We start from the raw sequence: 72089 nt of genomic DNA, 5'->3' as shown, positions 1-72089 counted from the left end.
GCTATCGGTATTTACCGATGTGGTAAATACCGACCGGTAAATGCCCGTTCATTCCTATGGGCTTCAAAGCCCATAGGAATGCATGGGCATCAACTGGTCGGTATTTACCGCATCGGAAATTACCGACTGTTTCCGATTCGGTAATTGCACATCTGCAATTACCTACATCTCGGTATTTTTATTTTCCGACCTCTGAAATACCGAGTCGGTATGACTCGGTATTTAAGAGGTCGGAAAATAAAATTTACCTACATCTGGCCCTAAGTCCTTAAACATAATAGAGCATGTCAATCTTTTCCATAATACAATATTATTAGTCATTTATACACAATAAAATTACAATCCCATGATAAATAGTTATTTCGTTATCCTAATCTAATTCATATTATCCTAAAAGGAAATTCACAAAATCCCAAATTTATAAACTCTTAAAAAGTTTTGGACTTCAAGCATAAATGTCCCTAGTGCACGTGCTATGTCCAAATAGGTCACAATAAAATTACAATCTCATGATAAATAGTTATTTCGTTATCCTAATCTAATTCATATAATCCAAAAAGGAAATTCATAAAATCCCAAATTTATAAACTCTTAAAAAGTTTTGGACTTTAAGCATAAATGTCCCTTGTGCACGTGCTATGTCCAAATAGGTCATTTCTATTAAAAAATTCTGCTGCCTGTGCATGGTTCTTTATACAATATTTTAAAAATAATGGATTGTAAAAACAATTTCCGTGCATGAAGGACCTTGAGACAATCTAATAATATGTGCAAAATATCGCATTTCGTGCCAAAGTTGCAGGTACATTTTCCTTCGGAATCCATCAAAACCCCTTTTATTCCATCATTCATAGAACAAGGATTGATTCCTATTCGTAATCTTAATACTTAATTTCTAAGGTAGCGATTGGGTAATATATCTTTGCATGGGAACTGTTGATCAGATTTCCATGATTTAATTAAAAAAACACAGATTTGTTCTTCTCCAGGTACTACCAATCATGATCTCGAGATGTTCTTTCCCGAGTATCTTCAACTCTCGTCTTACAACATCAATTTGTAGATCCTGAGGGTTCAATTTAACTCCCAGTTTCCTACATACTGTATCTAAAGTTTTTCTGACGCCAATGCCCTTTTCAGATCACTCTGCAACATTTCCCTTTTGCACCATTCTATTTTTTGCTCCTCCCCATTTCCAAGGCCTTGCCAAAATCTTAATAATAGAAGTTGTCCCCCAGTGCACAGCATAGAGGACTAAAAGTCTTGGTTTAATTCTTTTTGTAGAGTGAATAAAAGTTGAACTGCAACCCGGTTAGTTATCGATTGATTTTAATGACAAACCGTCAATATCAATGTTCATTATGTTCAATAAACCATCATTGTCCAAAAGTTCATGATAATCAAATGTAAGTCTCAAAGCTTAGAATCAAGGTTTATCCCTGTTTGTGATCAATCTCAATGCATTTCGGGCATATATTCTGCCCTTCGTCAGGGGAACATTCTGCAAGTAAAACAACATGTATACTCAGTCTTAGTAAGAAGATCCGCACATAGGGCCCGATGTAGGTAAATTCATTTTACCACTTCTTAAATACCGAATCATACCGATTCAGTATTTAAGAAGTGGTAAAATGGAGGGGAGGGGGATGTAGGTATTTCAGATTCAGTAAATACCGAGTCGTTGAGATTCGGTATTTACCGATTCTGTAAATACCGAATCTGTAATGCCCATTGATTCCTATGGGTTTGAAGCCCATAGGAATCAATGGGCATTACCGAATCGGTATTTACCGATTCGGTAAATCCCGATTGCAGCAAGGGTGCAGGGGGTGTCACTTTGACACCCTCTAGCACCCCAAATACAGGCATGTGTGGCATGTGGCACACAGACATGCCCTAGGGGCATGTCTGTCTGTCACATGGCATAGGTGTGCATGCACACCTGGATTCAGTATTTTACCACCCAATTGGATTGGGTGGTAAAATACCGAATCTGACAGGCTTTTGGGACTCAGAAAAGTCCCACCTACATATAGAAGTTACCGAATCAGTAAAAATACCGATTCGGTATTTTACCGATTCGGTAAATTTACCGATTCGGTAAATTTACCGAATCGGTAAAATTTACCCCCTACATCAAGAAACCCCATTTACCGGTCAGTAACGGTCGAATCGGCCGTTACCGGCCGGTAAATGGCGACCTACATCGGGCCCCAAGTCTCTAAAAAACATATTGCAATTGATACATAGCATGGTAATCATAAACATGCATAATCAGTGGTAAATGCAATGGTGTACACACGTGTCAAAACATAACATGGTGTCCTCTACGCTGTGCACTGGGGGACAACTTCTATGTAGGAGTTGCACCTGTTTGATCTTCAAATAACACTTATGAGAACGGAAAGTGAAGCCCCAGTAGCACGTGACACCTATTAGATGGTATATATTGGATACACTTGGTTGTGCGTGTCCTCTCCTATTTTAAAATCTTATTAATGCCATGCATGCCATTACCTCTCAAGATACCATGCCCGATTCTATTCTTACCGCCTGAATCATAGATGACCTATGTTGGGATAGTAGATTTTTTTAAATATATTTTCCCTCTTCAATATACCGGCCTCTTTTGCCACTCATATATAATATTTCAGCTCGATATTGGAACTGAGACACTATCGTGGCCATATATGCTTTCAATGAATAGAACTGAACCTTCTCCACACGAAGTTCTGAGTTGTAGGTGAGATAGTACAAGCAAGTGGTTAGGTGCTACTTGGGTTCCTCCTTCTGAGTGTAGGAGGTGTAAATGATACTTGTGATAGCGTCAATCCAGTCGGGAATGGCGGCCCCAGACGCACACTAGATTAAATAATTTCTTTGAACTTGATATTTTTCAAAATAAAGTTTTATTAGAACATTGAATTTCTCTTGATGTAATCCTTATTTTTTCACGTCATTTAAGAATCAAAATTATAGTTGACACAATGCATTTTGGGCAATGCTGCCCTTCATCACGGGCATTTGATTTACTAGAAAAAGATGAAACACAACTGTCATATATTCGTTTCAATTACATATGAAAATCATACTATAGCTATTTGCGTGTTATTAAACCTCTGCCTGGATATGTATAGACAACTTCCATCAATATACACAAACATCGTTGTGAACTCTGTACATGGACATAAATGCACAATTCTCATAGATATGCACAAACATTACCAATCATAAAAATATGTGGCATCAAAATCAACAAATCCGTAAAATAACACTGGTAGAAAATGCAATTATTCAACATAAACGTTTATCTTCCAGTACACAATAAATAAGCGGGGTTTTAAAACAACAGTAAACATACCTTTCATAGTGGTGAAAGCGTTTAGTAAAGTGTGAATTCGATACATTTAACCCAAGACAGCAGACCTGTGGTAAAAAGATTTCACAAGTACTTAATGGTAAGCATGCTAGTGGGGGTGAGTATCAATTCAGATTAAGTGTTGTGTTATCGGTCGTACCTGAAGATGTTAAAAGCCACCCTCGGGCTAGAAACGTGAACTGTGTCGGTCGGGTTTACGAACCGAAATCTGTAAAGAGAACCAGAATGGTTCAATTTCAAATGCCGATACCTTACAAAATTAGCTAGCTATGTCAGAAAATGTCGGGGTAACGGTGACACTCACCTAATACATGGCGTTTCACTAGGCGCCGAAATAATCCTGCTACGTCTTTGAAAGAGTGTTTGGTAAGTTTTTTTCGCCGGAGTCGGATGTATAATCCGCCCGACCCGGAAATAGTATACAGTGGAGCTAGAGCAAGGACTGCGTGTAGTTTCTTGAAAGAAAGACGGAACGACGACCCCCGCGTTGTTTCTAAAACAGAATAAAGACGAATTTTCATGTTTTTTTAAAAAATATCCTAACGTGATGTCAGAAAATATGAAAACGTGTGTTGTATGAAAAAATTAATTAAAGCATCGCGTGCGAAATGCGCATCGAGGTGTCAAGATCTTCACATGTCAGAGTGGAAAAATGTTACATGTCAAGTACTCGTGATCAATCAAAATTGAAAATTGCAAATCATATGGTTCAAAGCATGTAACGTGCCTGGTAATAATAGTCAAAATACCTTACCAAATATTAATGTTTACAAAATAATGAAGGATAATTGTTCATCATCATGAAAGTTCAATAATGGTGTTTGCTATTTTTAAGAAACAGTTCAAATCCATACGTTCGTTGAGGCCTTTCGGTTGAACCGTGTTCAGATGGGAGATCCAAAAAATTTCTCTTCTTAGCAGATGTTGAGAATTGTCTCTACCTGGTAGAACCGGGACTGATTCCAAAACAAGGAAACGTACTTGACTTGGGGAATGATTATGGTTGTTGAAGTGTAATGCCAGAGGGGATTTTGCATTCTTTGTTCGGATGTTACTTTTGTGTTATATCATGCGTGTCTTTATTTTACGTTCTGTTTTCCCCACGTAAGCCAAGCCACAGGGGCATTTAATCATGTAAATCAAGTTCCGACTATCACACGTTGCTGTGACTCTCAGTTTAATGGAAAACCCTTGGCTGGGATGTTTGATTTCTGTACCTTTTATGATTGCATTACAATTGCCACAGTTGTGGCAAGGTAACGTACCTTTATGCTTGTTGGTATGACTTTGTGGTTTTCTGTTTAGTATCTCCTTGATGTTTAAAGATCTTTGGAATACAAATCGTGGATTTTGTTGGAAAACGTTTCTGAAATCTTCCTCCAATGTCAGTAGTGACCAATTTTTCAGTATGATTCTCTTGATTCTGGTACTTTCGGTTGAATACTTTGAGAGGAATACCATTCTTTCCTCATCTTTAGGCTTTGGTGGAGGTTGTAATAATGCTGATCTGTCAATTTTGGATACTTTAGTTTTGGCTTCTTCTAGAATCTCCATCGGGTAGCCTCGCTCTTGGAATTTGTCAATGCAGTTTTGTATGCTTTGGTTCAATGATTCAGTCGTGGATGAGATCCTTTTGATTCGCAACAGTTGCGAATATGGTAAATGTCTTTTTAAGGAATGTTGGTGAAAGCTTTCAAAATGTAATAGATTATTTCTGTCCGTTTTTTTGGTAAAAACACTGGTTTCCAGTCTGTTTTGACTCTTCTGGATGAATACATCCAAGAATGGTAAATTATCTTTGTGTATGTTGTGGGTGAATTTGATCCGGTCATTGACCTTATTCAGATTCTCAATAGCTTGTTCCAACTCCATTTGCGTCCCTTTCCATAAGACAAATATGTCGTCAATGTATCTCTTGTATGTAATAAGATTTTTCGACCACTGTTCTCTGCTCAAACTATTGTCCAATTCAAACCTATGCATAAAGAGATTCGCGTAGGCAGGTGCGGCACAATTGCCCATAGAAGTACCTGAGCTTTGAATGTAAAATGACTCTTTCCATGAAAAGTAACTGTGGTATAGTGTAAAATTTAGAAGTTCCAAAATGAAAACTTTCAAGCCTTCTTCCATCTCTGATGACATGAGAAATGACGCTGTTGCGTCTAAACCAAGATTGTGCGGAATAGAAGTGTATAATGACTGAACATCGATGGTGCAGAGTATCATGTCATTGGTGAACGATGTTTTCTGTTCTTCAAGTATATTTAGGAAGTGGGTTGTATCTTTAATGTAAGTTGACATAGATTGTACCAAAGGTTGTAAGTGTCGATCAATATACTTCCCAATTGGCTCATGGATTGAATTGATTGTGGACACGATGGGTCTACATGGAGGGTGGGTAGGATGTTTGTGCACTTTCGGTATCATATATATATATGGTACTGATGGATTGGTTTTGATGAGATATTGTTTTTCTTTAGATCCAATTACACCTAGGTCCATTGTCCGGTTTATTAGTGTAGACAGTATCTCTGTGAATTCTTTCGTGGGATCTCTGTCTGTTTTGTAGTAGATATTTGAATCATTGAAGTGTTTATTGACTTGATTCTCATAGTAGTCTGTGTTTAGGATAACTAGGGCACCTCCCTTGTCTGCCTGACGTATGGTGATTTCAGGGTTTTCTGCCAGTTTTTTCAAAATGTTTCGTTCTTTATTTGAAAGATTGGTGACCCTCGATTTAGGCTGTTTATTAAGTTTCTCTACTTCCTTACTTACGACCTTCTCGAATGCGTCCAAGACTTTATGGCTCACTGGAGGGGTGAATTTGCTCTTGTTTCTAAGACCCTTTAGGATATCTTTGGAAGATTCTTCTGTGGTTTGGATGACATTACTAAAGAAGTGTCTCAAACGTAACTTTCTCATGAATTTGTAAATACTTATTTGTGTGTCCAAAAGTTTAGAATGGAATGTAGATACAAATGTGGTTCCTTTTTGTAACACTTTTATTTCAGCATTTGATAGTGGTTGATTCGAAAGATTTATAACTAGGGTTTTTGACTCCTGGTGTTTCTTGAAATTGAGTCTTCCGTTACTTGGCCTTTTGCCCCTCCTGGTTCTTCGGTTGATTTTTGGCCTCTCTCCAAAAAAGAATTTCCATTTTTATTTGTGCCACTGGATGTGGTTGGTTGCTCTTGCGTTTTTTTGGGGGGAGGTTGAGATCTCGGAGGTTGTCTCCTAGGTTGGGAGTCATCTGAAGATGATGTTTCATCAGATTATCTGTTTGATGAGAAATTTTGTTGTCTTCTCCTTGCGTATATGTCGGCCCAGTTATAAACTTCTCCAAGCTTGTAATCAAGCGTATCACGTTTGAATTTTCTAATTTTTCTTTCATTTATCTCTTTGGTGTATGACTCCAATTGTTTGGTGATATCTTTTAACATGTCATCCATTTCTTCTGCTGTTACCATTTTGCTTATATCCTGCTTTAGTTGTATCAAGTTCAAACAAATTATTTAATCTAGTGTGCGTCTGGGGCCGCCATTCCCATATATGCTTTCAAGACAGGTCTATCTGACCTTTCTCCCTAATTTCTATTAAATGTTTTCAACCCGCTAACTGAGGCCAGCACTAGTATTCTTAATGCATTCAAATGAGTTTCTCATTTTATGGATCTTTCAAACAATATCCCTAAATATTTATACTCATTCACTATTTCCAGCTTTGTGGAGCCCAGGAACCAACTGAATTTCTTCCTTTCCTTGCCAAAGCTCAAGACCTTGGTTTTTTCCAAGTTTACAAAGAGTTTCTTCGGACTACAATATTCATTGAACACATCTAGCTTCCTCTACAGACCTGTCTCTGTTCGATCTAAAATTACCAGATCATCGGCGCAGAGTGGAAGCAATGTGTTTCCAATTTAATTTAGGACTAGCACCCTGTGCCTTAGTTATTATAACTGGTAAGTCGGCTGTGGATAAAGAGAAGAGCAAGGGGGCTAAGACGCACCCTTGTCTTTAACCCATTTTCAATTGATATCTTCTTCGACAATGTACCATCTATGTCCAGGATAACCTGTGCCCAGTTGTTCCTGTCGAGCTCTTGTATCATAACCAGAAGGTCCTTATGGATGTCGATGTTTATCAACATTTCCCACAAACGGTTTCGGTCTACAAGATCAAAGGCTGCCCGGAAATCGACGAAGCAGCTGAACAACATAACTGCTCCACCGACTTCCACGCGATGGACCACAGGGAGAAACAGTGGTCTATTGTAGTGACCCTTCTTGAAACCCCCCTGTTCTGGGGTATTATTTGGTTAACCTTCACCCATTCTTTAAAATTTCCTAAGATTACTTTAGAAAATACCTTCTCTCCCACATCCAAAAGGTCAATAAATCTATAGTTTTTGGTAATCTTTACATCTCTTCATTTATTAATGGTTCTAATGATTGCTCCTTTGCAAGTTTGGGGTATCTGCCCGGTCTCCAGAATGCTGCAAAAAATGTTGTGAAAAAATGTGCCCGCCCGTCAGCCAACGGCCGTCGCGAGCACTACCTCGGTCGGTAGTGCTGCGCACGTCCTTTGGTCGACGCAGCCCCGCCAACTTAATGGAACACCCCGCGGCGGCAATTCCGGTTAAGGTGCTAGTCAAGATTAAATTTACTATGACGCATTTAACGTTACTTGACAACCTAGTATCCTCCCCATCTCAGGCCTTAATGCATGTTCTGTAGTTACTTGCAGTTCTCCTTTACTATATATTTCACCCAAATATAATTCCCAATCATTTTCTGTCACTTTGCAATTTATAGTTGCCTGTGTCTTCCCTGATCCCTCTTGGACCAATTTCCAAATTTTTTTTTTACAACCTTAGTTTCTATTGCCTCTAGCAGATTCTCCCAGCATTTCTCTTTATATGTTCTTTTATATTCCCTTATGACCATTTTATAAGTCTTCTTTGATTTCTGTCGGCTAATCATCATATCTATATCATACTTGAATTTCAATCTTCTTTACCCTTTTCTTATATTTGAATTCAATTTCCTACATTCCTCACTAAACCAATGTATCTCTTTGTGTCCTTTCTTATTCCTATCTCCCCTACATCTTTTCCCTTTTAACTTAACTCTTAGACAATGAACCATTTTGGTAGTCACATTTTTTAACCAACCTATGTTACTAATCCTTGAAATTTCATCTAATATTTCACACCGCTGAAATTATCTAACGTTCCCCAGGCACTCCTCCATCATACAAGTGTCAGCCGTTTAGGGAACTCCATTTGTATCGGGATAATTGTATTTCTTGATTTTTTATTTCCTCCAACTATCTTTGCATTGAGTGGAAAGTGATCACTTCCCTCAACCTTCATCACCTCAAAATCGCTTATCAGTTCTAATTTCCATGCATGGATAAAGATGTAATCTATTGGGCATAGTTAGTTGCCTATTTTAAATGAACAGCTTGCTGGCTGATCTGACTCCATCCTTCCGTTAGTACAGACTAGGCACATTGAGCCCATAAAGTCATATCTTGCGCATCGAATCCCCCCCCCCCCCCCCCCCCCCCCCCCGTAGGAAAGCTGGTGACATTTGTATTGTAGGCCGTCTGTATCTCTTTACATCTTAGATCAACTCTACAGGGGCCACATTTATGATTAAAATCACCTAGTATAAACACCAGGTCCCTCTGATGAGCATCTATTATCTCCTGAATATCCTCTTTAAACGGGCCCAGGTCTGTTTTGTATTCCTTATATCCACCTCCCTGCAGATAGACGTTTACGATGATTATAACATCATAATGAGGTTAGGATCCAAATGATGCACTCTGCTGGCCACCAACCATTTGAATTTAACTTTCAGAGGGACCACTTTCTTGGTTATTTTAAACGATACCATTGTTAATTGTCCGCCAGCCGGTCGTCCAAATTGGCTTCTCCTAGCTGGCGTATTCAATTGTACGTACCCTTCCTGCAAAGGGGTTTCGTCACACAGCCAAGTTTCTTTTAGGCACACAATTTTATAGCGATGATTACTTTTTTAAAATTATCTATTTTAGATATTCTATTGTAACCATTAATATTCCAAGTGAATGTGACCAGGATGTGTGAGGACCCTTCCTCCTTATCAATTTCACCTAGCCAACTTTTTTCATAATTCTCCAATGATGCTAAAGGCCTATATCAATTTACTAATTTTAATCCTTTTCTGTGCTCATCCATTTTGTATGTTTGCAACGTAATTTTTAGATCTTCCTTATTTCCATATGCCTGCTCACACAATTGAAACTGCCTCATTCCCAGTCCTGCCTGTTTTTTTAGGGAGGGTTGCTTACCTAAGTCCCTATATCTTACTTCCTTTATCTGGAACTAATCTAATTCTGTCTTCAAGTAAGTCCTGTTCTGCATTCAATTCAATTTCAAATCCTTATTTCGATCAAGTGATCATAAAGGATATACAATATAACACATCATTTAAAATTCCAAAATATCAATATATCATTTAGTATTAAATACATGAGTTAAAAAAAAATTTTTTAAAACAAGAGAGAGAGTGGACCAAGGGAAAAGAATTTTCAGGGGTCTCCTGCCATCTTTATGTAACGAGATCGAACATGCCACATTGCAGTTAAAAATTTAGCTAGTGCAAACACAGTTGACGGAGAGAAGTCTGTCTTTAGAACTCTAAATGCAGGTGTGAATGTTCTAAATCCCAGGTTTTTAAGGAGGGGGACGAGCCAAAATGTCCTGCTTTTTTGGTAGGCTCAACAGAAAAAAATAACCTGTATTTCGTTCTCCTTAATGTGAGCACATGCGTGGCACATCTCTGTTGGAGACCAACCAGACCATGCTTTGGTAAAAGACATTAGAGGAAGGGTCCCATACCTCCATTGCAGGAATAATTTTCTTGTTAAAACAGGGGTCATACCGTCCAAAACACTTTCAAGATTGTATGAGTCTTTGGTTGTAATAAAACGATGTGTCAGAGATCCCTCTCTTGTCCTGTCCAAGGCTCGGCGAAGCATTTTATTATAGAATGCTCTAGAGAGCACTTTCCTATGGATCCTGGTACTTGTGCTTTCTGGGTGTGACCACAGTTCTGGTAGTCAAAGGGTCTCACAAGTTCTCTTAATATAATTTAGCCAAGGGATCTTGGTGGCATTAGGTAAGGATAGGAATTCCTTTAACTCAGTTCTATAGGAGGTGAGATCCTGGCTACTCCATAGGTGACGCCAGAATGTTAAAGGTTTGAGCCCTAGTTCGTCCGTTATGGGCCTCAAACCCAGGTCTAGTCTCAGGGGCAGCAGTGGGGTACTTGGTGGGAGAGCGGTCAGCTGCCTTAAGAATTTGTTTTCTGTGGTCAGCAGGTTGGAGGAAGAGATATGACCCCACATCTCTCTCCCGTAGGATACTCCCCCCGCGCCTGGGCTTTATATATTTGGATAGCGGGACTCGGAGGGCGGTATGTTCACTTAGTCGCAATCCTCATGATGCCACCCGCCTTCTGGGCCAGCTTCATGCTCGCTTTGGTCTGATGAGCCCCCCAAGTGAGGTTTTGGTTTAAGGTTATCCCCAGATACTCTATTGTGTGGACCCTTTCCAAGCGTACTGCACCAAGCAAGGGATTTGGGCGCTTGGAGGACTTGGGATTTAAGATCATGAATTTCGTTTTCTGCAGGTTAATTTCAAGACCCCTTTCTGTGCAGAACTCCAGGAAGCCATCAAGCACCCTCTGTATGCCCATCGGGGATTTAGACAGCAGCAGGGTGTCATCTGCAAACATGATTGCGGGCACCCTGCTGCCAGTCAATTTTGGGGCATCAGTGTTGGCGATCCCGGTCAGGTGTGTGATTACCCCGTTCACGAAGAGGCAGAACAGGGTCGGTGCAAGCACACAGCCCTGCCTCACCCCTCTGCGAACGGGGAATCTTTCAGTTAGATTGCCGCTTCTCCCACACCTGACCCTTGCGAAGTTGTTATGATGTAGTTTCATCAAAATTGCAAGGATATCTTATGGGATACCTAGCTCTGCCATTACCTCCCACAGTTTTGATCTTGGCACTAAATCGAAGGCAGCACGTAGGTCCACAAAGACCGTGTACAAGGTGCCGCCCTCGATAAGTGCAGTCCTCCAGTACATGAGGTTTAATCTAAATATTTGGTCGATTGTGGAGACCCCCCTCCTAAATCCTGCCTGATATGGGCTAAGGGTATCTGTTTCCTCCAACCAGATCTGCAACCGATCCAATATTAGCCTACCGAAAAGCTTCTGTGAAACATCGATGAGGCTTATTGGACGATAGTTTACTGGGAGCAGAGGGGAACCCTTTTTGAATATTGGGACCACCTCTGCGCCCAGCCAAGTGCCGGGGACCTCCATACCCTTCAGAATCGCATTAAATATCAGCAGGAGATACGGGGCCCATATCCCTGACTCCTGCTTGAAAAGATCTCCTGGGACCCCGTCAAGCCCTGGTGCTTTTCCTCCTGCCAACCCCGCAATTGCAACACGTACTTCTTTTTCCGTGAATAGTTCGCCCTCGTAGTTACTCAAAATAGTGCAATTGGGGGTACTTTGAGACGCCTCCTCCATTGCATATAAGGACTGGTAATGCTCTTGCCAAACACCAGGTGCAATGTTGGGTTCGATTGCAGGAGGGAGATCTTCTGACCCATGATTGACTAGCCGCCAAAATTTGCGAGAATCTTTGGTGGCTAGTGCACCAGAAAGTTCCTCCCAGTGTTTTTGGTCCCATTCTGCCTTAGCATTAGCCAACAATGTCTTATAGGCCCGTCTTTTGGCTTGTATCGACTCCCGGCATCCACGCGCCTTTATTGTGAGTAGGAGTTCTCGTTTTGAGTCCCGGCAAGTGGTATTATACCAGGACTTTTTATGTGTCCCCTTAGGTTTACCTACTCCTTTGGCAAATAGGTCTAACTCCAGGCTGTTGATTAGGTCTTCGTGGGTTCGCCATAATTGCTCTCTGTTTTCCCCGTAATCTAATCCGTTGGCGAGAGCGAATGCCTTTTCTAGCACTGGAGTAATTCTGGCATAGAGCCTAGGTAGCTTGACGTCACATGTGGCAAGTTTCCCCCACCTAACTCGCCTCCTACTATTCTCCAGGAGTAGTCCTGTAATTGCATTCTCTTTGTCCAATCCCATGTCCTCGATGCCTGGCATGGGGATATTCGAGTTCAAGGGCGTTGTGGTCACTGTCCTCTCTATCCAGAACCCTAAAATCAATAATTTGTGACCAACTTGACAGTTGAACTAGGACGTAATCAAGTCTAGATTCACTTCCTAATTTATTAAAAGTGCATTTACTTGGGTTATCTGATTTTGTACGCCCATTGCATGCTCTTAAACCGTGGTTAAGGGTCAGTGCGGTTATCTGAAGTGCATGGGGAGTCCAAGCTCTTGGTGGAGGTGCCACCGTGACTGGTATTCGCCATCTCGAGTCCTCCTTTAGGGAGGGTCCATCACGAAGGCCGGGAGTGGCTCATAATGCGAGTTCAGATCCCCTCCGACCACATAGGGGAGGTCCCTTGGGATTTCGCTCAGAAAAACCGAGAGTTCTTCAATTGTATTCGATTCGCATGATATAACAGCGGGTCTCGAATAGACGTTTATAACCATCAGTTTAGCGAAATTTGACCATTCTAGCAGGACAGGTAGTATATCCTCGGAGTCAACAGCTAAGGACCTAGCCATACAGCCTAGGTCAGAGGCAATCAAGGTTGCCAACCCTCCTGACGGTCGTCCCCTTCCCCCCCATTTAGCTTTTTTAGTAAACACTGCGAACCCCGGACATGTGTACTCCTCTCTTGCCCAGGTTTCCTGGAAGAGGCAGATACTTTTTGAGCTAATGAACGACAGCCACTCCGGGCATTCCATTTTGTTACCAAGGCCAGCTACATTCCATGAAATCATGTTAAGTGCTGAAAGTCTTGGAGCTGGTAGCACAGTGTTGGAGTGGTTGTTCTCTTTGGCGACAGGATTTACCATTATGTTGTGTTGTGATTCCCCCTGTATAGCCCGTAAATTGCTACCAATGCCGGGTGCATCTGGTGTAAAGTCTCCGGGGTCTTTGGAGTGGTTGGGTTTGTTAGGAACAATTATTAATTCTATTAGAAGCTGGATTTGTTCACAGGAGGAGGTTCTATCCTCACCATGGTCTGTTAGATAAGAACGGTCCTCGGCCCTGGCTTTAGAGTAGGGCAGTCAGTCAACCATTTCGAGGCTGCTGTACCTGTTAGAAGTTGGGAGGTAGGCTGGGTGATGCATTCTATATGGCCCTGGTACTCCTCTCGGTCTTCCACCCCATCCGCCACTCTTCCTGGTGTTAAATTCCCACCCCTCTTCACCACCATACGTTGATAAATGTTCTGGCACCATGCTCCTATGATAATGAGGCTCCCTCCTTCCTGCACTATTGCTCTCCCAATCTCCCACTAGTTCCTGATAATACCCCCATCTTGGATCCTCCGTTGTATACATGCTAGACGGGTAAAATGATGAGAAAGGGAGAGACTGGATGAGATTCCCTTGGTCATCGGGGGCCCAACTGCAGATGTAAGAGGCTGTCCTGGGTTCTCTAAAACTAACCACAACGCAGTCACCTCTAATTGTCTTTCTCAGATTGCCCACCCAGGTGACACGTCTCACCATAAGAACATCACTGGTTATGCCTTGCGGAAGGGGTCTGTATAAGGACAACCAGTTAATAACTTTGTTCTTGAGTGAGGCAGTCGTCTCTATGGCAGTGAGAGATAGTTCAGGTACACCCGCCAGGATCACTGTGTAGGGGGACGCCTCAGGTGGTAGATTCACAGGTTTAATTTTACGAGGGTTGTTTTGCATGTTTTCTGGAGGTCTTGTGTCACTTTGTCTTTTGTCAGAGAGATTGGCATTATCTGTAGGTTTTATAGATTTATCTAAGGATGGAAGTACCGGTGTCAGAGTTTGTGTGGGTGGTGTAATTTTATTTGCAGTAGCCAAGGGTAGCGGGATCTTATTTTGATTGGGTTTATGTTGTATTTGTTGAGAAGTGGTTGGGCCAGTTTTCTTCGCTAAAGTTAAGGGGTCTGCACTCTTTTTGAGCTTTTGATCTGGCCCCCCTTTCGCTCCCTTTATTTCTGTTTTAAGACTGGACTGAAAGAAAGAAAGAAGAAAGAAATATTATTTGTAACGCGCAGCTATGCCCAGTGGGCGTCAAGGCGCCTAAACCAGAATATAAAGCTGATAGCAGACAGAAACAGAACCTACTGGTATGCCTTAATAAAGAGCCAGGTTTTCAATGACTTCCTAAAGAGATCAAGGGAAGGAAGTCGTTTGATTTCGAGGGGGAGTGAGTTCCAAGTAAGAGGTGCCAATATGGAAAAAGCTTTGGACCCCCATCTGGCCTTCTTGGCTCTGGGGATTACCAGTTGGTGTTGCTCGCTGGATCGTAAACATCTACTCGGAACATATCTGGTAAGTAATGAACCAAGGGCATCAGCCGAGCCTGCAGTTAGAGCCTTATAGGTAAGGCAAAGGAGTTTGAAAATGATCCTTGACGGGATGGGGAGCCAGTGGAGGTTCTTCCTCGCTAGGGTCATAGAAGATAACCAGGGCAAAGCGAGAGCAAACCGCGCTGCCGCGTTCTGTATGACCTGTAGACGCTGGAGCAAGCCCTTGTTGGCCCCGGCGTACACTGCGTTACAGTAGTCGAGCCTTGAGCCAACAAGGGCAATCACCACCTGTTTCCGCGCCTGTGGGGACAGATAGTGTACAATCCTTTTCAGGGTCTTGATGACACCCCAACAGGTCGCCACCGTTCTATTCACCTGTAGCTCCATGGAGAGCTGGGTGTCAAAGATGACCCCTAGGTTTCTAGCAGATTTGGTAGGTATAGGGCAGCTACCTAGAGAAGGAGGCCACCAGTCATCTGACCATATGTCCTGGTCCTTGCCAAAGACCAGGACCTCTGTCTTGTCCCCGTTCAACTTCAGGGAGTTGGAGACCATCCACTCTGCAACAAGTTGCATGCAGGCCCTGAAGTTAGAAGCAGTTTCACTGACAGAGTGGGTCAGGGATACCATAATCTGCGTGTCGTCGGCATACGACACTACCTCCATCCCCTGAGATCTTACAAGTCTTGCAAGGGGGGCCACATAGATGTTGAACAGGGTCGGACTCAATGCCGACCCCTGTGGCACCCCACACTGCAAAGACTTGGCAGGGGAGAGGTATTCACCTAGCATGACACGCTGCTCTCGATGTTGTAGAAAGGAGCTCAGGAGACTGAGCGCTGGTCCGACTACCCCTGCCTCCCTTAACCTAGATGTTAAAGTCAAGGGAGACAGGGTGTCGAAAGCTGCTGAAAGATCAAGCAGCACCAGTACGGTGGTAAGACCCAAATCTACTTTTCTGCGGATGTTATCCATGACTTTTGTCAAGGCAGACTCCGTGCTATGTAGCTTTCTAAAGCCATGTTGGGACCCATCCAGGAAGCCAGAGGCGTCGAGGAAGTTCGAAAGATGGAGATTCAAGTGGGTCTCCAACATCTTAGCAGGGGCTGGCAGCAGAGAGATGGGTCTAAAATTTTTCAGCACTCCAGGGTCTAAAGTGGTCTTTTTCAGAAGCGGCTTTACAATGGCTCTCTTCCAGAGTGATGGAAAAGTGCCCTGTTCCAACGCTCCATTCATTACCTCAAGCATAGGGGGAAGAATTATCTCTCTGCAGTTTTTAAGTACCTTGAGGGGCAGAGGGTCAAGAGGGGATGAAGATTTAGTTTTATCCAGTAAGCTACTGAGATCTTCTAGCGTAAGAGCCGGGAAGTGTTCAAGGGATGGAGGGGAGTCTACATTCCAAGCTTCCAATCGTGTGATTTGCACGGAATCCTCCAAGCTGAGTAAGTTCCTCTGCGCCTTTAGGGCTATGTAGATATCGTCTATCTTATTATAGAAAAAGTTCGATATATCATCACATAGCTCCTGGGAAGCAACGACTGGATCAGGAACCTGAAGAGAGCAAAGGGAGTCTACAATTTTAAAAAGCTCTTTGGAGGATGTTAACGAACAGGTTAAGTTGGAAAAATAGTCCTGTTTTTCCTTGATGATTCGCTTTCTATACTCCCGTAGTAGACTCTTGTAACCTTCTCTATCTTTTAAATCCCAAGATTTACGCCAGCCACGTTCCTTCTGTCTACATTGTTGTCTGAGCAGCCTCAGATCGGCAGAGAACCAAGGGGCAGATGGCTTCTGTCTAGCTGCAAATTTCAGGGAAGGGGGGGCTAGCTCATCAGCAGCTTTGATAATGACATCAGTTAAATCTTGAGCCGAGTCATCAACCTTCTGTTTAGTTGAAATACTGATGTTGCGGAAAAAAGGTGCAAGTGCTTCCTTAGTAAAGTTTTTGAAGCTCCTTTTAGATTGTTTTTTACCAGTGTCAGCCGTGACATTAGGACAAGGAATGTCTAGAGAAAGCGGGACTGCTAGGTGATCTGACCATGTAATTGGTACCGGTAAACCGACTTCAAGTCTGGAATCGTTGGAGAAGATCCCATCAAGGATGTGCCCCGCCTGATGGGTCGGGTGGAGAACAAGTTGGACAAGATCACAAGCCTCCAAGGAATTAAGCAGGGAAGAGGTATCTTTAGATGCAGAATCCTCTAAATGGAAATTAATGTCACCCAAAATGGTAAAATGAGGCCTACCAAAATAAGGTTCTAAAATTCTAAAAAGTTCTGGGCAAAAATTGACTCTGGACCCGGGGGGTCTATAAAGCAGTATGCCGGAGAAAGAACTCACCGGAGTATGCGTAATACAAAAATAGAGTGCTTCGAAAGGATCTGTGGAGACTGATAAAGGTTTTATTATGCAGGAGAGAGTAGATTTAAAAAGAATGGCTATTCCACCTCCTCTACAACGTTCTCTGTCTAACCTTAGAAGGGAATAACCTTCAGGTATAGCCAGGAGAAGATCATGACCAGCGGACTCAGAAGCCCAAGTTTCTGTAACAAAAACCCAATCTGGATTTCTAAAGCTAACGAAGTCATGAAATTCGATCCCATGTTTAATCAGAGAACGAGCATTGACCAAAAAACCCTGTTTGGGTTGGGAAATATGGCTGGTGGACTGAGGAGGGGTGGTACGAATAGGGGATTGACTAGGACAAATAAAAGAGCTGTTGCACGAGGGACAAAAACGAGCCCGGCTCAGAACTTCAGGTCTGAGCCGGTGATGGCAGCAAAGTGCACGAGGTCTCAGAGAACAAAGGGTATTGTAGAGATTCTCTGGTGGAGGGGGAGAATGAACGACGGAGAGCCCAGGGTCCAGCCCGTCCTGCAGCGCGTCCTCAACGCGGACGGGCGCAGACGGGCTGAACTCTGGCGTAACTCCGGCGTCAGTCTGGCGTCCCCGCAGCGCGTATCCGCTGCGCGTCTGCATGACTCTCTTAAGTATCCGCCTAGCGTCCTCCTGGCGACTAGAGCGCGATACCAGCCAATCAGCGATAGTGTTAAGCCATCCCTATCCAAGATGGCGCTGAAAACGGACCTGCGCCGGGAAGCGGACCCGCCAAACAGCGGTGGGTGTCCCAAGTTAAATGCAAGTAAGGGCCAGGTGCAGCGAGCGCTATTAAAAACAGGGGATAATAAATGAGGAATAAAAATAAATGAAAAACGAGGCAATATTAAAAACGAGCAGCAGCTCGGTTCCTGCAGTGCATTAAGCGCATGCACAGTTCAACTGTCAGCTAGAAAGAGAGAGCAGAGGGTTTACCTCTCTTAAGTATCCGCCTAGCGTCCTCCTGGCGACTAGAGCGCGATACCAGCCAATCAGCGATAGTGTTAAGCCATCCCTATCCAAGATGGCGCTGAAAACGGACCTGCGCCGGGAAGCGGACCCGCCAAACAGCGGTGGGTGTCCCAAGTTAAATGCAAGTAAGGGCCAGGTGCAGCGAGCGCTATTAAAAACAGGGGATAATAAATGAGGAATAAAAATAAATGAAAAACGAGGCAATATTAAAAACGAGCAGCAGCTCGGTTCCTGCAGTGCATTAAGCGCATGCACAGTTCAACTGTCAGCTAGAAAGAGAGAGCAGAGGGTTTACCTCTCTTAAGTATCCGCCTAGCGTCCTCCTGGCGACTAGAGCGCGATACCAGCCAATCAGCGATAGTGTTAAGCCATCCCTATCCAAGATGGCGCTGAAAACGGACCTGCGCCGGGAAGCGGACCCGCCAAACAGCGGTGGGTGTCCCAAGTTAAATGCAAGTAAGGGCCAGGTGCAGCGAGCGCTATTAAAAACAGGGGATAATAAATGAGGAATAAAAATAAATGAAAAACGAGGCAATATTAAAAACGAGCAGCAGCTCGGTTCCTGCAGTGCATTAAGCGCATGCACAGTTCAACTGTCAGCTAGAAAGAGAGAGCAGAGGGTTTACCTCTCTTAAGTATCCGCCTAGCGTCCTCCTGGCGACTAGAGCGCGATACCAGCCAATCAGCGATAGTGTTAAGCCATCCCTATCCAAGATGGCGCTGAAAACGGACCTGCGCCGGGAAGCGGACCCGCCAAACAGCGGTGGGTGTCCCAAGTTAAATGCAAGTAAGGGCCAGGTGCAGCGAGCGCTATTAAAAACAGGGGATAATAAATGAGGAATAAAAATAAATGAAAAACGAGGCAATATTAAAAACGAGCAGCAGCTCGGTTCCTGCAGTGCATTAAGCGCATGCACAGTTCAACTGTCAGCTAGAAAGAGAGAGCAGAGGGTTTACCTCTCTTAAGTATCCGCCTAGCGTCCTCCTGGCGACTAGAGCGCGATACCAGCCAATCAGCGACTGTAGATTTTTCTATGTTAACCAACCTGGCTTCGATCTTTATCAACCGGGCTTCAAGGGGGCTTAAGAGTGACCTGAACAGTGCACCTATATCTGCGAGTGTAATGTCCTCATTGGAAGAATCTGTAGAGATGTTGACAGAATGCGAGGGTGTATCTTCGGGTACAATGACAATAGATTGGGCCTCCACACCAATATTGGGTGATTGTCCCAAGGTATTACCGCCCGAGCTAGCAGCGTCCTTAGCAGGGTTGGATTTAGATGTTTTTGTCTTGCTGCCTCCTTTGGTTTGCACCCCTTTCTTCCTTTTTTGAATGGCTCCCTCCCTTACTCCCCTTGGGGGATCAGTGGGGTTCTCGCTAGTGCTAGCTATAGCCAAGTCCTTACTAGAGATTGGGAGTGGGACAGATGGTATTTGGGCCGTTGGCAGAGTCATGAGGCTCATATCCTCAAGATCATTTAAGGCCTCCATGGTGAGGTCTACATTGGTAGCTGACTGGTTTGCCTCTGGCCCCTCCTGGTTGGAGCTATGAAGATCTGGCCTTCCTTCAGGAGTCTTCGCCAGAGTCATTGGACCCATTGAGGATCTCCTTACCCAATCGATTTCTTGGGAGATACGTCTTTCGAGTACAGTAATTTCATCTATCAAAAGAGAACCAGCTTTGACAAAGTAATTGTCGATGGTACCTTTGGCGGCTCCAGCCACAACCTGTGCGGATTTGCTCCTTGTTTCCCTGGTGCACATCTCTGTGGCTAAATGGTCCAAGGCTGTAGGAAGTGGGGTGTTGGAGACGTCCCACCCAGGAGGGGTAGCCCTGTCCCGGTCTCTCCGGTCCTCGAACGGCCTCAAACGGCCCACCCTTTGCCCGGGCTTCGCCCCGTGCTTCGCCCCGTGCTCCGTCCCGCGCGCGTCCCCCGTCGCGGAGTGCGAGGTCTGAATATATAGCCCGTTGGCGGAAGGGCGTAGCCGCTGCGGGAAGAGGCTGCAGGTGAGTGAGTCCTAGCCTCGCAGTCCCGCAGCGGTGTTGACAAGTTCAGCGGCATGCCCGTAGAGCGGGGGCCGCGCCTCAGCAACTCCGTGGAAATGCCCCAGCAGCAAAGAATGTCCGAGTTCCGTGGATCAGCAAACAGTGAGTGGCGCCCGCAAGCGGGTGCCGCGAAAGTTTATGCTGGTGGTGGGCGGGAGGGCGTAGCCGCTGCGGGAAGAAGCTGCAGGTGTGTGAGTCCTAGCCTCGCAGTTCCGCAGCCGTGTTCACAAGTTCAGCGGCACGCCCGTAGAGCGGGGGCCGCGCCTCAGCAACTCCGTGGAAATGCCCCAGCAGCAAAGAATATCCGAGTCCCGTGGATCAGCAAACCTTTACCAATTGTGAGTATAGCAAGACCTTTGTTACTTCTTGTCCCTTTCTTTATTCTGTAAATACTACTTGTCTCAGGTCTTCTGTACCTATGCCTTTCAGACCTCCACATTTAGAGAAGGAGAGAAGCAGTTCAGTATGACTTAATGGAATTAATTACTTGCCAATCTTTCCACCATTTCTATGGTTTATGGGTTCAAGGTATAACAATAGATCAATCTCCATTTCACTTTCTATTTCATGAGTTCCACTCCTAGCCCCACCCCTTCATTTGCCCTCTGGTCCTTCAACACCCCTCCCTCTCCCCTTTTGTTCTTCAGGTCTCCTTTTTCCTCATACCTCCCCACTCGCTTGTTCTTATGCATGGGTTGTATTTTGGGTTCAATGTCATTCTCTGTGATTTTTTTTATCTTGCACTCTTCTCTTATTTTCCATATGTTTCACATCTTTATTCACAAATCTCTGTTCCTGATATTTATTTTGGTGTTTCACAGGACCCTTAAATCTGTCCTCTGTAGTCTAATCCTCCTTTTCCTTTTGTTTTATGGTCGACCCTTTTAACAAGTTAAAACAGTGTTGTACAATTCAGACCACCCTAGGGCCCACAAATTACATGTCATGTAAGCCAGCCACGGGATCAAGGAGGATCTTTCCAATTTTAAACAGTTCCGCAGAATTAGTATGCTTAAACTAAGTTCCTCCTTTACCCAGATCGAATTCCAGAGCTTTAGAGGGCCAAGGTGCAGATGGTGGATGAGAAAGTTTAAAACTAGTTCCTTGTGGACAAATTCATAGGGTAGCTCTGTGGGACCCCCAAGAGACCTCTTTAAAATCTATTTTCATCTACTTGAAGAGGGGCAACCCATCCATATCCTCATATCCCACTACCATAGCTCACTAGGGAGATGCACTTGGGCCTGAAAATTTCCAGGACCTAGGAGACTAGTTCACCATTGGCAACTGAACTTCATTAGACTCCCCTGCTGCAACGTAAAAAAGAGTTCTGAGATAACGCATGAAGTTTGTAACCCTAGGGTGGTCCCATAAAAACGTACTGCTTGTCTTCTGAGACTTCAGCATCCAGCATCCCCAGCATCAGAACCACTTCATGTGTGGAACGCATTAAAGGAAAAAAAGCCACTGAGGACTCTTAATCTGCTGTAAGCAACAGGTAACTGTCCCTCTGGGCCGGAGTGATCCCGGTCACTCGTCACCCCGTTGTGACCTGTTCAAGTGTAGAGTAGTAGCCAGTTGGCTACGAATTTCTTAGTATATTACAACAATGTATTGCCTTTTAAAAAGAGAATGTACTTACCTATAGATTTTTGTAGTTTAGTGTCTAATATATGATAAAAATGTACACACTATTTAATAAAGTGGTGTCCGATTTTGATTGTGTTGTGAATCGTACCAGTAACTTCTTTACCCTTGTTCCTTTTATTACGCCCGACTGCTCTGTGCCATATCTACCCAGGACTTAGCTAAGAGTTTTCGCAAAAAAGTTTAAATGGACCTGAGAAATACTGTGACATTATTACATGGTGAGATCTCACAACCACACCACCTAATAATCACCCTTCCTACAATAAATAAATAAAATTTGAAACTCACTCTTCAACTCGTACTGCATCACTAGTAAGCCACTTCCTAGAACAAAAAATACTTGGAAGACTTTAGGAGTATCACTTGTCATAGGGTGAAAAAAACCCAAGAGGAGAAAATATAGAAGCTATGCTCTTAACAAAGGAAGACTTTTCATTTTAAAATGAAGGCTGTTGGAAAAAATGTGAATAAAGACCAAGAGCACCAAAATATCATGTAAAACAGCAAGATTATTCAATGGCAATAGTTCAAATGTAATTTTCTAAACAAAGAGAGTAGTGATCCATGAATTTTCAGAGGACAGGTATGATGATGACTAACTACGATTAAATGTATTTTGAATGTTTTTTTTTACATCCATACACCCATTCTAGAGGATGTCCCCCATGCTAAACACAAAGAGGTTTGATAAAGTTCTTTCTAGTGGATACCATAGTTGCTGCAAATTGTGTTAAATAAAATCTGTCCTCCGGAGACCCACATTTTATAAGCAATATCTATTGACAAGCAGTAGGTGGTGCCATCTGACAACCAAACCATGCTTGCAATCCAAGCAGAAGCACTGCATCCGTTCATATGCAGGGCACGTGTAGAGCCAGTGAAGCCACTGTTATGGTTGGTAGTCTAGTTGTTGCACCCATGCACCCCTGACATCCGCAGGCCAGGCGTGGCCTGCGGGGATTTAATAAATGGATGATAGCCACTCGTGGCACGTCACTTCCGAGCTGGCAATCTGGGTGGCATCGTATATTCCTGATCAGCGCTCCTGCCCCTGCGCTAGGCCACACGCCCCATCGGGACCATACGCAGTCCCAGGAGCACCACGTTACATTGGCGACGAGCGGAGGGGGCCCAACCCTCGCTCGCACCTCCCGCTGCCCCAGAGAGCGACTGTCTCCTGTGTACGGCGGCGCAGCTCTGCTCCACATCAGTGCCTGAGCTGCCGTGCGTCCGCGGTAATTACGCGCACCGCCCCCACCTCAGCGGCGGGCGCCCCGGTGTAGAGAGGCACCCCGGTGATCTTGCGAGTCACCGGTTAAACAGGCCAGTGGGCCCAGGCAGGACCGACTGTGGACGCCACGCCCCGCTCCACAACAGCGCTCCGCTCCAGACCGGGCACCTGCACCGACTGGAGCCTCATCTGCACTGCATTGGTGCTGCTGCCAAAAGGATCCTGTGATCCCTGGTTTCTCTGCAGCAGTCTGTGGCACCACCGTGGACAAGGTCTTCAACAAACACTGCCTGCACCAAATAAAGTGCTCAAACAAGCACTGGCCACTCCACAGAGAGACAAAAAAAACATACAAGCACTGGCAAACCCAAAGGAAAAAGAAAGAGAAGGGGACACACAGCGGTACATGTATAACCTCTGGCACACCAAGTATGGAGAGTGTAGGTACACCAAGTGTGAGAGTGCCCTGAAAGTGGGGGAAGATTGCGACACAGCACCACGTGGGGCGCACAACGCAATTCTCTTTTGCTTGAACCGGCCAGAACATTCAGGAATACTCCCCGCCGGGTGACATGGGAGATGACAATAACGCCGCTGTGCCAGCCCACATCCCATTCCAGCATGCAGCGTCAGGCGTCCTACCTCCTTTTAGTGAGCTGGAAGACCCAGCGACAGCCTCCCCCGGTGGACAATATGGATCGAACGCCTCAATGACTATTTCGTCGCGACCCGGGAGACGGACGAGGTGGTGAAGAGATCCTTGCTGCTTCACTATGTAAGAGACGAGATCTTCAAACTCTTCAAGCATCTGCCCAACACCGGGGCAGTAGATGACTACGATGCGGCTGTGACATCGCTAAACGGCCATTTTGACCTGCAACTAAACCCAGATTTCGAGGTCTTCAAGCTCAGACAAGCCCGCCAGAGGGAAAATCTATGGACATGTTCTACGCACGCCTCCAAGAACTTGCCAGCACGTGCACTGATGAAGACCAGCCAAAGGAAATCAGGAGGCAACTAATTCAGGGATGCCGCGATAAGACCTTACGAGGACTCATACTGCAAAAACCAAGGATCGCGCTGGAGTGCATACTAATACTAGCCAGATCACACGACCTGTCTGCAGCTAGAGTGAATGTGATGGACCAAGCCTTCACCAAGTCCCAGGGGAAGCCGGACTCCATCAAAACGGAGTGTGCTGATGCGGTGAGGACCAAACCTAGAGGAGACACATTCAGAGGACCAAGAGGAGACGCGTCTAGATCAAAATGTGGATACTGTGGCTACGAGCCACATGCTGCTAAAGACTGTCCCGCCCAAGGGAAGACCTGCACCAATTGCGGAATACCAAATCACTTTGCATCCGTCTGTAGAGACGCAACAAAACCCGAGATTTCTGAGGACAGAAGCCCCTAACCCGAGCGGTTCGACAACTATTGGTGGCTGACGCTGCGCCGCCCGACCACGCCCAAATGAGACCCGCGAAACACCTACCAACCGTAGAAGACTTGTCAGAGGATGATGATGAGGAGGTATATGTAGTCTCTTTTGCAAAGGAACTCAAACAACGCCACAGACCACAACCTACATGCATAGTCCTGGTCGCGGGGACCGAAGTGAAGGCCGTCATTGACACGGGAGCGACAGTAAAAGTTATGGGCCTACAACAATACCGAAGCCTACGCCCTCGTCGTCCCATAGTGCCGTCCAAAACTCGAATATATGCGTATGGAGCAGACATGCCCCTGCCGCTGAAAGGGAAAATCTCAGTACCCATCAAAGCAGACGACCTGAAGGAAATGGCGACAATCCACGTAATTGACAGGGAGGCGGATACCCTCCTGAGCAGCCATACTGCCGAAGACCTAAAGCTAATTGCCTTCGCCAGACGGATCCAGACGTACCAGGTAGAAGAGCTCCTCAGACAATTCCTCGAGCTGTTCAAAGGCCTAGGGTGCATCAAATGTGAACCCATCAAGCTACACATTGATAAATCATCTGCCCCTGTTGCCCTGCGGCATAGGAGGATTCCATTCCACCTGTGACCGCTCGTAGAGAGCGAACTGGAGGCCCTGGAAGAACAAGGGGTCATCGAAAAGGTATCCGGACCAACACCCTGGGTATCCCCGATAGTCATCGCGGAAAAACCCAAGCAGCCAGGGGCCATCCGCCTATGTATCGACATGCGGCTGCCCAATAAAGCAATCAAGAGGGAACGCCATTTAATACCAACAATGGATGACATCATCGCGGATGTCAACGGATCCAAATGGTTTTCAAAAAATTGACTTAAACGCAGGATATCACCAACTACCCCTGTCCGAAGAGAGCTGTTTCATCACCACTTTTAGCACCCACCTAGGGATCAGGAGGTACAAGCGGCTGAATTTTGGGATATCCTCTGTGGCCAAAGTTTTCCAAAACACAATACGGGAACTGCTGTCCGGACTATCAGGGGTGTTGAACGTGAATGATGGTATCCTCATCCACTATGCGACAGCTGCCGACCATCACAAACACCTCCGGGACACGCTGAAACGCCTCAGTGCACATGGAGCTACTCTACACAAGGACAAATGCCAGTTCTTCCAACCCTCCCTTGAATTCTTTGGCTATGTCTTCAATCAGGAGGGCATACAGGTAGACCCGAGGAAGTCGCAATCTATCAAAGACAACCCGCACCAACGACACAGACGGAAGTGCGGAGCCTCCTGGGAATGGCCACCTACTGTGCGCGGTTCATACCAGGGTTGGCCACCCTAAGTGAACCACTACGGGCCCTCACGAAGGTAGACGCAACCTGGCGCTGGGGCCCAAAGGAGGAAGAAGCATTCCAAGGGATGATATCCTAGGAGAAGCCACGCTAGCATACTTCGACCCTGCAAAGCGAACAGAACTATTGGTGGACGCAAGCCCAGTAGGACTCGATGCGGTGTTCGCTCAAGAGCGTGAACCAGGTCAGTGGGCCGCTCTGGCGTTTGCCAGCAAGTCCCTCACCCCTACAGAAGCAAGATATACCCAGATTGAGTGGGAGGCGCTCACCATCAAGTGGGCCTGCAACCACTTTCATCTGTATCTCCGGGGGCAATTGTTCACCATGGTTACTGACCATCAGCCTCTGGTTCCCCTCTTCAAGGGGACAGCACCACATCCACCCCCACACATCGAACTCTGGGCGGTCCAATTGCAACCGTATGAAATGGAGGTGGTCTATCGCTCGGGGTCCAAGAACCCGGCCGATTTTCTTTCGAGACACCCCGCTCAGTCAGAGAAGCACGAAGAAGATGAGGACGGCGAAGAGTTTGTCCACTGGGTAGCTCTTTCATCATGCCCCCAGAGCATGTCCCTCGACGATGTGAAGGAAGCAGCCGCTACCGATGTCGTCTATGCCAAGACAATAGGTGCAGTGCAGGAAGGCTCATGGACAAACTATCTTCGCCAAGCCAACTCGTGGACCCCGGAGGACCGGGAAATCCTAACAAGCATGTGGCGAGTCCGCCGTGAACTGAGCGCCACAGGAGATGGCATCCTGCTGAGAGGACCCCAGCTCGTCATCCCTCAGAGCCTCAAGCAACGGGCCGTCCAACTAGCTCACGGAGGATACCAAGGAATCACCAAGATGAAGGCGCACATGCAGGAAAAGGTCTGGTTCCTAGAACTTGAGGACATGTTGGAGGAATATCTCAGGCGATGCTCATCGTGCCAGCTGACAAGTGGTCCGGAGAAGCCTCTCCCGGTCATCACTGAACAAGCCTGCACCGTCCCATGGTCCAAAATTAGCGTGGATTTCCGGAGCTTCCCAGAGGTAAAGCACACACTCGTCATCCTAGATGCCTACTCAAAATATCCTGTGGTAATCCCATCTTGTCGACAGCATTCAACCATGTCGGACCAGTGCTGGAAAAGGTCTTCGCCATGTTTGGTTTTCCTCAAGAAGTACGCAGTGACAATGGTCCCCCGTTCCAAGGGGCCGAGTTTGTCACCTTCCTCCAACAACGAGGCATATCGCATCGTCGCATCACCCCCCCAGTGGCCCCAGGCCAACGAGGACGTCGAACGCTTCATGCACACTCTGAACAAGATGTTCCGCATAGCGGTCGTGGAACAGGTGAACCCGGAGCAAAGGCTCCATGAGTTTTTGAGAGAGTATCGAAGTACCCCTCACTGTACGACCCAGCTCCCTACCTGCCCAGGATGGACCTCACCTCCATTGGATGGTGAAGAAGTGTGTAGTAAACTACTTCTCTGTGGTGCTCTACTGATTAGAATGTTGATGACATCATAGAATGCCTGGGGTGACTCTCTGGCTCTTAACGTCAGTTGATCTACTCAGGATTAGCTGATGAGAGCTGGCTCCTGGTGGGGTTTTATCTATCTTACTTCTATACCTGATAACTTGGAAGGAACTTACATTAAAGGAACTTATATCTACTGAGGACTCTGTTACTTCCTTTACTACATTTTGGCGACGAGAATGGAAGAGCGGAGAGTGCGACAAAATCATGAAGCAAGTGTCCGACGCCACGCCACCCCAAGAAGGCTTAGCCATGGAGCGACAGTCATCCTAAGAAGCCGACGCCAAGGAGGAAAATTTCAAACACACTATGAGCCTGGCACGTGGACCGTCACTGCGAACCAAGGCACCATGGTAACTGCACGCAAAGGAACAGAAGAAGTATTCAGAAACATCTCGTGGTTCAAAGAGGTCCCGCTGGAACAGCACAGGGAGACCCCAGGTAACCACACAAGTCGCATGGCTACGGCGGTGCCCGAAGAAGGAATGGAAGGATTAGCGAATAGCCGAGTCTGTGAGACCCCAGAAGTAATTTGTTCACCTCCACACAAAGCTGGCTCCGAGAACCACGGCCGGAACAGCATGGGAGGGCGTACCAGCACCCAAAGATACAGCCTGAGGCCAAACCCCCACACGAGTCAGCGGTTGAGAGACTATGCATGCTGACGAGGTAGAGGACTCGCTGACGGAAGCCCACGCAAGTACTGTGTGTTTATGTGTGAGACTAAAAGACATTCATAGACTGTTGATTTTGTTCAAAGAACTGTTATAACAAAAGAACTGAGTTGGATAGGGATGTAATGGTTGGTACAAAAGGGGTGGTGATGGACTGAGCATCTGAATCAATCAAACACTCACACCCAGTCAAAAGATCTGGGTTTAATCCATCACCGTTCTTTAGCCCACTTTGCCACCCCAGTTCAGACATGGCTATATGCAAATCAGTCTGACCCTGTGCCTCATGGGAACAGTCCAGCCCAAACTGCCAAGCCATGTCTTCCCTGGACCGGAAACAAGCTTCCAAGGACCGGTTTCTGGCATTCCAGCCGTCTTCAGCCCGGGCTGCTTGAATCCAGTGGCAAAGTGAGCAAGGGACTCACATCTGAGCATACCCTGCCACACTTATGGCGGCCAAAAGCGGCACAAAAGGGGGTGGTGATGGACTGAGCATCTGAATCAATCAAACACTCACACCCAGTCAAAAGATCTGGGTTTAATCCATCACCGTTCTTTAGCACACTCTGCCACCCCAGTTCAGACATGGCTATATGCAAATCAGTCTGACCCTGTGCCTCATGGGAACAGTCCAGCCCGAACTGCCAAGCCATGTCTTCCCTGGACCGGAAACAAGCTTCCGAGGACCGGTTTCTGGCATTCCAGCCGTCTTCAGCCCGGCCTGCTTGAATCCAGTAGCAAAGTGAGCAAGGGACTCACGTCTGAGCATACCCTGCCACTTTTATGGCGGCCAAAAGCGGCACAAAAGGGGGGGGGGGGTGGAGTGCAAATAAACGATGGATTTAGGCCCAGATCTTTGTACTGGGGTGAATGTAAGACATTGTTCTGCATTCTGTCCATCAACTGTGTTTTTTGCAATTTTCACCCCGAGTGGGCTGGGTATGCTAAGACGTGAGTCCCAGGCTCTCCACATCACTGGAGTCAAGCTATCCAGGCTGAAGAAGGCTGATAGCCAGAAACCAGTCCTTGGATGCTTGATTCCGGTCTAGGAAAGACATGGCTTGGTAGTTCGGGCTGGACTGTTTCCATGAGGCACAGGGTCAAGGCTGATTTGCATATAGCCATTGTCTGACCTAGGGTGGTGTGGAGTGCAAATAAACGATGGATTTAGGCCCAGATCTTTGTACTGGGGTGAATGTAAGACATTGTTCTGCATTCTGTCCATCAACTGTGTTTTTTGCAATGTAATGGTTGGTAGTCTAGTTGTTGCACACATGCACCCCTGACATCCGCAGGCTAGGCGTGGCCTGCAGGGTTTTAATAAATGGGTGATGGCCGCTCGTGGCACGTCACTTCCGAGCTGGCAATCTGGGTGGCCTCGTATGTTCATGATCAGCGCTCCTGCCCCAGCGCTAGGCCACACGCCCCATCGGGACCATACGCAGTACCAGGAGCACCACGTTACAGCCACTACCTTCTAAATATTCCACACGTCTCAAGAGGCAAAGTGCAAATAGCATGAAGCTATCAAACAAGCATTTGGAATCCAATAGGTCTCACAGAGTTCGAGAGTTGAAGCTATTGGCATTGTAAATGGCAATGTATTTTATTTATGTTTCAAAAACCAAAACATAAATAAAAGGCATTGTCATTTACAATGCCAATAGCTCACGCTCGCGAAAATGCGAGACCTATTGCATTGCAGATAGGCGTCGTGCTGCAGCATAAAGTTTCATAACATTTATACTTCAGCACGACGCCCATTTTCATATTATCAGTACATATGCCTTACTTTATTACAGTGTGGAGCCTGTGTTGATAACATGAAAGCGTGCGCCGTGCTGAAGTATAAACTTCATGAAACATGCTGCTGCAGCACGGCGCCTGCTTTCATATTATCAACACAGGCGCCTCGCTATATTAAAGAATGGTGTCAAGTTGATTATATGAAAGCAGGAGCAGGGCTGCAGCATAGAGCTGGCGCCAATGTTGATAATAGTGAAGTGGGCACCGTGCTGTGAGAGAAGGAAACGGTGGAGGTAAATAACATTTAAAAAAAGACTTAAGCACGCACTGAGGAGTGACGGCGACAACGGAAAGTTACAATTTTAAAAATAAAAGACTTATCCCAGGCATTCGCTGAAGACCCAAATCATAAGTAAACTGTACTTTACCGGTGCGCCTGCAAATGTATGTATGTATGTATTGGCATTTATATAGCGCACTACTTACCTGTAGGGTCCCAAGGCGCTTCGACCGCTGCGAAACCCTTCCTGGCTTCCCTGAGAGATAGTCCCTTAATGGGTATCTCCAGGGTGAGACCAGGCATCCCCGGCGGTCTGGTGGGGCCGTTAGTGAAGATGAGGCAAGCTAATGCCCAGAGTTGCCGAGTGTGATCGCTGATCAGAGTGGGCACCGAGGCGAGAGAATTATCGTGTCCGCTGACCCTGGTCCAGAAACCTGCCGCGCCGGGAATCGAACCCTGGTCCCGGGCCGTCCTCTGCTCTCGGGTCTGCCGCCTCTAACCAGTGAGCCACACTATCGGTAAAGACAGCGAACGAGGAGGCAGAAAAGCAGGACAGTGGCGTGAACCAATGGTAAGTAGCGGGGGGTTGGGGAGTTAGATTATTGATTTCTTGCAGACAGTGCATTTGCGCTGTAGCTCCACCTAAAACAAGCATTGGCATACCCAATAGGTCTCTTCTTTGGGACCTTATAAGTGTTTAGCCATGCAACACTTGATATTGTTGCACCAAACATATTGTGTTGGATAACTAAACACTTTTAAGGTCCCAAAGGCAAGACCTATTAGCTATTCCAATGCTTGTTCTTCAACTGCATTGCCAACCATGCCAAGATTGACATTAGGGAATAATCAATAGAACTTTATAAATCGATATAGTTCTACTCTGAGACATATAAATGTGTTTATTTAAGGCATTTGCAAAGCATGTCACACAGCTGCTAGCCACCTTTCAGAGCTTTGAGTTAGAGCACATGGAGATTAATCACAAGAGTAATGTTTGCAGTTGGGGCAGGAAGCATAGGAGTCTGCCATTGTGGGTATAAAGGCAAAGCCTTGCGAAGGATCAAAAGGGTTTGCACTGCCCTTGACATGGTTACTTAGGGTCTGATCTTGGGAATTGGATAGGACTGGAGTAAGGTACGTTGGAGAATCCTAGAGGGCAGGGCTCAAGAATATTTAACCATGGACTAAAGTGATTATTTAAGTCTTCAACCCTCTTTAGAACTTCTGAAAATCGTTTTTCAAGTCTTAGGTTAAGAAGTGTTCTACTGTGAAACTGTTCACATGTGTAAGGTCTAGAAGTCAGAGGGTTGTTTTGGGTGACCTCCTAGCCTGGAAGATATTTAATTGTACTCACTTATTGTATGTTTCTGTTTCGGACATGTATTGCAGGACCATCCTTAGCAGGCTTTCCAGTATAAAACAGCTGAACCATCTAAGAGACTATTTGGGAATGTATATAAATTTCCATTCCCCACTGGGATTTTCACTGTCAGTACCATAGCCTCTTGCAAGTAATCCAGAATGAAGCATCATGGTTTTTGTCAGGGATTACATGAAGGGATTTGAAACGTCGGTCATAAATTAGGACACGGGAGACAGGTATAGCTTGAACAACAGAATTTTAAATCTCTTAAGGTCACCAGGAATAAGACCCCAGCCACAGCTGGCCGCAGTCAGTATCGATCCCTCAAAGGGTGCTCTGCTTCGAACCTTCACCACGGTGGCATTCTAAATGATGTCACAGTGGTTTCAACCAAGGTGTCAGCCTAACAGGGGGTAGGGAAGAGGGTAAAGGTTCTCCCGCGGGCGGAAGATACCACACATCCCCCTCCCTCCAAAAATTGAGAACTAAGTCATACAGAGCATAACCAACACAGCGTAATGCACTTGGTGACAGGATAAAGTTTCACAAAACATAAACAAAAAAGAGAGCTTCACTTGGTGACATATTGCTCCAAATACTTAGGGTGGATAACCTCCCTGCAGCTCGACTTACGAGTAAGGTTGGCCTATCCCGAACTGCTTGGCTCGGATGGGTCTCCCTTAGAGTATGATTCCTGCTCACTCCTTGGCCTGTCGTCATCATGTGTTGTGGGAGTGATGTATCTCACCACCCTCCCCAAATTCCAAATCTATCCTTCTTGTGTCTTCACAGCATTATTAAATATTTTCACAATCTTTGTGGGTCTAGAAAACTCTGACCAATTTGCTCTGCCTGTGGGCGCTTTAATCTTGACCACATCACCAACTTTAAACTTAACATCTTTAACTGAGTGAAGTTTATCAAACCTGGTTTTCCTGTCCCTCACAGCTTTGCATTCTCTGTCACGCCACTTGGACTCCCTACAGTGACCCGCCCAACCTTTGTGCCACCCCATACACCCTGGTACCAGCCTTTAGTTCGGTCTTCTCGCTCTCAATAGTTCAAAAGGGTTGACCCCTGTGGTTTGGTGAGGGGTAAGTCTGTAGGCCTCCAGACGTTTCACTACCTCATCTTTCCACCCCAACCCACTAGCCCTTGCTAGTTGGATCCCTTCCTTGATGGTTCTATTAAATGGTTCAACCATCCCATTGGTCTCAGGGCGATATAGCGCACACTTCTTGTGTGTTATCCCACTGCTTTCTAGGAACTCTTGCATTTCTTTGGAGCAGAGTTGCATGCCATTGTCAGTTAATAAGGTACTGGGTAACCCTTCCCTGAGGAACACTTCTTGTAAGAAATCAATTACCATCCTAGTTGTGATTTCTGACACAAATGTTATCTCCGGCCACCTTGAGTACAAATCTACGAGCACCGGGATGTAAGTTGTCCGATGTTCACCTGTTAGTCGTCCCACTATGTCTAATGCCACATCCACCCATGGACCTACAGGGCGTTCCCTGCACTGCAGGTGTGTGGTATTTTAGAATCTTGTCACTGGTGGCGCACGGTATCTCTCTCAATCTCAATGTCCATGCTGGGCCAGCAGTAGTCTGCACGCAACCTTTGCTTTGTTTTGGTTATCCCCAAGTTTCCTTCGTGTACCAGGTTGACCAGGCAGTTTCTTTAAGGTCTCAGGTGGAACCAATCTCGTCCCCCTGAACAGACAGTCGTCGGTGACTGATAATTCATTCCTGACCATCCAAAACGGTCTTAGTGCCTCATCTTGTTTGCCTATGTCTTTCCAAACTCCCTTAGTTTTCACGCACACCTCACTTAGTAGAACATTGTTTCTTAGAGTCTCTTTCCAGCTTTCTTCTTTAATGGCTCCTTGTGTAACAATACACACATTTTCTGACTGCATCTCCCTCTCATCCTCATTTTCCTCCTCTGTGATGATAAGATCTTCGTTCGACTCATTCACCAGGGGTGAAAGACAGTCGGCTGCTATGTTTCTCGCCCCTGGCACGTATTCAACATTGAACTTGTACTCTTGGAGGTTCACCACCCAACGTCTTATCCTGCTTAAAATGGAGTCCAGCCCTTTCCTACTGAATACTTCGACCAGTGGCTTGTGATCTGTCCTCAAGTGAAACCTCGTTCCCCACACAAAGTCTTTGAATTTGCCCATGACCTAATGTGCCACCAGTGCTTCCTTCTCGTCACAAATAGTTTACCTCGACCTTGCAGAGCGATCTCGACACAAACGCTATAGTCTCCTCACCTTTTTCGCACATCTGCGTGAGGACTGCTCCCAGTCCTTTCGAACTTGCGTCGGTGGTCAGCAGTCTTCCTCCTTGGTATAAAAGATTTGAGAGTCGGAGCTTCTGCCAGTGCCCTTTTTGTGTCTTCAAATTCCTTCTGACACTCTTCGCTCCAATCGAAGTCTGCTCCTTTCTTAAGTAGGTTGCATATGGCAAATGTGCGTCTAGCAAAGTTTAGTACGAACTTGCTATAAAACTCCAACAACCCCATGAATTATTTTATCTCCTCTTTTTTCTTAGGTGGAGAGAGGTTGATGATAGTGTTTTCTAGCTCTGTCTTCGGACAAATTCCCTCTGCCGTTACTTTATGACCCAGGAAATCTATTTCGGCACAACCAATCTTGCATTTCTCTTTCTTTACGGTGAGTCCCTGTTCTTTGAATCTCTCCAGTACTTTTCTTAACCTACACACATGTTGTGCCTCATTCTCCGTGAAAATCAGCACGTCATCCTGGTAGCACATGACCCCAGGAATGCCTCTGATCAAGTTACTCATTATCCTTTGGAACACTGCCAAGGCAGAGACCACCCCGAACGGCATTCTCTTAAATTTGAACACCCCCATGGGCTTGATGAACGCTGTGAGTTATTGGGAGTCAGGGTGGAGTCTAACCTGGTGATAAGCTGATGCCAGGTCTAGTGTGGTAAATATCTTCGCTCCCTCCAGCGTGCATATCATTTGTGAGATATTTAGAATTGGGAACTTGTCCACAATTACCTCCTTGTTCAGCGCTCTAAGATCAATGCATAGCTGAACAGACCCATCTGTCTTCTTGGCTGAGACTATTGGTGCCAACCATTCTGTGGCTTCAATTTGTTCTATCACCTTCAATCTGCATAGTCTCTCCAATTCTTCCTTCACCGCTTCCTGTATGGCAATGGGGAGGTTTCTGACCTTGGCTGCAACGGGCTTGGCATTCTCCTTGAGCTTTATTTTATGGGAATAGTTTCTTAGGCAACCCAGGTCCTCAGCAAAGACCTCTTTGAACTCCTCCTGTATACCCACTCTTGCTCTCCCCACTTCCTGTACTAGTATCTGGGGATCCTTGTTGCGATTAAGATATATGCCTAATTCCTTTTGTGCTTGCCACCCCAGAATGTTATCCCCTTTTCTAGACATGTAGACCTTTGTAGCCATTACCCTGTCTTTGTAGCACACAGTACCCCAAAAGTAACCTTTCAAGCCTATGGGCTGCCCCCATACCCTCCTGGTCTTTTATCCATTTTCTTTAGACTACTTTTGTTCTTTGACACTCTCTCAAATTCCGCTGCAGATATGATTGTGATCTTTGAACAAGAATCAAACATTGCTGCCATTCCAGTTCCTTCCCCAGTTATCTCATCCTTGGGACTGCAAACTGACTCTCCCTGCACTTCCAACACAATTTCATCACAAGCCAGCGTGGAGCTTTCCCTACCCTGTTTTAATTACTAATACTTCTGCAGCATTGTCTGAAATGTCCTCTCTTACCACACTTATTGCACAATGACTTCAGGGCAGGACAATCCCTGTCACTCGCCATGTAACCTTGCTTGCCACACCTGTAACAGTTTCCTTTAAAACTCCAACTCCCTCTCGCCTCCATCTGCTCTATCTTTTGTTCTTTTACTGCGAGTATCTTCTCCCCTTCTACTGACACTTTATTCACTTTGACTTTACTCTCACCATCTTGCTTTATTTCATTTACACACTGCATCATGTGTTCCACCTGATTCGTTACTATGAGCACCTCCCCCAAGGGTGGGTCGACTTTTAACCAAGAAGTGTGGCTCAATGATTAAAGCGGCAGACCCTGATGCAGAGGTCTAGCCCGGGACCAGTGTTCAATTCCCCCCCTCAGCGGGTCTTGGGCTCAAAATTCCACGGACCTGATAATTCTCGCCTCGGTGCCTATTCCAATCATAGAGTCCCACTCTGCAACTCTGGGCAATAGCTTGCTTAATCTCCACAACGGCCCCCACAACGCTAAGGATGCCTGGCCTCCACCCTAGGGGTGCCCAGGAGTGGACGCCTCACAGGGAAAGCCAGGATGGGTTCCACAGCGGTATTCGTACAAGTGCCTTAAGACCCTTGCGGGTGAGTGGTGCGCTATACAAGTATCAATTTACATTTACAACCATAGCTCCTCCCTTATGCATTCAATCTTACACGTTAAACAAACTGGTCAGGGATTCTCCCTTCACAAGCTCCCCCAAACTTGCATGTAGCTGCTAGTTTATGCAAATCAGAGACAAATTCTTCAATCGTCTCACCTTTTTTCTGCCCTCTCTTCCCAAAATGATAACGCTCCATAATGGTGCTTATCTTCGGGAGGTAATGTATATCCAGTTTTATCAGGCTCATCTCAAATTCATTCAACCCCCTCGCATCATTCACATTCAAATCTGGAAGATGCTCCACACCTCTTGTCCTTCTGCGCCTAGGTAATGCATTAAAAGGGAAACTTTCCTTTCAAGCCCTAAGTATGGTCCACACACCATAGCATAGTTTTAAAAGACTTTGTTCCATTTGAGGGTGGGTTCCCCAGGGGGTGGCAAAAAGAACGGGGCAGGGGTTACATTCTGCATGGCTGTTCAAAATTCCAGGTGGGATGGGTGTGAAGGCTGCTAGTGAATGGCACATACAACAAAACCCACCACAGTTTTTTCTCTTATAGCATTTCCACCTTCCTAGACATACGTTGAGATGAGGGATGGTGATAAACAACAGTATTCAAAGTTTCAAAAACAGCTTCTCTCTAGTCCCCAGTAGATGGCAATGCAGCACTTTGGTATCTACTCTGGAAAGGAAAAAATCTATAACGTTCTGTGTGTGTGAGTTCCCCTTTCTCTTTATCTCAGGTGAGTTCACTCGCGCCTGTAGGGGAGGCCCTGGCCTTCGAGTCTAAAGTGGCCTAACTAACACCAAAGCCTAACACTGCAACGTGCTCAGAGGCCACAGGACTTATACATGTCATAACTTGCTCTATCCCAATACAGACCGTCTTCCGATCGCCCAAGATTAAAAGTCACATCCTGCGATGACACCAACAGACTCTGTAACCCTGTTGGTCTGGCCAGTATTTTCTTCCCCGGGCCTCCTCCGCGCTCTCCCTGCTGCGCTGTCGACAATTTCCTGACTGGACCTCCAATGCTTGGATTAGTGCAGTGCTTCTCCTCTACTCGCACTGTCAGTCCTCGTACAAAAATGCTCAGAGGTTCCTGACACCGCTGCTAGCACCGCCGATAAATATGCACCCCAACCTCCGATAAGCCTCTTAGCCCCACCGCTCCTCACCATGCCAGTCTGTCACTTAGTTTTATCTCTGCACGAACTTCCGAAGTGGAACCGAGCTCCCTCCGCCGTCCCACTCCACACTGAAATGCGTCGTACCTCAGTGTGTTTCTTCCATGCGAAAATGCTCCTCACACCTCTCACTGTTATCGATGCCGCTCCATGAACTGGCGGTGGCTGTTCCGTTCAGTGCACTGCGACAGCAATCAATCACCCAGCGGCAGGTAGGTCCCAGTAGTTCCTGCCCGAGATCTTCTCTAAGCACGCTGTGACGAGTGTTGCTCTCAAGGTCTCCGGAGCACTCACCCACTGCAAAGCTTCATTTATCTTCCTGCAATTCCTTCAGCTCGCAGTTTGACAACAGGGTTTTCTTTCACAAATTCAGCACGTTGGGGTCTTAATTCCGCTATACATAGCGTCCTCGTCCCCAATGAAAAGTCGGTCATAAATCAGGACATGGGAGACAGGTATAGCTTGAACAAAAGTCTTTTTTTAATCTCTTAAGGTCACCAGGAACAAGACCCCAGCCACAGCTGGCCGCAGTCAGTATCTGTTAGACTGGACCTGGAGGGTCGGCCGAGGACAAGGGGAGAGGTCTCCGGGGAGAGCCGTCTCCAGCGATCGTACAGACAAGTAACTTACCCCCACAGATGGACACCACACTAGGATAAGATTTAACGTTCTTTATAGGCAATCTTAAAGTACGGTAGACTGGTACAAGGAGGTCTGGAGTCAGGGGTCCCCTCGATTATAGTCTCTTGGATGGGAGGGGGGTAGCGGGACAGTCTTATTACCAATGTGGTAGATGCGATGAGATGATGGATAGCTCACAATCCTCGAGCTCGGCGTTCTTGGAGGACGGGCCGCGGCAGCGCCAGCAGGTCCCGGGTAGATCGAAGGTGGTAACGGTCCGCGGCAGCGCCAGCAGGTCCCGACGAAGATGGTAGTTACAACGGGCCGCGGCAGCGCCAGCAGGTCCCGACTAGGATGAAGGTTGCAGAGGGCCGCGGCAGCGCCAGCGGGCAGGACGACAGTTCACAAGGCAGGGCTGCGGCAGCGCCAACAGTCCGTCAAGGATGAGTTCTTCTCTGTGTCTCTCGACTCCAGGATACAACTGCCTTCCTGCTCTGGAGCTGCCCCAGTTATAGGTCTGGCGCCCTTTGATGTCCGGACCCTCGCACTTGGAGGTCGGGAGGTCCGGGATGAGGGAGTCCAGACACCCAGCAGGGGGGTGGAGCCAGCGCCCGGGGAGGCTGGGGGCGATCGGCACCTGGCGGGGGAGAGCCATCGACACTTCTTCCTCCCATTGACCTGCCAAGTGGTCCGTTCACCTCCTGGGTGGATGGTGGTGCCAGGCTGTCGGGGCCTGGCCAGGCCCAGGGTTGGGGTCGAGCTGAGGCCACGCGGCCTCGTGGTGCAGTGTCCAAGATGGCGGCCGGGCCGGGCAATGGTGCTGACGATGGCCCGGGCCGGTAATACAGAGATGCCCGGGAGCAGGAGTCCCGTAGGGGACGGGTTGCGTGTTGCTTCTGTGGGTAGCACCTGGAGAGCCGGTGCCCGGGCCCTGTCGTGCGGGGAGGGAGCGAGCCCTTCAGGTGGCCTGTCCAACATGCGTCCCCCCCAGCTGAAGGCGGGGAGAGTCACCCATCCTCTTGGGGACTCTCCTTGTCGAGGCGGAAAAAGCGTGACAGGCCATCCGCGTTGGCGTGATCCTGGCCAGGGCGGTGCTCCACAGTGAAGTCCATCCCCTGCAGGGAGATGGACCATCGCAAGAGCTTGGGATTTTTCCCCCGCATCTGCATCAGCCATTGCAGGGGGCGATGATCGGTTTGCACCCGAAAGTGGGTACCGAAGAGGTAGGGCCGGAGCTTCTTGAGGGCCCACACTACTGCGAAGGCCTCCCTCTCGATGGTGCTCCAGCGCTGTTCCCGGGCCAGTAGGCGTCTGCTGATGAAGGCCACTGGTTGGTCGACTCCCTCGGGGTTCAGCTGGGAGAGGACGGCCCCAATGCCATGGTCGGAGGCATCAGTCTGGACGATGAACTCCCGGCTGTAGTCGGGAGCCTGGAGTACCGCGGCGGTGCACATGGCGACCTTCAACTTCTCGAAGGCCGCTTGACAGTCGGGAGTCCAGTCGACTCTTTTTGGCTGGTTCTTGGATGTGAGTGCCGTGAGGGGCCCCACAATGCTGCCATAGTCCTTCACAAACCGTTGGTAGTATCCAGGGAGCCCCAGGAAGGCCCGGACCTCGGTTTGCGTTACGGGGGGCTGCCAGGACTGGATAGCAGCGATGTTGAGTTGGAGGGGGGCCACCAGACCGCTCCCCACTTGGTGTCCGAGGTAGGTCACGGACCCCTGGCCAATTTGGCATTTGCTGGCCTTGATTGTGAGGCCGGCCTGTTGGAGGGCCTGCAGGACCTCCCGGAGGTGGCGGAGGTGGTCTGACCAGTGGCGGCTGTATACCGCGATGTCGTCTAGGTAGGCGGCGCTGAATTCTTCGAGGCCCGCCAATACCTGGTTCACCAGGCGTTGAAAGGTTGCTGGAGCGTTTTTCATGCCGAATGGCATCACTTTGAAATGGTAGTGGCCATCCGGGGTGGAGAAAGCGGATCGTTCTTGGGCCCTGGGGGTGAGGCCGATCTGCCAGTAGCCCGCTGTCAGGTCGAAGATGCTGAGGTAGCGGGCAGCCCCCATGCGGTCGATCAGTTCATCGGCTCGGGGAATGGGGTGAGCGTCGGTTCGGGTGACTGCGTTCAGACCCCTATAGTCAACGCAGAATCAGAGCTCAGGGGTGGTGCCGGGGGCAGCAGCTTTGGGGACCAGCACGAATGGGCTGGCCCAGGGGCTGTCCGAGGGTTCGATGACTCCGAGCGTGAGCATTTTTGATACTTCTTCTTGGATGCAGGCACGTACCCGATCTGGCACGCGGTACGCCCGATGTCTGATGGGGGGACTGTCCCCAGTGTCCACATCGTGCAAGCACCAGGAGGTGACCCCTGGGGTGAGGGAAAATAGGGCTGCGAATTGCAGCATGAGAGCCCGACAGTCTTGGCGCTGCTCCGAGGTTAGTGCATCTGACAGCCGGACCCCGTCTACTGAACCATCTTTTTCCCCGGTCCTCAGTAGGTCAGGGAGGGGCTCGGAGTCTTCTTCCGCCCCACTGTCTGTAGCCATCAGTAGGCTGAGCTCCGAGCGCACAAAGTGGGGTTTGAGTCTGTTGGCGTGGAGGACCCGGAGGGGGTTCCGGGGAGATTCCATGTCGATGAGGTAGGTGACGGGGCTCTTGCGCTCGATCACCTTGAAGGGCCCCGTCCACTTATCCTGCAAGGCACAAGGTTCGGTGGGGGACATTACCCATACTTGCTGGCCAGGTACGAACTCTATGGAGGAGGCGTTCTGATCGTACCATTTCTTCATATCCTCCTGACTGGCTTCAAGATTGGCTTTGGCGATTTCTCGGAATCGTCTGGTCTGATTGCGGAGGGTCAGGAGGTACTTGTAGACGTCTGGAGGGGTTTTCAGGGGGGCCATCTCCCAACCTTCCTTCACTAGGCTGAGGGGCCCTCGAACGGGGTGTCCGTACAAGAGTTCGAAGGGGCTGAAGCCGAGGGACTTCTGAGGGACTTCTCGGTAGGCGAAGAGGAGGCACGGGAGTAGCACATCCCACTGGCAGCGGAGGGGCTCTTCCAACCCCATAATCATTCCCTTGAGTGTGCGGTTGAACCGCTCAACCAGTCCGTTTCCTTGCGGGTGATAGGGGGTTGTGAATCGGTAGGTGACCCCGCACTGCTGCCAGAGGGATTTCATGTATTTTGAAATAAAGTTTGTGCCTCGGTCGCTGACGACTTCCCGGGGGAAGCCCACCCGGTAGAAGATCCCCATTAAGGCTCGGCCGACCACCGGGGCTGTTACAGTTCGAAGGGGGATGGCCTCGGGATAGCGGGTGGCATGGTCCACCAGTACCAGGATGAATTGATGCCCTTGCGCTGTTCGGGGGTCCAGGGGCCCCACAATGTCTATTCCCACCTTTTCGAACGGGGTGGTAACCACCGGGAAGGGCTGCAGGGGTGCCTTGAGTTTGCGGGTGCTCTTCCCGCTGGCTTGACAAGTGGGGCAGGACCGGCAGTGGTTGAGGACATCATTTCTCATCTTGGGCCAGTAAAAGTGGGTCACTAGGCGTTGATAGGTTTTGTCCTGACCCAGGTGTCCGGCCAGGGGGACGTCGTGGGCCAAGTTCAACAGGAAGTCTCTAAAACGGAGGGGTACCACCAACACTCGACTGGCCCCCAGCTCGGCGATTCTTTGTTCGCTATACAATAGAGCATTGTCCCAATAGATCCAGTGGGCCCCGGAGGTATCTCCCGTGCTCTGGGCGAGTGCTTGCTGTCGTAGTCCCTCGAGAGAGGGGCATGTCTTTTGCTCCTGACGGAATTGTTCTGGGGTGGGTCCCCCTTCTTGACGCCACTGAGCCAGGTCTGGGAGGTCCTGGGGCTGAGCGAGTTCTTCTTGCGTTGGTTCCGGGGGGTCGGCGTCCTCCACTGGAGCGATCGGCGGAGGAGGTGCTGGCCATTCAGGTTCTTCTGGTCGGGGGATGGCGCGGGCCGCCATGGACCGGGTGGTTACACACGCCCAGTCCGGGAGGCCCAACATCCCCAGGTGCTCTTTTCTTTCCACGGCGGCCCACGGGGAACTCTCGAGATCGTTCCCCAGGAGACAGTCCACGGGGGCATCATCGCGGACCGTCACCTTCAGCATGCCGGATACTCCTCCCCACTCGAAGGGGACGCAGGCCATCCGACACATGCTCTCCGAATTGTCGGCTGAACGGACGGGGCAGAGAATGTTCGGTATTATTTGATCTGGGGTCACCAGGTGACAGCGGACGGCCGTCACACTGGCCCCCGTGTCACGTAGGGCTTCAGCCTTGCGCCCATTTATGTTCACCCACTGACTGTATTTTCTGGTGTTGGCGGGTAGGGGAGCCCGCGGGATCAAGTCTCTTCCCCCTAGGCACGCCAGGACCATGGCGGCCGGTTCCCACTCTTGTTGCTCTTGTTCGTATTCCTCCTGTTCTTCGGAGACTTGCTCTTCTCCTAGGGCGGCGGCAGCTACTTGGCGGGGCCTTGGAGTCTGGTTCTGTGGGCAGTTCGGGTCATTGGCGTAGTGACCGACTCGCTGGCACCGATGACACGTGACGTTGGCTCTGAACCCCGGGCGCATCGGGGGGTTGCCCCGACCGGCCGGGGGCGGGGTGCTGGTAGCGGGAGCGGCCGGGACGGTGTCTTTCCCCCGGCCCTGGCCTCCTCCTCCTCCTCGGGGACGGTGATGGCCTTGGTTGTTCCTGTTCTGCTCGTTCAGGCCACCCCGGCCCACTCGGGTGCTTTCCCATCGGTCAGCCTCGGCGGCGAGCTGCCGTGGATCAGTCAATTTACTGTTGAGGAGGTGCTGCCTGAGCTCGACGAAGCAGTTGTTGGAGAGGTGCTCCCACACAACGAGGTTAAAAAGCTGCTCGTAGGTCGTTACGTTGCTCCCCTTGATCCATCCCTCAAGGGCTCTGCTGAAATAGTTCACATATTCCACCCAAGTTGTACCCGGGATTCGGGTGCAGTCGCGGAACCTCTGGCGGTACATTTCGGGTGTCAGCCCATATCCAGTGAGGAGGGCGGCCTTCATGTGATCATAGGACGTCATTTGATGATCTGGGAGCTGTAACAGGGCATCACGGCCCTCATTGACGAACCTCCCCCATAGACCGGCTCCCCAGTCACTTCGATCGATCCGGTGAGAGGACATGGCGATCTCATAGGCCTTGAACCACTGCTGTATGTCGTCGTTTCGGTAGTATTCTCGGACGACATCTTTGGGAATGTGGACCTTTGGTTCTGTAGCTCCTGGGGTGCGTGGTCGCTCGGGCACCCCCAGGTCTTTGCCTTGCTTACGTAGTTCTATTTCTGCTGGTTTGCGCTCGTGTTCGTATGCCAGTCTTTTTTCTTCGAGCTCTCTTTGTCTTTGTTTTTCTTCCCGCTCTTCTCGGAGCCGTAAGTGTTCTAGGTTCAATTTTTGTTCCGCTAGTTTTAGTTCTCCATCCATTTTGAGCCGTGCCAACTCTAATTCATGCAGTCTGCTTTTTTCTCGCTCTTGGATCTCTTCCCGGGAGAGACCCGTTCTCCTTTCTTCGGAAGGAGTGGTGCTAGTCTCTGGTGTTTCGATGCGTTGGTCCCGGGGACCAGCGGTATTTGCTTCTGCCCACGATTCTAGGGCGTGTTTAAAGTCATCTTTTGTGCTCAGACCGGTGGTAGCAATGCCCAGTTCCATACAAAATTGTTTTAATTCTCGATGGTTGTACTCCTCCAGCTTGTCCATTTGGAATTTCTCCGTAGACCCGCTCTCTTGGGTCGGCATTGTGGTTTAGTCGTGGGGTGAGTTGCTTTCTGTACGACTACGCGTTGGTTCGGATCGTGCCGCTGGCCACCAATGTTAGACGGGACCTGGAGGGTCGGCCGAGGACAAGGGGAGAGGTCTCCGGGGAGAGCCGTCTCCAGCGATCGTACAGACAAGTAACTTCCCTCCCACAGATGGACACCACACTAGGATAAGATTTAACGTTCTTTATAGGCAATCTTAAAGTACGGTAGACTGGTACAAGGAGGTCTGGACTGAGGGATCCCCTCGATTATAGTCTCTTGGATGGGAAGGGGGTAGCGGGACAGTCTTATTACCAATGTGGTAGATGCGATGAGATGATGGATAGCTCACAATCCTCGAGCTCGGCGTTCTTGGAGGACGGGCCGCGGCAGCGCCAGCAGGTCCCGGGTAGATCGAAGGTGGTAACGGTCCGCGGCAGCGCCAGCAGGTCCCGACGACGATGGTAGTTACAACGGGCCGCGGCAGCGCCAGCAGGTCCCGACTAGGATGAAGGTTGCAGAGGGCCGCGGCAGCGCCAGCGGGCAGGACGACAGTTCACAAGGCAGGGCTGCGGCAGCGCCAAAAGTCCGTCAAGGATGAGTTCTTCTCGGTGTCTCTCGACTCCAGGATACAACTGCCTTCCTGCTCTGGAGCTGCCCCAGTTATAGGTCTGGCGCCCTTTGATGTCCGGACCCTCGCACTTGGAGGTCGGGAGGTCCGGGATGAGGGAGTCCAGTCACCCAGCAGGGGGGTGGAGCCAGCGCCCGGGGAGGCTGGGGGCGATCGGCACCTGGCGGGGGAGAGCCATCGACACTTCTTCCTCCCATTGACCTGCCAAGTGGTCCGTTCACCTCCTAGGTGGATGGTGGTGCCGGGCTGTCGGGGCCTGGCCAGGCCCAGGGTTGGGGTCGAGCTGAGGCCACGCGGCCTCGTGGTGCAGTGTCCAAGATGGCGGCCGGGCCGGGCAATGGTGCTGACGGTGGCCCGGGCCGGTAATACAGAGATGTCCGGGAGCAGGAGTCCCGTAGGGGACGGGTTGCGTGTTGCTTCTGTGGGTAGCACCTGGAGAGCCGGTGCCCGGGCCCTGTCGTGCGGGGAGGGAGCGAGCCCTTCAGGTGGCCTGTCCAACAGTATCGTTCCCTCAAAGGGCGCTCTGCTTTGAACCTTCACCACTGTGGCATTCTAAATGATGTCACAGTGGTGTCAACCAACGTGTCAGCCTTACAGAGGGTGGGGAAGAGGGTAAAGGTTCTCCCGCGGGCAGAAGATACTACAGGATTGAAATTTCTATCCCATAACCCAGGTTGAATTATTTTCTTAGATAAAAATGTATTTTTGCAATGAAAGCTAGATTGTCTACCTCTCAAGCAAAATAGATCTACATTTGGTTTCATGGGTACCAATATCATTTTTCATCGTGTGCCCTTTCTCAAGTCTAAGAATGCTTGCCTCTACAAATGCCTTCTCACAAAAAGTAGAAGTACGGTCTGACTAAGAATATTACACTCTTTTCTTGAGCATCAAATACTGATATTATTTCTTATTTGTTTCTGATGTTTGCATGGGAGGTTTTCCATCCACAATATATTTGTTTTTTTCAAAGTAACAATACATTTTGCATTTGTAAAGTTAACACCATCCACTGTACTGCTTGTCTGCAGCACTGCTCGAAGGCTGGAAGCGAAGACTAGTAATACATAACTTAGTGTGTATGCACCTTGGCACTGTAGGAGAGTAGAGTCTGCTTCCTATGGTCACCCCCACTTTTTGCTGTGATTTTCTGTTTTTTCCACTATAGTGTGGCTGTGGGCCTGCTTTCAGGTTCTTCACATCACCGATCCACCTTTGGATCGACCCGGACACTTTTCCTCTGGTCGCCTGCAGCACTTCTTTGCAGATCTCCATAGAAAACGACAACGAAACCAAACACAAAAAGACACCTATGCAACCAGCTTTCCTGGGTGAGGTAACACGAGTACTCCAGGGCTCCCTTGTGTCTTGACTCTTGAAGTGTCCTAGTTCAAAAGGGTTCCATCCTAGTCCATCCGGAAGTGTCCATAGACAGTAACTTTGTAACTTCTTCATTTCCTATTAAAAGTCAATGGTAACACGCAACTGTGTTTAGACACTGCACGCGTCTCCCGTGGGCCTCCTACTTCCTAACCTTTGGTTGTTTAGTGTAGTCCCAGCGATTCTACAGGCCCTAGGCCTGCTTTCTAACTCTCACGTGGTTCTTATACCACTTTCTTAGTATATGGTTCGTGTGGCCCCTAGGGCATAACTGTATATGTGCAACTTATCGTATGCTAATTGAGTAACTTGTGATGTACTCTGACCTCTGACCTCATAAAGAGTGCAGAGGGGTTGTGTTAGAAATAAATACATATATATTTGATATAAACCTTGTGTGGTGTCATTTCATTTGGTATTCAAGGGATTATAATTGGTAAAACAGCTTGCTTCACATGCTCTCTGAAGTCTTAGCCTATGACTGCTGGTCCATGCTACCACTAGGATAGCTTGTCTATAAGGTTGACTTTACAACCACCATCAATAAGGGTCGATTAGACTGGTGCAAGGTGCCCACTAGAATAGTGGACATCATATGCCAGGCTAACTCCTCACAGGCACCACCTGCTTTGACATACCACAATAGGAATCAATTCCGACCTAGACAGACTAGAGTGCCAACCAGTGATGCCAACGTCCCAACAGGACAAAGGCCATGAATTGCAATTACTTCTGAGTACACTTGGGGCACTTTTCAATGTGAGTCACTGGATAAGTGTAAAGGCTACCTACACAAGAAATTCATTACTGTAGCTCGCAATTCTTCACTGAGATGTTTCATGGGGAATATACAATGATTAAGTGAGAGGAACTACTGGAAGTAGGCCATTAAGAGCTATATCCTAAAGTCAAAGAATCTGGGAGACCAGAAGGAGGTGAGAGACAGATGAGTACAGTCAAGTGCATGGATTTTTAGGATGAACTTGACTGCTAAATTTGACATACTTATTTTATACTACCAAAAGGTTGATGTACATGACAAATAGATATTTAGGAACATCACTTGGGTTTCCATAGTACTTATTTTTGTGGAAACCTATTTTAATAAGAACTAGGACTCATAACCCAGAAATGCAGATGTAGAGGAATTGCCTGTGTCACTTCTGTGCTAGACCATGTGGGATGCACACCACCATATCATCTACTCCCCAACACCTCAGACCATTCCTTAGATTTACATTAAATGAGAAATGTGTGCCTCTTTGTATATCTTTGTTGTTTTTAAAAATAGATTTTTCTATTTTTGTACAAGGTCTTAAAATATTTAAGTATTCTTCTCATAATGTGGAGCTTTCTGGAGGATATAAACTCATGCAAGTACGCCCATACAATGCATATGTTCATAAAAGACAGCATGATATGCAGAATGTATGTTTATTTAATAAGCATGTCAAAAATCTATTTTTACAATATGGTCCATCCTACACAGTGAAAAGAATGCTGGCAAATGATGTTACCGAACAAAATGATGGTTCAAAAAGCATGTTTGCATTATCAATATTATTAGGAGTGCAAACTGAGACAAGAGCTAATCATATCCATGGGTAGATTTTACAAAACCACTGAATCCTAAAAGAGAATACACTGAAATCGGTGTGGGTTCAATCTGTGCTGTGCTTGGAATCTCCCTACCTCGAGACCATAGGTCCCGACCCCTACGCACATTTACCAGTGGGATCTACCCAAACTTATAATAATACTTTTTCTCAATGATACGAAATATTTCACTTGATTGAACATTTATTTTGACACCATAAATATTCACTTATTGCACATAATCTTAAATCATAAAACTTCTTTTAAATGCAGTACATAACATGCTGTAATTTTTTCAAAAACACAAAAGATTCTGACAGTCTTCTTCTGTTATTCTTTTCAAGATGCTCTATGCATTTCGGGTCTCACAGGACCCTTCATCAGGAGCAAGTGCCATCTACAAAAATAATGATGCACAGCAATGAGCTTTATATCACAACTGGGGTAAACAATGTTACATGCACAAAAAAAGAAACATGCTTACTAGATATAAGGTAACTTTAACCGCACAAGAGTGTGTGTGACCCAAAACCAACACCACCGTGATAACATGAAAAACGTAAAACAAATAAACCTGCTTACTTGATACTTTAAAAACCACGCACATGGTACCTGGAAAATTACAACAACCGTCAATGAACGAAACCCTGTAATGCACTGATTGTTATGAACATATACCAACTCTGCCTTTTCGACTTACCAAAAAGGCTACAATAGTATCCAATCCTGATCTCAGTCTTCAAGTATAGTGATACGTAGAACGTGACCGCGTAACAGCCCCTGAAACAACAAGCGAAAAAACATAGTGTCCGAGTCAGACATTCTCTTGAAAAAGCCTTAAAAATCAATACCATTCCAACATTTCCCTTATACTGCAATTCCTCGAATCTTACTGGTTTAGTTGCAGTTCAAAATCTAAAACTCCGCTCGAACCTCCTCCAAGTGTATACCACTCCGCGAAAAACTCCGCTTTCACCAAATGCTGTTACCAACAAGTTCCGCTGCGAACACTAACAGAGGACTACTCTATTTAAATATAGTACGACTCCGCAAAACTCAGCTATCACGAGACGTTGTAACCAGCGAGTACAATGATAGACACTAACAAAGGACTTCTGAAGAGGTGCTGTGACTAACAAGTCCAACGGCGAAACACTAACAAAGGACTGCTTTTCTAAAATGGAAATCGTCCGCCATCGTTGCGGTGTGTAAATAACTCGACTAAAAAACTGAAACCAAAGTTACTTATCCACGGAAATTATCAAGGGTGACTCCAAACCAAGCGATGATCCGAAAAAACCTCATAACTGTTCCCCAAAAAATAAAATAATGTGATAGTAGTGTAAGCATGCTGAGAATACTGTAAACATCATATTGTTCCTATATACAGATTATATACATGTGTACTTATCAGCAGTTGACCACAGACATGAGCAAAGTTACAAAAAACAAGATAAATCTATCCGTTCATTTAATCCTTACGGTTCTTGGGTACCCAATTTCTTTATCCAAAATACTTCTCTCTGCAAGAGGGATCTGGTTCGATCCTCTCCCTCAGGGAGAACAACTTGTTCTAGCACTGCAAATCTTAGTTGAGATATACTGTGTCTCTCATTGGTCCAATGTGATGCTAAGTTACTTTTCATGTTTTTGTTTCTTATTGTGCTCTTGTGTTCTGAAATTCGCACTTTAAGTTTTCTCTCTGTCTTTCCTACATAAACTTTCCCGCAGGGACATTTAATGTAGCATATGAGGTTCATAGAATTACAGTCTGAGTTGTGATGTAATTTTATCTCTTTTCCTGATAGGGGATGCAGTATTGTATTGCCAATAATGACATTGCTGTAATGAACACAATTTGTGCATTTTCTCATACCTCTGCTTACTGATGGTTCTTTCTTGTAGGTTGAAAATTTCAGAATCACTTTCAGGTTCTTAGACCTTGTGTATGCAAAGAGTGGCTTAACATCAAATAAACCTTGAAAGTCAGCTTCCTTTTCTAACAAAACCCAATGTCGATTGATGATGTTCTTAATTTTTTGGGTGCTGGTATTGAACTTAGAAACAAATACATGCCTTTCTTTTTTGACCTTTGGTTTCTGGATTAATACATTTTTTCGTTCCATAGCATGAATGCGCTTATTTGCTTGTTCTATGACATTGGTTGGATAACCTCTCTGTTCATACTTTTTTGCTTGGATGGTCAATTGACTTTCCAGATCATCTTTGTCAGAACGTATTCTCTTTAATCTCATAAATTGTGAGAAAGGGAGATTCTTTTTGAGGCTGGGAGGATGGAAGCTTTGATATTTTAAGGCATTATTGACATCCGTGTCTTTTCTGTAGAGAGTCGTAATCAATTTCTTATTTTCTACTTTCAGCATTACATTCAAAAAAGATATTTGGTGATCACTGCAGAACAGTCTTCTCGAAAGCATCCACTACTTTGTGGGATACTGGAGCTTGAAACTTAGATTTAGGTTTAAATTCCAAAAATTGAGATTCTGGTTTTTGTGTTTGTTCTGTGAACACATTATTGAAAAAATGTTTCAGCCGAAGAATCCTCATGAATTTATAGAAAGCTACCTCAATCTCCAGACTATTAGTATCATAAGTCGGTACAAAACTTAAGCCTTTGTTGAGAATGTTGATTTGTTGATTCGTGAGTGGTATGTTAGAAATATTGACCACTAAGTTTGTCTTTGGCTTCTCAGCCGACCTTTTACGAATACTTCTTCTGGTTTTTCTTGATTTTTTGATGAACTGGGTGTTTGGCTTGCATCCATTGCCTGGGGTAAAAAATCCTTAGATTTAGATGTTCCTTCTCCACTTTTTGATGAAGACTCTTTTGTACCAGTCTTATCGCGCATCTGTGTCTTCGCTGCAGGTCTAGTTTCTATGACTTCAGAATCAGAAACACTACTTTCTTCTGATGTAGCGGTGTTAGTTGATGGCTTCTTTCTTTGATAAGACCGTCTGAATTTTTGGAATTTAAACCTAAATCTAAGTTTGAAGCTCCAGTATCCCACAAAGTACTGGATGCTTTCGAGAAGACTATTCTGCATGACTTGCATCAATTGAATTTGCACAAAACAAAGAAAAAGAACATGTCATTCCATGACAGACGGACTCTACTTAATCTTCAAAACAATGACCAACTGATAATTCAAAAGGCCGATAAAGGTGGAGCTATAGTTGTTATGGAGACAACTTTTTACATGGCTAAGGTGAATGAACACGTGCAAGACACGTCAACATATTTACGACTGGAGGAAGATCCTATCAATGAGCTTAAAGTTACCCTTAAAACGATTTTAGACAAAGCCTTTGATGAAGGAGTCATTACAGCTTCTACACGACAGTTCCTTACAATTGATCTACCGAGACAACCCAAACTGTACATGCTTCCCAAGATCCACAAAGATCTTCGAAATCCGCCAATGAGGCCAATCGTCACTGGATGTGGAACCATTTTTGAGCCGTTAGGCCAATACATAGACACTTTTCTTCAACCGTTTGTCCAAAAATGGCAATCATATGTTAAAGACACGACCGATTTTCTGAATAAAATCGAAGAAATCACGTACACAGAGAACTTGTTGTTATGCACCGTAGATGTAAAATCTCTCTACACCTCCATTCCCCATTTAGCAGGAATATTGGCAGTTGAATGGGCATTACTTCAGCAAACCAACATCAGAGCTGATAAAATCTTCATATTGGAAATCTTGCACTTTTGTTTGTTCCACAGTTATTTCCAGTGGAATAATCAGTTTTTTCTTCAACAGAAAGGCACATCTATGGGCTTTTCTGGAGCCCCAGCGTACACCAATACCTATATGGCCAAATTTGAGTTTGACAATATTTTCAATGACCAAGAATGGCAAACATCTACGAAATTATTCTGTAGGTTCATAGATGACATTTTCATCATTTGGATTGGAGAGAAACAAAATCTCGAGAGAAAACTTCATCAATTGAATACATTTGATGACAATATACAATTCACTTATGAAATAAGTGATCACCAAATATCTTTTTTGGATGTAATGCTGAAAGTAGAAAATAAGAAATTGATTACGACTCTCTACAGAAAAGACACGGATGTCAATAATGCCTTAAAATATCAAAGCTTCCATCCTCCCAGCCTCAAAAAGAATCTCCCTTTCTCACAATTTATGAGATTAAAGAGAATATGTTCTGACAAAGATGATCTGGAAAGTTAATTGACCATCCAAGCAAAAAAGTATGAACAGAGAGGTTATCCAACCAATGTCATAGAACAAGCAAATAAGCGCATTCATGCTATGGAACGGAAACATTTATTAATCCAGAAACCAAAGGTCAAAAAAGAAAGGCATGTATTTGTTTCTAAGTTCAACACCAGCACCCAAAAAATTAAGAACATCATCAATCGACATTGGGTTTTGTTAGAAAAGGAAGCTGACTTTCAAGGTTTATTTGATGTTAAGCCACTCTTTGCATACACAAGGTCTAAGAACCTGAAAGAGATTCTGAAATTTTCAACCTACAAGAAAGAACCATCAGTAAGCAGAGGTATGAGAAAATGCACAAATTGTGTTCATTGCAGCAATGTCATTATTGGCAATACAACACTACACCCCCTATGAGGAAAAGAGATAAAATTACATCACAACTCAGACTATAATTCTATGAACCTCATATACTACATTAAATGTCCCTGCGGGAAAGTTTATGTAGGAAAGACAGAGAGAAAACTAAAAGTGCGAATTTCAGAACACAAGAGCACAATAAGAAACAAAAACATGAAAAGTAATTTAGCATCACATTGGACCAATGAGAGACACAGTATATCTCAACTAAGATTTGCAGTGCTAGAACAAGTTGTTCTCCCTGAGGGAGAGGATCGAACCAGATCCCTCTTGCAGAGAGAAGTATTTTGGATAAAGAAATTGGGTACCCAAGAACCGAAAGGATTAAATGAACGGATAGATTTATCTTGTTTTTTGTAACTTTGCTCATGTCTGTGGTCAACTGCTGATAAGTACACATGTATATAATCTGTATATAGGAACAATATGATGTTTACAGTATTTTCAGCATGCTTACACTACTATCACATTATTTTATTTTTTGGGGAACAGTTATGAGGTTTTTTCGGCTCATCGCTTGGTTTGGAGTCACCCTTGATAATTTCCGTGGATAAGTAACTTTGGTTTCAGTTTTTTAGTCGAGTTATTTACACACCGCAACAATGGCGGCCGATTTCCATTTTAGAAAAGCAGTCCTTTGTTAGTGTTTCGCCGTTGGACTTGTTAGTCACAGCACCTCTTCAGAAGTCCTTTGTTAGTGTCTATCCTTGTACTCGCTGGTTACAACGTCTCGTGATAGCGGAGTTTTGCGGAGTCGTACTATATTTAAATAGAGTAGTCCTCTGTTAGTGTTCACAGCGGAACTTGTTGGTAACAGCATTTGGTAAAAGCTGAGTTTTTCGCGGAGTGGTATACACTTGGAGGAGGTTCGAGCAGAGTTTTAGATTTTGAACTGCAACTAAACCAGTAAGATTCGAGGAATTGCAGTATAAGGGAAACGTTGGAATGGTATTGATTTTTAAGGCTTTTTCAAGAGAAGGTCTGACTCGGACACTATGTTTTTTCGCTTGTCGTTTCAGGGTCTGTTACGCGGTCGCGTTCTACGTATCACTATACTTGAAGACTGAGATCAGGATTGGATACTATTGTCGCCTTTTTGGTAAGTCGAAAAGGCAGAGTTGGTATATGTTCATAACAATCCGTGCAATACACGGTTTCGTTCATTGACGGTTGTTGTAATTTTCCAGGTACCATGTGCGTGGTTTTTAAAGTATCAAGTAAGCAGGTTTATTTGTTTTACGTTTTTCATGTTATCACGGTGGTGTTGGTTTTGGGTCACACACACTCTTGTGCGGTTAAAGTTACCTTATATCTAGTAAGCATGTTTTTTGTGCATGTAACATTGTTTACCCCAGTTGTGATATAAAGCTCATTGCTGTGCATCATTATTTTTGTAGATGGCACTTGCTCCTGATGAAGGGTCCTGTGAGACCCGAAATGCATAGAGCATCTTGAAAAGAATAACAGAAGAAGACTGTCAGAATCTTTTGTGTTTTTGAAAAAATTACAGCTTGTTATGTACTGCATTTAAAAGAAGTTTTATGATTTAAGATTATGTGCAATAAGTGAATATTTATGGTGTCAAAATAAATGTTCAATCAAGTGAAATATTTTGTATCATTGAGAAAAAGTATTATTATAAGTTTGGGTAGATCCCACTGGTAAATGTGCGTAGGGGCCGGGACCTATGGTCTCGAGGTAGGGAGTTTATAGTTTTCGACAGGGCTCAGACAAACGCGTCACCCTTGCAGCACGCCAACATAATTAAAGATTAAAAATGTAAATCAAATCAGTATAAGCGCATCAGCATTAAGCTTAACAGAAGGTAGTGCATCTCTAACTCTTTTAAAAGTTTCAGTTTTTTGTCTACAAACACGAATAGCACCCAACCATGGCATTTGACGCCATCACCAGTATGACTGATAATAGAGCGAACACGTTAGCATACACAGTGGAACAAGCTTCAGACATTTATTCACTCATCGGTGAAGTTAAAACATCCAATGTACAAGGAAGCACGGTAATGCAGCAGTTAAAACAACTGGAGTTCCTGGTCAAAAGAGAACTGAGTCAGAAACTACATGCGAGTACTTTGATCCAGTACCACAGAGCAAAGAGAATTCCTCGTGGCCTGAGAATGGCGATTAAACCCATGTTATATAGATTTCATCTTAACAAAGACTTTATGGAGAAATGGTATTCCATTCTGAACAAGTGCTCTTTAGACTTGATCCTACTTCAGGTGGAAGAATTGGCAAGAGTAATAGAAGAATTAGCTCTTGAAATCAACGAGATAAAACAAAATCTTTCGGAAAGGATGGAACGTACAGATTTTGATAAGGAACTTGAAGAACTACAAATACGCTTAGAAAAACACGCAAAAGAAGTTCGAGAAGGGAAACTCCGGAAATACAAAAGGGACACCTTGGATTATAAATTAAACGAGGTGTACACCTGGGCTGAGGTTTACGCTCAAAGACGGTCTTATCAAAGAAAGAAGCCATCAACTAACACCGCTACATCAGAAGAAAGTAGTGTTTCTGATTCTAAAGTCATAGAAACTAGACCTGCAGCGAAGACACAGATGAGCGATAAGACTGGTACAAAAGAGTCTTCATCAAAAAGTGGAGAAGGAACATCTAAATCTAAGGATTTTTTACCCCAGGCAACGGATGCAAGCCAAACACCCAGTTCATCAAAAAATCAAGAAAAACCAGAAGAAGTATCCGTAAAAGGTCGGCTGAGAAGCCAAAGACAAACATAGTGGTCAATATTTCTAACATACCACTCACGAATCAACAAATCAACATTCTCAACAAAGGCTTAAGTTTTGTACCGACTTATGATACTAATAGTCTGGAGATTGAGGTAGCTTTCTATAAATTCATGAGGATTCTTCGGCTGAAACATTTTTTCAATAATGTGTTCACAGAACAAACACAAAAACCAGAATCTGAATTTTTGGAATTTAAACCTAAATCTAAGTTTCAAGCTCCAGTATTCCACAAAGTACTGGATGCTTTCGAGAAGACTGTTCTGCATGACTTGCATCAATTGAATTTGCACAAAACAAAGAAAAAGAACATGTCATTCCATGACAGACGGACTCTACTTAATCTTCAAAACAATGACCAACTGATAATTCAAAAGGCCGACAAAGGTGGAGCTATAGTTGTTATGGAGACAACTTTTTACATGGCTAAGGTGAATGAACACGTGCAAGACACGTCAACATATTTACGACTGGAGGAAGATCCTATCAATGAGGTTAAAGTTACCCTTAAAACGATTTTAGACAAAGCCTTTGATGAAGGAGTCATTACAGCTTCTACACGACAGTTCCTTACAATTGATCTACCGAGACAACCCAAACTGTACATGCTTCCCAAGATCCACAAAGATCTTCGAAATCCGCCAATGAGGCCAATCGTCACTGGATGTGGAACCATTTTTGAGCCGTTAGGCCAATACATAGACACTTTTCTTCAACCGTTTGTCCAAAAATGGCAATCATATGTTAAAGACACGACCGATTTTCTGAATAAAATCGAAGAAATCACGTACACATAGAGCTTGTTGTTATGCACCGTAGATGTAAAATCTCTCTACACCTCCATTCCCCATTTAGCAGGAATAGAGGCAGTTGAATGGGCATTACTTCAGCAAACCAACATCAGAGCTGATAAAATCTTCATATTGGAAATCTTGCACTTTTGTTTGTTCCACAGTTATTTCCAGTGGAATAATCAGTTTTTTCTTCAACAGAAAGGCACATCTATGGGCTTTTCTGGAGCCCCAGCGTATGCCAATACCTATATGGCCAAATTTGAGTTTGACAATATTTTCAATGACCAAGAATGGCAAACATCTACGAAATTATTATGTAGGTTCATAGATGACATTTTCATCATTTGGATTGGAGAGAAACAAAATCTCGAGAGAAAACTTCATCAATTGAATACATTCGATGACAATATACAATTCACTTATGAAATAAGTGATCACCAAATATCTTTTTTGGATGTAATGCTGAAAGTAGAAAATAAGAAATTGATTATGACTCTCTACAGAAAAGACACGGATGTCAATAATGCCTTAAAATATCAAAGCTTCCATCCTCCCAGCCTCAAAAAGAATCTCCCTTTCTCACAATTTATGAGATTAAAGAGAATATGTTCTGACAAAGATGATCTGGAAAGTCAATTGACCATCCAAGCAAAAAAGTATGAACAGAGAGGTTATCCAACCAATGTCATAGAACAAGCAAATAAGCGCATTCATGCTATGGAACGGAAAAATGTATTAATCAAGAAACCAAAGGTCAAAAAAGAAAGGCATGTATTTGTTTCTAAGTTCAATACCAGCACCCAAAAAATTAAGAACATCATCAATCGACATTGGGTTTTGTTAGAAAAGGAAGCTGACTTTCAAGGTTTATTTGATGTTAAGCCACTCTTTGCATACACAAGGTCTAAGAACCTGAAAGAGATTCTAAAATTTTCAACCTACAAGAAAGAACCATCAGTAAGCAGAGGTATGAGAAAATGCACAAATTGTGTTCATTGCAGCAATGTCATTATTGGCAATGCAATACTTTATTCCCTATCAGGAAAAGAGATAAAATTACATCACAACTCAGACTGTAATTCTATGAACCTCATATACTACATTAAATGTCCCTGCGGGAAAGTTTATGTAGGAAAGACAGAGAGAAAACTAAAAGTGCGAATTTCAGAACACAAAAGCACAATAAGAAACAAAAACATGAAAAGTAACTTAGCATCACATTGGACCAATGAGAGACACAGTATATCTCAACTAACGTTTGCAGTGCTAGAACAAGTGGTTCTCCCTGAGGGAGAGGATCGAACCAGATCCCTCTTGCAGAGAGAAGTATTTTGGATAAAGAAATTGGGTACCCAAGAACCGAAAGGATTAAATGAACGGATAGATTTATCTTGTTTTTTGTAACTTTGCTCATGTCTGTGGTCAACTGCTGATAAATACACATGTATATAATCTGTATATAGGAACAATATGATGTTTACAGTATTCTCAGCATGCTTACACTACTATCACATTATTTTATTTTTTGGGGAACAGTTATGAGGTTTTTTCGGATCATCGCTTGGTTTGGAGTCACCCTTGATAATTTCCGTGGATAAGTAACTTTGGTTTCAGTTTTTTAGTCAAGTTATTTACACACCGCAACGATGGCGGACGATTTCCATTTTAGAAAAGCAGTCCTTTGTTAGTGTTTCGCCGTTGGACTTGTTAGTCACAGCACCTCTTCAGAAGTTCTTTGTTAGTGTCTATCATTGTACTCGCTGGTTACAACGTCTCGTGATAGCGGAGTTTTGCGGAGTCGTACTATATTTAAATAGAGTAGTCCTCTGTTAGTGTTCACAGCGGAACTTGTTGGTAACAGCATTTGGTGAAAGCGGAGTTTTTCGCGGAGTGGTATACACTTGGAGGAGGTTCGAGCGGAGTTTTAGATTTTGAACTGCAACTAAACCAGTAAGATTCGAGGAATTGAACTAGCCTTGGAGCCAACCGAAGGGGGCCTAGTTCTTGGAGTTACTAAGGCATAATCATTGGACCGGGGAAAAAAAAAAAAAAAAAAACCCCGGCTATTGCTTCCACTGAACCAAATAGTTCCAAAACGCCCGGTTACGTGAGCCACCTGATCTCAACATGTCAGTCTTAGAGGTTGTATACAAAGATGTTAACCAGTTTGCATGTGTTGGTGGTGTTTTTTCAATCCAAACCTTGCATATCTCTCTTCTTGCAAGTAGTATTGCATAAAACAGAAATGTCCTTGCATGGCCCTTTATACTGTTGTCCCATCCGAAAATAGTTCAACTGGTGTAACACCAAGGTTGGAGTCACACCCCGTCCTCTCTTCAGGCCATCTCTGCCGAGGGCAACCAATCGCATTATCAGGGGCAGCAGGAGGCCTGCACTCTGAGTAACAAATGCTTGGCAATTGGAGGCTGAATAAGAGGAGGATCAGGCAAATGAGGATAAAAAAAAAAAAAAAAAAAAAAAAAAGATTCGAGGAATTGCAGTATAAGGGAAACGTTGGAATGGTATTGATTTTTTAAGGCTTTTTCAAGAGAAGGTCTGACTCGGACACTATGTTTTTTCGCTTGTCGTTTCAGGGGCTGTTACGCGGTCGCGTTCTACGTATCACTATACTTGAAGACTGAGATCAGGATTGGATACTATTGTAGCCTTTTTGGTAAGTCGAAAAGGCAGAGTTGGTATATGTTCATAACAATCAGTGCAATACAGGGTTTCGTTCATTGACGGTTGTTGTAATTTTCCAGGTACCATGTGCGTGGTTTTTAAAGTATCAAGTAAGCAGGTTTATTTGTTTTACGTTTTTCATGTTATCACGGTGGTGTTGGTTTTGGGTCACACACACTCTTGTGCGGTTAAAGTTACCTTATATCTAGTAAGCATGTTTTTTTTTTTGTGCATGTAACATTGCTGTGCATCATTATTTTTGTAGATGGCACTTGCTCCTGATGAAGGGTCCTGTGAGACCCGAAATGCCTAGAGCATCTTGAAAAGAATAACAGAAGACTGTCAGAATCTTTTGTGTTTTTGAAAAAATTACAGCATTTTATGTACTGCATTTAAAAGAAGTTTTATGATTTAAGATTAGGGGCAATAAGTGAATATTTATGGTGTCAAAATAAATGTTCAATCAAGTGAAATATTTCATATCATTGAGAAAAAGTATTATTATAAGTTTGGGTAGATCCCACTGGTAAATGTGCGTAGGGGTCGGGACCTATGGTCTCGAGGTAGGGAGTTTATAGTTTTCGACACGGCTCAGACAAACGTGTCACCCTTGCAGCACGCCAACATAATTAAAGATTGAAAATTTAAATCAAATCAGTATAAGCGCATCAGCATTAAGCTTAACAGAAGGTAGTACATCTCTAACTCTTTTAAAAGTTTCTGTGCTTGGAATCCCCATAGTGCTCTCTCTGTCTTGGTAGATTCACCGTTGGGCATATTACCAACGTTTAGCGATATTTACCGCTAACGATGCTTAGCAACGAATCTTTTAACGCTTAGCATCGCCGGAAATTATCGCAGAGATAACTTGCTATTAGCAAGGTTTATCTCAGTAGTGATAAAAATCCTCGCTCTAACTGCCAATTGAGAGGTTATCGCTGGAAAACCAACGAAAATCTCTCAAAGTTTGGTGTTAGCTTGATGATAGGGGCTCACAAACTTAGCCATGATATCCACCTTCCATAGGATATCATGGCTAAGTCAGGAAAATACCAGGTGTAAAAAAAGCAGTGCTAACCGCGGTTAGCACTGCTTTTTTTATCACTAACAGGGTTAGCGAAATCCTTGATAATAGGAGAAATGTCGCTTAACAACATTTCTCCTATTATTTTTCTCTGGAACGCCCCCTTTGCATCTCATTAGAGATGCAAGGGGAAGCGTAGAGAAAAAGGGTGCTAACATGCGAATTTGCGTGTTAGCACCCTGTTGCTAATAGGGAGATAATTTTATCTCCATTTTCTTGGCTTTTAAAGCCAAAAAAGCGGAGATAAATCCCTTGATAATATGCCCCCACATCCCTTACACCTAAAAAGTGAAAATGACCTTGAAGATCCTGAAAGACAAGAACTAGGAAGAATTTCAAATGAATCCTCTTTATATTGTTGGGGTAGAGCTCAAGTTTTAACTGTTCCTGCTCTGCGTTCTCCCACATTTTTGAGGTTTGTCAAATTCTGCATGTTTGTTTTTCAAAAGACACAAAATGTCAGTAAAGCTTTAGTAAATGAAGCTCTTCCTTATAGTAAGGGCCTCCTTTCAATTAAAAAGGTGTGCTTGTCTCAAGGTTGTATTGTTTTCTTTAATTCAGTTCATACTTCATGAACACAACTGAAAGTTGAAAGCTCTTGTGAGCAGACATCTTTTAAACATTGCAAGTATCTGTAGAACTTCAATCATTCCCAATTCCGTCATAGGTTTCACAGAAACCACGAAAATGCATCCCGTTCAGAAAAATAAAACCAATAGGAACAATGAAAATTATGCAAAAAAACCCTTTATGTTCTCTGGCGTTGTACCATTCAGTTAGTGCGTGGTTGTTTGCACTGCGACTGGTCTGTTTACCATAAAAGATCCCGTTATAAATTTAGTTTCTGTGCGGGCATAATATTTGTCAGCAAAATAAAAACAAAATACAAGGATAAGGTGCTTAAGTCGGGTACCTAAAATTGTCCGGGCGATAGGTGCAGGATGACCATTATAGATGATAAACCTACATGTTTGCGGCATTTTTCAAAAACGAATTATTGTAATTCTCGAAGCAATTTTGCCTTAATTTGTATTCATGACTCCTCTTGCCACCTGGTTCTGCTTTGCAGTGCACCGCAAGCGAATAACAAGACGGCAGACACAGAACAGTGCCGTTCATAATTCAGTTGGAGAATTTCGTCACTGTGCGGCCAACATTTTATGTACATGTGCGCTAAGCACTGCTTCCTATTACTTCGTCTTGACATTCGGCTGAAATACATGACTCATGCTTGAATCACATCAGGCTCGGCTCCAGAAATTTTTAATTGGGTGGGCCAAGGACTCATTTGGGTGGGCCACTGCGGGCTCGATTTGTCGCATATATGTCTAGGCAGGCCTGCTTAAGGGCCCTCCTTTATCTCTTCTTAGTCTTACAAGGCCCAGTGAAACTCACTCTTTTCCAAATCTCTTTTTAATATTATCACTCACAAAAAGTGTTTTTTCCATGTAATGTTCCTTTGATGGGAAGAGGAGGTTTCTGAGGTGGGAGTATCAGGCAAGTGACACTTCTCGGGCTCCCTTTGTGCGAGCCTTCAGGGAGAAACCCTCTTCATTACTAGCTCCACCTGACCATGGACTCTTCAGCGCACTCCCTTACAAGCTTGATTAGTCACTATTCCTCTCCAGTGCCCCTTATCTCACAGATGACCTTGGGCCCGCCCCATATCAGGCACCATCTCCCGGTAAAAACATTAGTAAAATCACCTTCATACTTAATACATTGAATAGAGCAATAAATATAATTAGCACGCACTTTAAAGTATGTTCCACAGTGGCCCTTATGGCCCGACTGCTAATTAAATAAACAAAAACAGAAAGGCCATGACAGGGCAGGCTTCAGCGCTGATGCAAAAGTCTTTTTTGGCGCTGCACCAAAAACCTCTTTCACCGTAAATACCTTTACTACCACCTTCCAACAGTGTACCTCATCCATCCATGGCCCCCCCCTATTGACCTCTTCCTCGGATTCCCTCACTGCCACACGCGCCCCTCATCTCCCCATAGCCCCTCCCCTTTATGACTTCCTCCTCGGATTCCCTCACTGCCACCCTCCCCCAGTGCCCCAGTCTCTCTGTAGCCCCTCCCCCTCATGACCGCCTCATCAGACTCCCTCACTGCCACACTCCACCAGTGCCCCTTATCTCTCTGTAGCCCATCCCCTCATGACCTCCTCCTCAGACTCCCTCACTACCACCCTCCATCAGTGCCCCTCATCTCTCCCTAGCTCCTCCCTCCACCCCATGACCTCTTTCTCAGATTCCCTCACTGCCACCCTCCAACAGTGCCCCTCATCGCTCCATAGCCCCTCCCACTACCACCTCCTCAGATTCCCTCACTGCCACCCTCCACCAGTGCCCCTCATGTTTACGTCTCCCCTCTCTCATATGCATTTAATTTGTTGTATAGCGCTGCTCATATCAATGTAGTGTGTGTCAGTATTTTACACCACGCACACACTTACAGAGACAATGAATCATACAAGTATGTAAATCAGTCTACAGGGAATGTCACATAAGCCAATGAGGATTACAAGGTGTAGGAATCACGTCATCCATACTGGTGGGCAGTATATTTTAAGAGGGTTTGATCTGGGGAAACACAACCTTAGGATTTAAAGAGTATTCCATGGGGGTCAGCTTTACTGATAAAAATGTATATCTGCCCAAACATACTCATTTTAGCAACATTAGAATAATGAATAGCCTTGGGAAGTTCTAACTATATCACAAAACAAAAAAAGCGAAGTTCTAATTATACCATTCATGTTTGTTTGCAGCTCTTTGGTGGCAGTTCATTGTTCACTGCCTTTTGTTAGGATTGTAACTTCTGAAGTAACACAAGGATCTCTGTGACAAAGGCAGTAACCCACTGAGCTATCCACATAAAATACAGTGCATCTGCCTTTAAAAAATACTAACAGACAAACGATTGCTCTAAAGCAGGATCATTAATCACCAGCTTTATCTGGACATTTTGTATTGTTTTATTGTTGACCAGCATCGGCTATGATGAAATGATAAAAACTGTTTAAATGAAGCACATACGAAGTATGTGTCTTGCTGGGGCTGTCAGATTTTAAAAAATCAGGGGCATATTATCAAGGACAGGCGATACATTATCCCCGATTTTATCGGCAGGAAACTGCAGATAAAGCGTCGATAATGGCCTTGATAATATGCTCTATGAATTCCAATCGAAGCCCATGTTACATGTGTTCACATCTAACATGGGCTCCGATTGGAATTCATAGAGCATATTATCAAGGCCATTATCGCCGCTTTATCAGCAGTTTCCTGCCGATAAAATCGGCGATAATGTATCGCCTGTCCTTGATAATATGCCCCCAAATTTTTTGTAACACATTCACCTACCTACTCCATTAGTCATACTTTGTGTCACAGCCTTATGTGATAAGCAGCTGCAGGGGTCAGGGGGTGACTAGGAATAAACAGACCACTTTTCCCCTGCGCTGCACAGAAAAAGAAATATCAACGCAGCAGGGCCGTAGGCAAAGGTTACCAAAGGTTACCTTTGTCAAAAAAAGGATTTGTCCCCTTTCACCATGCAGAGATAAAGGGGTAAAAAACTAAACAAAGCCTCCTTAACATGTAAATGGTCTTTTAAAGACCTGTTAAGTACTTTGGTGCGGCTGCGATAATCTTAAACTGTCTGTGTGTGTGTGTGTGCGCCCGGGAAGCTGTCTCCCCGGGCTGACACACATGACCTGTGCGTTGCACGCCTGCCTTCAAGCCCTCACTGCGAGGGCCAAGGCTCCTGTTTGGGTGGGCCAGGCTCATCTTTGGGTAGGCCTGGCCCACCCGGCCCACCCGCTAGAACCGGGCCTGAATCACATAAAAACGCACAAGCTCCTTCACCCGCCGTGAGGCTATATTCAGATTATGAAGGGCTCTCGACAATTTACAACAAGCGGTCTTCAAAAAAAGGAGACAGATAGGGTGGAGCATGTGGGCGAGAGAGAAAGAGAGAGAGGGATGAGCCCGCTCGAATGGTGGTGCGCGCTTGCCGGGGCCCGGGAACAATAGTGAAAGCGCAAGGATGTCGAGCCGGGAGAGCAGTCTTCTCATTTTCAAGCACGGCACTCGTGCTTGTGGTGCTCCCCGGTCGATGCCGCCACAAGCACCAGTGCTGCTTGAAAAGGACCAGAAGGCCGGCTAAAGGTCCTTCTGCGTAGCGCAGGCGCACTGCTTTGGCGAGACCTCAAAGGGGCGAGAAGAATGGGGGTTGACGACAAGCACTGGCAAAGCCAAGACATTGAGACTGTTAGAATTACTGACTGCACAACATCTACTCTATGCAAAGCATTCTAAAACATTCAATGTGCTTGCACACACAGACTTGTAGCGATGGCAGTAGCAGTGATGTGTTCGAAGTGATGACAGAATTGGTGATGGAGGTAGTGGAGATAATAATAGTTCTATATGGTGGTGATAGTGCTTGTGGTAACAGAGGTAATGCGCGCAAAGGAGATGACAGCAAGAGGATGCTTGAGAGCGAGAAGCTGGAAGGCATCAGAGAGCAGAACAGGGACCCCGGAGTGGAGGAAGCCAGTGTGAGCGGGGGAGTGAGCGAACAGCTGACTTTGTTGGATACACGAAGGACCCCAGCGGAAGCAGAGAGACAGGTGAGGGAGTCTGAGAGCTCAAACGAAACACTATTACGCCTGGTGACCAGTAAAGCTGCAAGGTGGCCCCAGGTACCACAGCCACGACCGAGTAGATTGGTCGTGGGCAAAGGCCAGTGATTGGGGTCGTGCTAGGGTGACCAACCATCTGTAAATTTGACGGACCGTCCGTAATTGGGACTTCACGTTCGTTGTCCGTGATGATCCCTTTAACGGACGCCTTTTGTCCGTAATTTGGGCCTTTGGGGACAGGACTGTTCCCCTTGAGAATCCTCAACACCTCAACACTCCTCTGAAGGCAAGAGCAGCCCCACCGCGTCCGATGTCATTCTGTATGCAGGCTGATTGCCACATACAGAATGACAATGGGCCAGTCTGGTTGGTAAAGCATGGGGTGGCCCTTCTCTAGCCTCGGGCATCCTGTCAGAAAGAAGAAATGTAGGAAAACGCCCACGCTGCTACGAGAGAATCCAGTTGATCAAATAAGGTGATGAAAGAACTTTAAAAAAGGGTTATAGTTCTTTCAGAGTCTCATCACTTCAGAACTGATTCATTTTCAATATTATATTCAAGGAAGCCATTGTTTCTGCTTTTTTATTTCATGAAACTAACAACAATTGACAAAGCCAATAGTCCTGGCTTGTTTTAGGTGTGATTTATTTTATATCTGGAGGCAATAACAGAAGAGGTAGAATACCAGTCAGTCGGCCCTCTATGCTAAGAACAGATTTTTACCTTAGGAGTTTTAAACTACGCCCGTAATTACATTGCACACCCCCTTTGGAGAGACCCCACAGTTTTGTCATCCCACTTAAAGCCCTGGAAACAACACCATGCCACAGTGTCCCCTCACGTCCGAGCACTGTGCATGACTTCCAAGGGATTGACTATGTGCAGGGGCATCTTGAACCTCTCCCTTTGCTTTAGGAACTACAGTGAGGGGTGAGTTCCTGATGGGCCTCTTCTGTCTGCAGAGGAAGGCTCAGCTCACAATTAATGTGAAAAGGTGGGTGAGAGAGAAAGTGAAGGGATGGGTGGATGAATGGATGGATTAGTGAAAGGGTGAATGGATGAATGAAATAGTGAATGGATGGATGATGAGAGAAAGAATGGGTGGATGGATGAGTGAAATGTTGGATGGATGGATGGATGATGAGAGAAAGGGTGAATGGATGGACAGAAGTGTGAAAGGTTGGATGTAGGGATGGATGAGTGAGTTAAATGGAGGGTACATGGGCAAAAGGTTGGAGAGATGAGTGAAGGAGTGAAAGGGTGGATGGATGAGAGAAAAGATGGATGGCTGATTGAAAGGATGGATGAGAGATAGGGTCAATAGATGGATTCATGAGTAGATGGATGGTTGTGTGTAAGGAAGGAAGGATGACTAAGTGAAACAGTCGATGGAGGGAGAAAGGGAGGTTGGATGTGTGGATGACTGGAAGGGTGAGTGACTGGGTGTATGGAAGAGTAGGTGAAAAGGTGGTTGGATGAGTGAAAGGGTAAATGACTGGATGGATAAATGGGTGGATGGGTGGAAGAGTGGATGGAGGAGTGAATGGATGGATGGGTGGAAGAGTGGATGGATGAGTGTGCGGATAGATAGGGTGAAAGGGTGGATGGATGGATTATGGATGGATGAGTAAATGGGTGGATGGAGGGATGGATGAGTGAAATGATGGATGGAAGGATACATGATGGATAGAATTGCTAATGGTTGAATAACTTTGGATCTGGATTAGCGAAATCTTATACTTGCCACTTTACATTTCACAATGTCTATCAGAGCAGATTTTCCCGACCATTTCTCTCACCAAATATGCCTGCTCAGGACCATGAATTGTAAACAAAATATCAGACTGGACAACCCAGTGCTGTAACCATATATAGAGATTATTATCATATGAAATACCATAAAAAGACCTGCGCAGTTGATCAAAGCTGCGTGCATACTGAAAAACCGTGAAGTACACAGTTGTTTCAACCTAATATAAACTTATTTTGACTAATGCTTAAATGGTTGTCTATTTACTTACTTCCATACTATTGGGCAACCTCCACTGAGGTCTGTAAAACGTGCCTTTTGTCCAGAATTTCTGTCATGAATTTTGACCCTTTGTCCTGAATATTTGCACTCACCGTCCTGAATTTGCACCCATGCCAGTTGGTTGTGCACTTGTATTGGTGGCAGTGGTCAGAAGGCCTCCTAAGTCAAACAAAAGTCTGTTTGGATGCACCACAGGGGGAGAGAGAGCAACATGGAACTGTGTGGCAAAATAAAGCAGTCACAAACAGGATATTGGTGGTGGTAGAACCTGGTTTGCGTTACAGGCAAAAACAACCTAGCTAATAGGATCCTTTTGGGTTTTCTTTGAGGCAGGGCTTTAAATGGGGTGAAAAAACTGGGGAGGGAGGTCTCCCAAAGAGGCGTGGCCAATGTAACTAAGGGCGTTGCTTCAAAACACTTAAGCCAAAAAATCTGTCCTTGGCATAGTGTGCCGCTCAACTGGAATTTTGATGCTTTTCTCATTGCATCCAGATATATAATGCAAGCAACATCACACCTACAACAAGTCGGGACTATTGGCTTTGTTCTTGGCTGTTAGTTGCATAAGATAAATAACCAACTATGGCTTTGTTGTCTATAATATTGAAACTGCTTCAATTCTGACATGGTGAACCCGTTAAAGAACTATATTGAGTCTCTTCTAAGTTACCTCAAAGGCAGTGAAGCATGGTTCTGCTGCAGAGCTAAGCATTCTTTTTCACCCAGAGAGTAAGGGCAAAAATGGAAAGCCTGAGAGAGACCTGTCTCAGCACCTGCTTTTTAGAACTGGAGGTGCTGAGCACCGGCAGGACCAGGCCTACTTAAAACCCTGCTTTGAGGGATTCTATCGCTGACTGGCGGCGAAGTGTGGGAGGCACCCATACCTGGCTGGAAAACCCAGAAGTGTAAAAAGACCAAAGACTTATCCACAGTCCCTAAGGGGATCCTTTTCTATTACCTAACCAAGAAATATATGTACTAGTCTTAATATAAAAAGGACACAGCCTTATCCTTAGAGCCTTTAACTTATGACAATTGGTGCCAGAAGTGGGATTCATGTGTCGGACATTATGACACAACCCGTACCCCTACAGGAAATGATAACCCAACTAGGAGACGGACAAAGCACCTGCAATTAATGGTAGAGCAGCAGGCCCAGGCTACCCAACAGGAGCGTGACTCATTCCAAGATGCACTGAAAGGACAAGCAGTACTCCTCACTGGTACCCAGCAAGTCCAGGATACAGCTATATAAAGGATAACGGATGCCATTGTTTGTGCCATGGTGAGGCCACATGTCAACAGCACTGTATTGCACAAATACCAAGAGGGAGCTGATCTGCACTATTTGTTCTCTAATGTCGAATATGTTGCCTCCACAACAGCATGCCCTCAGGAGAGATTGGGACAATATATTACACCTTTCTTGTCAGGCAAGCTTCATGCCGCCTTTCAAACGGCCAATCCCACGTGAATAATAGCCTGTACAGACATTATGAAGGCCATATTAGAGCAGCAAGGGTGTGATCCCAAACATTATTGGATCAAATTTAGAAAAGAAAAGTAGACATGGGGTTCTCTTATCGTCTTCAGTACCAGTGTAACAAGTGGCTTCAACTAAACCTGTCCTGTGTGGAGGAGGTTAACGATAAAGTGTACTTGGAGCAATATTTGGATGCTCTACCTCTGAACGCACAAAACTGGGTCAAACAACTTCAAAATCTGATGTCGACTACAGCTGTAGAACTTGCTTGTGCTTTCCATTGTTCCCCTGAATTAAAAGCCAGTGTACCTTAAGTTCCTTATACGAAAGGAAGACGGACATCTAGAGTAGAAGTCAGACCATCCATAGCCCCCAAAACACCAGCCAGACCTCAGCAGGGGATAAGTGGACAGGGTCGCCTGAAACCCACGAGCACCTGATCCGTGGAGAAGAGTTCGACCTTCATTCATTTATTTTTTGATTTTAGAACACGTGTGAATTAAAGCTGTAAACGAAAATCCAGCTAATTCTACACATTTGACGGTCTGAAAGAGCAAAGCATGCCGTGCCGGTAACCATATGGTAACCATATACGATGTTGCCTGTAAGTTGAAGCTGAACTCCTTGTGAGATCTTTGAAAAACGCATTATTAAAGATACTTCCACAACGGGTTCCTATTGGAATAGCACGTTTAACCCTGCCATCTGTATTGGGCCTGATATTGTTAACCGATAACACAGCGGCGATATTTTGACCTGGGAACCCCGGGTAGAGATTGGCCACGGGTTATTTTCTATGTGTTGTGTCCCCCACTACCTTGGCGTGAGAGCCCTGATGAAGGTGCGCCCGTAGACCTGGGCCGTGCACCGAAACGCGCGTTGGCATTACGTGTTTCTTTGGATCCTGTCTCATCAACTTGGACTCTCTGGCAGTGTGCTATGAAGAACCCGCAGGATCCTATCATTATTGTTGTCACTCTGGGGATTACGTTGAGAAATGTGTATATAGTGTCTGGTATATTAGTGAGTGCTTGAGTGTGATTGAAAGAGAAGGATGTGTGTGTTTGCTGAGAGGCCATGTGGGGTGTTTGTATTGTTTATGAATTAATCTATCAATGTATTAGGGTACGAAGTATTTCGGATGAAGTTTGCACAAACATAATATGATAAAAAGAAAATAAAGATTTTATACTTCTATATTTGATATTTCTGTGTACCGTGTGACCATTCTGCCGCTCTTTTGGTGAGTTCCGTGTTGTATGTTAAAAATATTGGACTCTTTATGGGCCATTGCTTGATCCGCTAGGGTGAACTTTCTCCCTTGCAGTAGTGTAATTTTCCCCGGACGTCTGCCCGTATCTCTTACAGGGGGCCCCTTTTTGTATTAGATAAGTGGACAGGGACCTCAATGTTTCAATTGTGCATAATGGGGTCATATAATCTGTCAGTCCCTCCACTGAATTCCTGCTCCAGAACAAATGGAATAAGGGTATACTCCGGGTCGGATAGTCTCAAAGGGAAACCACCAAAACCAGTATAGGAAGTAGATACATCTTAATGGCAAAACACAACAGTCTCTTTTTGATACTGGGTGTCACTGTACAGTGGTAGACAAGAGGCTAGTGTCTAAGGGGCACATGCATCAAGCAAAATACCGGTGGCAAACGGGCCAATTCGCAAATTGGCCCCTTTGCTTCCAGTATTTTGCCATTTGGGATTCATCAAGACCAAAGCAAATCGCAAAATAGGGAATCACAATGTTTGCGATTACCTATTTGCAAACGCATTAAGGGAATCGTATTTTGCAATTCCCTAATGCAGATAGTATGAAAAAATTGCGACCCTGCATTAAGGAATCGCAATTCCACCAATACCAAGTTGGTTGTAAATTGCAAATCTATAGACAAATGCACATTTTGGAATTTAAGTGCCATGTTGCGCACACACATGCCCTTAGGGCATGTATCTGCGCCACATGTGCACACTTACCTGTTTTGGGGATGCATCAGGGTGCCCTTTTGGCCCCCTATCACCCTTGAAATTGCAGTCAAAATTTGCGAGTACCTATTTGCTACTTGCAAATTGCGAATGCCTTCCCATTCATTCCTATGGGCCTCTAGGCTAAGAGGCCCATAGGAATGAATGGGAAGGCATTCCTTAAAGCGAATCACAATTTGCGAATCGCTATTAAGGAATATGTAGGAATTGCAATTTGTTTTGCAAAACCTACATGCATAGGTAATTTTGACTCCCTAATAGTGATTCTATGTCAGGACCGGAGGCTTCAGATTATGCTATATCTTCCTTCGCTTTGTTAGCATAAAACTCCACAGCAGCTTAGGAAAATATTCAAACAGTGAACGAAAAATGCTTTAAGTCCCAAAGCATTTGAAGGAACGTTTTAACAGTCCAAAACCACAACTCCCAAGAGTCTCTTGTGTCTTGCTAGTCCATAGTCCTTCCATCATGTCTATCACAGCTAGAAAGCCAGTCCTCTCTTCCTCTTCCTCCTCTTTCTTCGCTGCTCCCGCAGCCAGATAAGTGCTTTTCATGTTTCCTTTTATGTGATCGTTACTGGTTGTAATGTATATACGATTTGTTGGGGGCTCGTCACATGGTTTGCTTTTTCCATTGCAGAGTCCCCCGTCGCGGGAACGTTCTGTTCGTTCCTACGTGACTTTTTCTTTTCCCGTTTGTGTGCGGTGACTGATAAAGCCGCCAGGGGGCGCCCACGCGTCTCGCCGGCTCTTCGGCGCGTCTCCTCAGTTACGGGGGCCGCGCTGAGGAGTCTGCCTGCGCCGGAGCCTGCCCTCGCTTGCCCCTCTGACACATGGTTTCCCGGGTCTGTAACCCTTGTTTGACGCCCCGCAGGGGGTCTGTATTGCGGCGTAGACCGCGTGAAACGCCTTCGGGCGCCTTTTGTGCACCTCAATTATTGTGTGTGGCATAGCGCGCTTGAGGGGTAGCAAGACTCGGTCCCGGTGAGGAGAGTCCGGGCGCTGGGGGGTCGGTGCAGCCCTACCTGCCACGCCTGTTGGCCCACAAGTAATCGCAGTCAGTTTTGTCTGCCCATATTCGAGTTGCCTCTCGATTAACACCCTCTTGGGTGCCTGTAGGGTTGTTTCTATGCGTTCATGATGGAAGGGGAGTATGAAGAGGAACCCTATTCATACCTACAGGACGATGAGTTCTACCAAGCGGTGGATAGCTCCATTTACCGCTGTGTGACGGAGGTGGTGGGGCCCATGGAGAACCGCCTCTCCGCACGCATTGTGGAGGAATGCGCGAAGTTAGCGTCCGCGCATTTGGGGGCGACTACTGACCCCCCGGGAACGTCGAGCGGGAAACCGCCCGCACCGAAGAATCCCTGCAGGGAAGGCCCGTCCTCGGAGGCACAGGGGGTGGACAGGGGCGCCTTTGAGCGTCTCCGTGACGCCTTTTTGGCAAAGGCAACAGCTGCGCCCCCTGCTCCCCTGACGAACCCTGACGCTACAGGGGACGTGTCCACGGCCCACGCTTCCCCAGTGTATGATTCACCGGACACTGACGACGACGGGGAGTCGGTACGCTCTTGGCGCCCTTCGAGCTCAGCCAAGGAGCTCCCTCGGGATGAATCGGGCATGTTGGACCCGAACAAGATTGTTCACCCGCGATCCGCAGCTTGGACACCGGGTGAGACGGTGGCAAAGTTCGTTGCAGGACGTCTGCGCAAGCCACTGGAGAAGGAGGCCAGAGGTTGTCTGCGAGGGGAATGTCCACGGCCGACTTTGGAAGGGAAGGTGGCTATGACCCCCAAGTTGGATGCGAAAATGGCCACCTTCTTGGCAAAATTCATGAAAGATCCCCGGAAGGGTATTGACCGATCCTGGCGGTCCTGTCAGGATAAGTTGCTGGATGCCGTAGGGCCTGCCACGAAGATCCTCGACATGGCGGAGGAGGCGAAGGCGAATGGCACAGTCATTTCCCCGGAGGTGCTTTCGAATTGGGCACAACGGGTTATCGTGTTCCTGGGTAATGCCAATTGCGCCCTGTCCACCGAACGCAGGCGTTCATTGCTGATTAAATTGGACCCTAAGCTGGGGGATCTGGCCTCATCGGAGGCGGGCGCGGTAGCCCAGGGAGGCCTCTTCGGCGAGCCCTTTATCAGAGAGCTGGGCAAGTTTGTGTCCACTTTTACATCGCTGGACAAGGCACAGTCCAGCATCAAACGCGTTTTTCACCAGCGTTTCTCTGGAGGGGCCGGTCGCGGTAGGGGCCGCGTGACCGGCCGTGGCCAACAGGCCAATAATAGAGGGCAAGGCTCCGGCAGAGGCCAGTACCAGACCTCTGCAAACTTCAATAATTTCTATCCCACCAGAGGGTAACGCTTCGGCGGCAGAGGATTCAGGAAGAATTCCGGACAAGGAAATACCTCCGGTGAGTGTACTTTGTTTAGATCAAGTTCCGATAGGAGGGAGGTTGGCAACCTTTTACGAGGAGTGGGAATTGCTCACTGCCGACGCTTGGGTCTTGCAAACCATACGTGGGTTCCACATAGAGTTCTACGACCAACCCACTCAAGCAGTGTTCCCACGTCCGATGGTGTTTTCGGAGTCCGACGCGCTTTTGATAGACGGAGAGGTCCCAGAGCTGCTTCGCAAAGGGGCCATCCGTCTATCAACGCGCCACCCCAACGGTTTTCTCAGCAATGTCTTCCTAGTGGACAAGACAGATGGGGGCAAGAGACCTGTGATCAATCTCAAAGAATTCAACGGGTGGTTGATCTATCGACACTTCAAGATGGAGGGTATCCACCTCCTTCGAGACGTGCTCCTCCCTCGAGATTGGATGGTGAGGCTGGATCTCAAGGATGCCTATCTGGTCGTTCCTATCCACCCG

This window comes from Lissotriton vulgaris, chromosome 7 (assembly GCF_964263255.1).
Source record: "Lissotriton vulgaris chromosome 7, aLisVul1.2, whole genome shotgun sequence".
NCBI classification, from domain to species: domain Eukaryota; kingdom Metazoa; phylum Chordata; class Amphibia; order Caudata; family Salamandridae; genus Lissotriton; species Lissotriton vulgaris.
Note: the sequence above shows the minus strand (reverse complement) of the source record.